The sequence below is a fragment of the Zerene cesonia genome, chromosome 5 (assembly GCF_012273895.1).
Source record: "Zerene cesonia ecotype Mississippi chromosome 5, Zerene_cesonia_1.1, whole genome shotgun sequence".
NCBI classification, from domain to species: domain Eukaryota; kingdom Metazoa; phylum Arthropoda; class Insecta; order Lepidoptera; family Pieridae; genus Zerene; species Zerene cesonia.
In genome coordinates, this window is record NC_052106.1 from 1957636 (window position 1) to 2021064 (window position 63429).

The following is a 63429-nucleotide window of genomic DNA, read 5'->3' on the forward strand; positions in this document are numbered from 1 at the left end:
CACGAAGTATGGAAACGGAACAAAAAACTTAGGTACAATTTGAAAATCATTTATTATAATAAGAATTATGTAATATTATATATACATATAATAAAACCGGCGGATTGTTTGTAAATATGAATATATCAGGATGTTTCAACTGCATGATGCACGACGAAGGGAATTGGCGCCGGCTGTAAATAATAAAAATAAACAATTATTATAGTATGTAATATAAATACACGTAGATACCATTAGACACACGTGGCTAGTTGTTTTAATTATCAAATAAAAACATTTATGAAATGTAACGTGTTTTCTTTCCTTCCTTTTTTATCTGTTATTTATAAACCCGCTACCTAATACTTAAATATATTACTATTTTAATTTACTTGAACTGATGCGGAAACATTTGTTAGATTTTTGAACGAAGCAATATCAAAAACGTATGACATTTTGTTTTTTTGCTAGCTTAAACTAATCTAACCGAATAAGTCAGAAAAACACGCCGCAACGAGTTACATAACGAAACCGTTTACCCTGACATAAGAAGTTATCGTGTAAATAAGAATAAAATATAATAGTTTAAAAAAACTAAAAAACACGCTTTAACAAAAATCATATTTTGCAAATTGAAAACTGGAATAATTTTATCAAATTAGTGTATTGTCATCGGTCCTCAATAAATCCACAAAGTTTGAACGAAATCTGGCCGTTTAAAGTGGGTCAAAATCGCGCCCAAAGAAGTCGGTTACAAACAAACATACAAACAAACATACAAACAAACATACAGGTGAAGCTAATAAAAAGCGTGTAAAAAGCCTTTAGCGGGCAGTTGCTAACTGAACTAATAATTGAAAAAACTCAATTCATAGCTACTAGTGTGCTAACTAAGAATTTACAGCAAGATGTCCTATGCTTCATAATGATTTGTAATAAGCAAAAATAATTTTGACGTGACAACGTCTTAAATTAGGTTGCGGCTCGGAGTCACTCATGAAAAGTGTAACGCCAGGTAACGTTACGATGAGTCACCGAACTATGATCGGTCCGCCGCGCGCGCAGCACTAGAGAATTGAATCGGCGCGTGCTTGTGTCTCTGTCTCTGTCTTTTTAGTAAACAAAATGTATTTTCTGTAGTTAAAATTTGTGCAATTCTTATTTTCATTCAATTCCTTGTTCCTATTGTGCAATTTAATAATATTCATATCAATAAATATTCTACCGAGAAAAAGACGTTGTCACGTAAAATCTTCGCCTGTAAAACCGACTTTACAGGCAACCATTTTTTTTACATATATGAATTGATGAGAAATTTTTAGAATAGAAACAATTTTGGGTGGGATTCGAACCCGCGTTTTTTGCCAAACCGTAGCAACGCTTAGCCTCTCGGCCACCCGTGATTCATGACCCGTGAATTTTTGAATTTATTTTTTTCTATTCTTTCAAAATTTCTCATTCATAAAGCATTTCAATGCTATAAAACTAAAAATTATATGAATTGATGTTATTGTTACAAAAAACAATACATTGAAAGTAATTGTAATAGTAATGGTATGTTAATTTACTCATTCATCAAATTAGTGTTACCCTTGTCCTATTATATGATGTAAATAATAAAGCAAAATATTTGGGTATACAGAAGACAAAAGAAAATAAAAAATCTTATTGATATAACCAGTATGGTATGGACTATTAAAACACCATCGAAAATATCTCAATTAGTTCTTACGAAATTAAATATTCTAAGCCTAGGAAATATTATAAAAAGTCATATAGGTACGTACCTAGTCTTCTTTTTAAAAAAGACAAGATCCGTCCTCAATGGGATTCCTAAGAATCGCTAATAAGACTATAAGTCTCAACTACAGTGACTGTAAAATAATTTATATAATACTAGCTGCGCCCCTCGGTTTCACCCGCGTAAGTCTGTATCCCGTATGAATATCGGGATAAAGATGTGTTTTTCCAGTTGTCCAGCTATCTACGTACCAAATTTCATTGTAATCGCTTCAGTAGTTTCTGCGTGAAAGAGTAATAAATACTATTAGTAGGTCATATTATTTTTCATGATACAAACGACATATATGAGTCAGTCGCATAAAAAATTTAAAGTTAAATGGGTATTTAAAACTCGAGGTTAATTAAATGAAAATAAAAACTATTTTCTTTGCTTCTCCTTTATCGGTAAAACGAGGGAAACCTCAAGACATTTTTTTTTCTTCGACGTGATTTCTGCTTTACCTGTGGCAGGTATGGGTCTATCCATAATGATTTATGATTATGACGCCAAAACTGTTTGTTGTCCACATATGAACACTTGAAAATTAAAAACATTTATCTCAAATGCGACTTAACGGATATTACCTCGAGTTAGGTTTTTTAATAATGTATTATTTATTTTTGACAATTTATAACAATTACAATTTACTCCTCTATTTACGTTTTTGTAACAATATGCGCGTTATCACAGATAATTAATAGAGATTTATACTAGCACGGAAAGCGCCTAAAAGCAATTGCAATCAAAGGAAGCCTACTGTTAGCATAACAACCCTATATATACGATCTTACTGAATCATGTGTCCCTGTCCCTGGTGTAAATACATCTTATACAATAAAAAGCCATTTTGTGCGTCGCAACAACGGCAAGATAATCATAAAATATTTAACAACTCTCGGCAATCCTTTACCACGTCCTACAACAATCGTAGATCAGAACTAAAGCAATTAATCACTGAAACCGGCTGAAATTGCGATATATTTATGTGGAAAGTTTATATGAATGGTAATGGAGTGGTTAAGTAATGATGCCGTAAATGTTTGCTTTGTTATTCATTTTCCACCTGCGTTTTGGTGAAATAGTGTGGGTAAGTTATACATATGTACTTACATAGCATATAATAAACATTCAATAAGATAATAGGCGATTATATACTCTCAGTATTAGAATTAAATATCGATACACATTGAGAAATGATTGTGTTGGACTTTGGAATAAGATGGTATGCTTTATTGTTGGTAGGAATTAAATAAACGAAGTAATAGACAGTGTAGTTGTATAATAGTATATAGTCTTTGTATTGAAATCAAATATGATGATATTGTCTGTAGAGAGAGTAGTTTGGTTAAAAAATATAGTAGACTTGGTTAAATTTATATATTTATAGTATTACCAACACTTCTTTTACAAGAAAATGCTTTCTGAATCGAATGAAACTGTCACACAACACACGGAAAATTCAATTAAATTACATTGTTTTAAATATCGATAAGGGAATTGTTAATTTACAAATTTGAAATTAACATTTTCATTGGAATGGTATAACCCAAAATAAACAACTGCTTACTCAATTCATAATTTATTATCTTTTATACTTTACAAGTTTTATCAACAATGAACACTATAACAGATCACGCATCCGAACATTCCTCCGCACGGCGTTGTTAAACCCTTCTCTGTATTGGTAGAAGATGCTACTCGAAGAGATGACGTCAGCCACCGCGTCTGCAACGAAATATTGAGTTATATTCATGAGACGTGAAAGAGAATACGGTTATGTGAGTTAAATCAAAACTCTGCTAAGTTTTTCTAATTCTTCGTTTTTTTTTTTAAATATTTCTTTAATTTGAATCCTACTAATATTATAAATGCGAAAGTTGGTATGTATGGGTGTGTTTTTTTTTGCTCTTTCACGCAAAAACTACTGAACCGATTGCAATTAAATTTGGCATGTAGATAGCTAGACAACTGGAATAACATATAGGTAACTTTATATCCCGATATTCCTACGGGATACGGACTTACGCGGGTGAAACCGCGGGGCGCAGCTAGTATTAAATATGGATGAAGATTTTGCTATTAATATGGATATTTTAATATTAAGTAGTGTAATGTTAAAATTCAAATAGGATTTTTTTATAACGTATGAGGACTGTTAATATTATGCGCTACCTATACTAATTTTATAAAATTTGAGAGTTTGTTAGCTTGGTTGAACAAGTTTATTTCAAAATTAAACTATTGATTCGTTGACAGCATAAATGTCGCCTTGTACTGTGTACTCTCTCTTATATGCTTAATTAAGCAAAAACGTGTATACTTTCAGTTCTAATAACGACGAAAAACACTCAACAACCGCTCAGCGTGATAAATAACTCACGAATGATTATAATCTGTGAATCGATAACTCCGTCGGCTCGCTGGAACAACGGCGCAATTTATTATTAAGAACAAACCGAATAGACGCGCATTATCCGAGCTCAGATTAATAGCATTTAACTAAAATCAAGTAAGGAGCCGGGATATTATAATGAGATCCGTAAGGGCGTGAGCACACGGGAAGCGAAGATCTCGTATTCGTTTCGCGTTACAACAGGAACGACTGGGAATTTTCATCAATTTAGAATATCTATCTATAGCTATTAATTCAGAAATTAGACAATTACTGTAACTTTCATACTAACACGCTTTTAGTAGCGCTTCACTTGGATGTTTGCATGTTTGTACGTAGCCGACTCCTTTAGACTCGATTTGACCCAAACGGATGGATTTCATTCAATCTTTGTACTCTTATCAAGAAACGGTGACAATACATTATTTCATGATATATTCTTATGATCGCCAGCATTAAATGATTGATAAGACATGAGCTATATAAATACTAGCCACTGCTCGTGGGTTGGTCCGCGACTGACACCGCGCGGCGTAGCTAGTATCAAATATTACGTAACATTATCATATTTCAAATTCAAATCTATCAAATGTCTTGAAAACAAAACGGGTCATAATCATAATCCTTAGTAAATCACTGTACCAGCTTCTACTTGTCTCAATTACTTTTTTGTTACATACTAGTTTTTAAATTAAAAATGGAAGCACTTATATAAATACTAGCTGCGCCCCGCGGTTTCACCCGCGTAAGTCCGTATCCCGTAGGAATATCGGGATAAAAAGTTGCGTATATGTTATTCCAGTAGTCCAGCTGTCTACGTACGAAATTTCATTGCAATCGATTCAGTAGACTTTGCGTGAAAGAGCAACAAACACACACACATCCTTACAAAGTTTCGCATTTAAAATATTATAGTAGGATAGTAGGATAGGACAGTTGGAAGTAGGATAGTTGAAAAGAACACACTAAAATTATAAAATCGTCTATATTGTATCAATTGCTTTTTTTTATAATGAGCATGAACGAAATCATTAAACCCAGGCGATACTAATCAAGATAATAAGATAAACTAATGAAATTACTGCATTATCACCGATCCTCAAGCATACAAAAGTTTGAATTAAATCTGTCCGCTGTCAAAATCGAATATGTCAAAATCTGAAGGAGTCGATTACATATAAACCTACATACATACAGGTGAAGCTGACAATAGCGCATTAAAAAACCCATAAAAACAAACACTTTAGCCTTTACACATTAGAAATAAATAATTCACATAAATCATTAGCGGAGCACCATCTACACCCCGATCTTAATGGCCTCGGTTAAATCAAACAGTAAGTCAATTTCGCTGAGAACAATTCGCTTACACCAGCTCATTATAACTTGGCCCGATGTTGCTATTGTTTCGGCTTTACGTGTAATCATTCTAATCTCCCGCTAGAGCCGTGAATATGTAATTCTAATGCATCCATGTAGTAATGACCGCCTCCTTGGTACAGTGGTTAACGCGTGAGCGTAGAACCGAGGGGTCCTGGGGTCAATTCCCGGTGGGGACGCACAAAAAAAAAAAATGTCTCGGTCTGGCAGGACACAGAAGGCTGATCACCTACTTGTCCGTAAAGAAAATCGATCAGTGAAACAGATGTACATCATCTGCCCCATACCCCACTAGGGGACACGGGACCTAGCTAAACCTAGCCGGCCTGGTTCTAGGCTGGAGCATAACTTGTTAATAGTCGTTGAGTTGAAAGGACTTCATTCAATTCAATTGAGTGATTTTAATTACAATAAACGTTGTTATTAGGTATATAGTTTCCAGTGGGCCTAATATTAAAAAAATTCATCACCACAATATTCCTAAATGTTTAGAAAGCCAGACCATATAATACGAATTAATCATGATATATTGATAATAATACAATTAAAAGAAAATTACATAAAAACAATAAAAATAAATGAGTATGCAATAAATAAAAACACGAGTCTCGAATGATTACGACCCAAATCGACACGCGACGCGTCCAACGCCGAACCGACGCGTGCCCAAATTACGCCGGATTAATATCTAAACGGCAGACAATCGGTCCGATTACCGGGTATCAGGTGTTCGATTCCCGCCGGCTGACAAGAATGAATATTAACAACCCTTGCCGGTGGATAATTGAAAATAATAGCCGGTTATGCGCGCTCATACAGTTACGTGAATACACTTTGGGCTCAATTCGAGACCAATAACTTGTATGTGAATAATGAATGATATTATAACGAAGATATCATTTTAGCTTTCATTGTCATTGTCTCGATATGAATTAATTATTTTTCATCGCATTTACAGATTTTTAGTCACCGGTCACCTATCATCTTATTTTTAACTAGCTTCCCGCCCGCGTCCGCCCGCTGTCTGACGCTTTCCCGTTACCGGACTTTTGGAGATAAAAAAACTATCCTATTATATTATAAAGTTTATGAACGGAAAAGTGATAAATAAATATTATAACTCTATAATAAAATATTATATTGCTCGTAGCAAGAAAAATCTCCCAATACATTAACCCTTCCGTTGCAGTCCTGTCAGGGTAAAAAATCTAAAAGAACCGGGCACTTGTTTTCCTTTGAATAGTATTTAATGAAGCACTCACCATTTTTTTGAATCTGCGACAATGGCACTATACGACCAAAGAAGTCCTTGTGTACCTGTGAAAAGAAATAACATGTTAAAATACTACCATTTTATATATCATTTTGTGCCTTGTTGAAAGAGTATCTTCAATCATTATGTTATCCAAAAAAAAAAAACGGAAATATATCCGATTCGAGAGAAATTATGAAACGTATGCTATTTCATCTTAAAATTAAAAAATAAAAGGACTTTTCAATTTATCTGCATACCATACATGTCACCACTTGAAACGGCGAAGGCATCGTGAGGAAACCGGCGTGTCCAAGAATAAAAAATGATACGAACGACACGTGACATCTGTCAACACGGACTTAACTTGCGTGGTGGATTATGGCCTAAGTTCTTCTAGGAGCTGCACTGTGTTCCTGCAGCTGGAACACATTTGGCCTGATAATTATGGTTAAAACAACATTACAATGCATTCTAATATATAATAATAACATTCTACTGGCTCCAGAGTGGCAATGGGAAAGTCAGGTATTTGCTCGCGTTGAGTCGCACGCTCACACGCCGCGTAAACATTACTTCCTCTACGAGTTTTATACATTATGTATTACAATAAAATAAACTACTTATCCATTTTATATTGCAGAACTTAATGATAAATAATTATATTTTCCATAACATATCTTACGTATAAAATGCAGAATAACCATGAAATCACACATTAAAAAAGAAGTCACAGCGTCTGTCTTGGGGTGTCAATCGAATACAGTAATCCTCATACTAATATCGATTTGTTTTCGAAACACAGTGCAGGGAGATTGGTTCGAAACAGAGTCTTGAAGTGTGTGATGTGCCCCACATCACATCTACTCAGGACTCTGTAACCGACCAGTCTCCCTGCACTGTGTAAGATAACATGAGATGTGGGCTGTACATTACCCACCTCACAATAGAGACTCGGACTTCCCGAATTAGTAATATCAGCTTTTAATTATATATTAACTAACAAAAAAAATATGAACACCGCGATTCAGTGCTTAATCGGTTACGTAATTAGCAAATTACATTACGTTATCAATGTCATTAGTCGTAGGTAGCTGAACGCAGTTAACGAGTGGCATTCATCAAATCTAATAGAGAATATACGAGTGTGAAAATATAAGAAAATTTGAATAACTACGAATATGTCACTTAAACACGAGCCGCGTCGCAAACAATTAAAACATTTCTATATCTACACAGCTTTGCGCTCGCGGCGTTCTCTTTTAGAAACTCCAATTAGACGTACGACCAACCACATAGAGCGACAGCGACGATTACGTGGCGAACGTTTTTGAATCTTATTTTTTTTAGTTACGGTATATAATGGAATGGGGCGATCGCGAATAATAAAAGTTGAAATTGCAATAGTTTTGTTTGTCAGAGAGGAGTGTTTAGTACATCGTTAGTGTCGATTGTGGTGGCAATATGTTGTTATGTTGAGTGGCAACATCTCGACACGCGCTTGCCGAGAATTTTTCATTCAGATAACACTAATTGCTCAGGTGGTTCATGTATAAATGCGTTACCTTCGTATTGTCATGGTGAAGTAGACTATTGATTTAATTCAATTTAATTACATGTTGTTTTAGTATGGGGTTAATCAAGGTACCATTCTAGGTCCTGGTTTTTATATAATGCACAAATTGTGGATTAATGAAATAGCGTTAATTCGAAGTCCATCGATGATAGTACATACATTTGTGATTTGCAAAATAATGAAATTGAAATCACGCACACGCACACTATCCTTGTGGATTAAAAGAGTATTTATAAGACGTCAAATCACTACCTACCGAATAAATAACACCCTAGTTCGATAATAATCCCTAGAATACAACAAACACTATATAAACTCAATAACGCGTACAAAGACTATTGCCATGAATCCGTATGAAGCGTTCGAATTCCCGCACCATCTCGCATCACGCGCCGCAAGTAATTTCGTTCCGTCGCAATATTTCCGATAATGCCGCGACTTCGGCGGCGATAAATCGCGAAAGACACCGCATAAACACAATTTCGCGCTCATAAAAGTTATCGCACGCGATACGGGTGCCGCCTTTATGGCCGCGATATTCCAGTGTGTACTGCTTGCTTATTGACAATCATGTGCTGATTTAGATGTCGCTTAACGATATTACAGGCGCTTGCTTTACCTACTTCGGGTTTGGCTATATTTCCAACCGATTTGAAAAAAAATGAGGAGTTGGTTTTGTTACCTCAGCATTTACGACTGTGTGAATAGATTTTGATTATTTTTTTTCATTTAAAAGCGGGTGCATCCCGTGTGGTCCTATTGAATTTAGTTGGTTCTGACAATTTGAAGGCGGATTAGTTCTTTTTTTTTAATAGTTATATTATTTTTAACAACGATCTTTGTAGGGATATGTAGGGTTCAATGAATGAACCGAATTCTATAGCACTGGAACACCATGATCACCTGAATTCACATTATTGATATTAAACAAATAGGATAAATGTTCGATAAATAATGTTTGACAAAGATTTATTCAAACTAAAAATTTATTAATGTTTCGTACAGCTGCATATAAATTTTGTTAATCACAATGTACCGTTAAACATTTAACAAACCCACCCTAAATGATTTAAAAAAAATAACTCCGCACATAACAAAGCAATTACTCCATCCCGCTCGGCGTTCATTTCAATATTGACAATACTCGAAACTCTTAGCCCTCAAACACTCATCACAAACAGCTATTTTTCCGGTTCGCTGCAGTGGGGTGGGCCCCGCCCCAAACAATACAATCACAGCCAATCTGCCGCGCAAATAGGAAAATAGAGTAGCACGGCACAGGGCCGCAGGCGTACCTCTCGTATGGAATTTTCTCCGTATTACACCTATCTGCGACTTAATGAAAGATGCGAGGGAGATAACATTTGACGATTGTTAATAGGTAGTGTAGTAGTGGTGGTAAAGTAATCATTGGGTAATTAATGAGGGCGACGCTTTGTGTTAGTATATGAAATTGCTTCGTTAATTGCGAACAATAATCCTGTACATGAGTCGAGAAAAATACGAAGTGTTTTTACTATTACACGATACATAAAGTTCAATTGGCTTAGATAAAGTACGATCTACGGATATATGATACTGTGTTATATGTACAATATAATTCATGGCCTGTGATAAAAAAGTAAGTTAAAAAGTATAATTTTTCAAATTAGTTCTATAGAAACACGCGAAAAGGTTGCCTTATATTTTCCAGCGATCGCATTAAGATTGAGGGTACACATCTATTTACAAGAGCAACAACTGATAATACTGAATGATATAAGTCATAATAAAGAAACCAATGCATCATCCTTGCTCTCCCAAAACTGCCGAGTCCGTCCCCCAATTGTATCTCAAGTGAGATCCGCTCGTATCGAACGGGATCTTCTCCAATCCGCGCAATTTTCCGCCGGTCATTTTTCATTGTTTCCCGGAGGCCCCGGGCATACCCCGATACTTATTTGTTCGTCGTAAATATAACCTCCATTGTGTTTACGAGCCGGGCTTATTTGGAAACTTTTTACGAGAACGTAGCAAGATAAATTGACAAACTGCGCCGATAGGGTTGAGTGGATTTCGGATCTATTTCTATGGTAATAACTTTGGGTGCACAATTATTTTTCAGATGAACGTGTTGTTGCTATCGTAAAAATGTGATGCCCAATACCTTTGTATATTTAATACATACATATAGACAATTAACTGCTTCATAAAGTTTATTTTATCAAGCCTCGGTTGTTTTCAGAGATCAAAAAGGCGATTTAATATGTTTTTCCTTGCCATAAAACGAAAAAATTAATAATTGATTCCATCATAGCACTCAAACGTTATACGTCAGTTTGTTTTAACAAAGATTTAAGATGGTCAATAAATACCCATTAAAACCATTATCAATTCACAAAGGTCCGAAAGTAGTGGTTTATAAATTCACTTTCACTTAAATACAACCCTTTTTCTCTCACAAAAAAATAACTAATATTCAATACCACGATAGTGGAGTAAAAGGTAGGTAGCTTTTATTTACGCTGTTGTGGTCTAAAGAATTATTTAAATGTAACCCTTGCGAACTTCGTTCTATATCCTTTTTCGATAGGTCTTTTTTTTAACGAGGAGGAAATGTCCGAAAGATACTCTAGCTTTGGGGGAAAAGTAGAGCATGTGGGATTTCTACCCACTAAAACCTCCTCGGTGGCCCAACTCAAAGCATAATAGCAGGGATCCCGGGATCTCCAATGGGCGTTCCATTGGAGAACCAGGGTCCCCACAGCAATACGCCAAAATAATGTGGCTTACCATAACCCATTATCACATTCCATTGTGGAAAGAGTTGAGTGGAAAATTTCGATAGGTCTTAGCATGATGTAACTTTGATGCAAGCGATTGAAAAAATGAAATTAAAAATTTGATCAAATTAATGTAATCTAAATGATATTACTTCATGGAAATGGAAATGGAATGGAAAACAGTGACAACGTATAAACATTAATTGACCACAAAAAATGTGTATTAAAAATTAATGAAACGAAATCGAAAAGAATGAGGTGGAATAATTAATGAGCAAATGAACCGTGCAGTGGTGGTTCAGTGGTGAAAACTTCGGACTTCAAAATCGATAAGTCGGGGTTCGAGACCGGGCGAGCGTGCAGGAAATAAATTGATTTTTCAATTTATCAGCGCATGTAGATAACATCACCATTGCTCACGGTGAAGGCAAACATCGTGAGGAAACCGGCATGTCCAAGAATCAAAAGTTCGACGATATGTGACATCTACCCGCACTCGGCCAGCGTGGTGGATTATGGCCTGATCCCTCATAGGAGGCCTGTGTCCCAGCAGTGGGAACGTATATGGGCTGATGATGATGATGATGATGAAATGAACCGTTATTTGATAATTACTAAACTCACGTTTGGAAACTTTCTGATCATGTATGGTGTCAGTTTTTATCGAAAAACATATATATTTTTTACTATATGGAAATTGAGTAGCTGTAGCTCATGATGTTGTGAGAGTTTAGCTTAATTTTTAAACTGTGTCACTTCTTAGGAGCAATCTATAATTTACATCACACTAATTTTTCGGTTATTTGAGTTTTTAAGAATTCCATCTCGCATGATGTGATTAGATACCTTAGCAATAACACATACAACATCTTATAATTTCCTAGAAGTAGCAAGATTTATATCAAGGGAACAGTCACGTATATCCTTCTATTTCAATTCTACTATCTTCACCCACTATTTAAATTTATACCCGCGAGAAAATATTGCAGACGCTTATAACCAGGTGACATGACAGCCTCGTTAGCTTCCTCGAAGACCAATTTAATGCTCTCTAGTAGATTACATTGCGCAAACGATTTCAAAGCGGAGTTAAAATTGAGAATTGATACTCCCCCGCGGCGCGTGATCGATCGCCTATCAACGTCTATTGCGATTCAATATAGAATTTAAAAATTATATTACCGTCGAGGTTGCTTACTTAGGAGTAACTCCAATTATTCGAGACTGGCTTGTCTTAGCGCGTGGATTTGTCGATAGGATATTTTTTAATTCTAAAGCATAAAGTATATTGAATGAATGCATAAACATATAGTAATTATTTATATTTCAGATCCGTATTTAGAGACCGACTTACCGTTGCATATTGAAATGCTCACTATCAGCCTTCTCTAATCTACTTGATACTTTATAAACTTCTGCGTGAATTGTACGAAGGACCTCTCTGTTATAATGTTTATATATCAGCTATCAAGGGGTACGGTGGGGCAGCTAATCAGAAAATTAAAATACGGTATCAATGCGACAGTATTATACTTTATAATGGAAACAGCTGTTCAACGAAGACATTTCAGGTCTTCGTGTATGGTAAGGGTACGCTGGAGGAACGAGCCCGAACTACATATGCCATTTTAGCAGCTCGGGACACTATTTGGGAGCTTTTAACGTCGTTTTTATCATTACTATATTATTTACTATTATGGAGTTGTGTCAAATGCGACAACTTTTTTGCTTTACTACGGGATCAAAGCGTTATACTACTGTACGCGGTCTCATTGTACTGTGATATATAACTATCAATTCAGCTACACAAAACACCGCCCATCACGCAATAAAGAGGTTAAACGCAGAAACAAAACGGCAATCTGTTTTCCCTTAAACTATTCTAAGCTAAAACGTATTCATGAAGCGAGCGCCACTATTCATGCCTGTAAGGAACTCTATTAAGGCGCGCATAAAAGAAATCTACCCCCAAACAAATTGCCATTAACCCTTGCATTATGAGCGAGTCATTATGCCGCGGGCTTTCTGGTCAAAGAGCTTCCATTGAATGGTGTTTGCCTTAATCAGATAGGGCACCGCAATATGCCACATGTTTGTTTTGTGCGGAGGTGATTACCGCAACGCAACTGTTACTGTTTCATTTTCGATATTTTAAAATACAGGCATGAGGTTGTGCCATTTTAGCGCCATTTTACATAAACCTGATGATACACCGGATGCATCATAAACATGGAAACAAAAGAGTTTGGTGTTAACAGATCATATCAATTGTATTTTATTGCGTATCAAACAGTTTTTTTATTAAGTCTAATGTTTAATTCTTGGCACTCAAATACCCCTAAAGATATTATCCCAAAATTCTCTCCAAATTATATACAGTCTCGGCTCCATTCCAACGACCGCATGAAACCAATAAAAGCATTTATTATCTGTGCAACCCGCCCAAATATATTCGCGTTACGCTCGTTTAGCAGGTCTGTTTCCGAACGGGTAGACGTCATGGCGCCGAAAAAAGTAACGCCCCGGGCACCGCACATGGCGCATTCGAAATTCGAAAATTATACGCATGTTTAAATTTCGAACCGCGTTATTTAAGCCTATTTGAATTTACAACGCAAGTAATCGGACTAGGATTTGTGACAAGATTAGTTACAATAATGGCGGGTGAGGGTGCGCGAGATGACGCGTAATTTCGAATATTGTCATCGCAATTAAATATGTAGAGTCGTCTAGAACAATAGATATGTCGCATTCATTTGGGCAACAATAATATTCTTTAGAAGCGTTTAAATTAATGAGAAAACGTTGCAATTTAAAAAAAAATTATAAAACACAATTAAAGCAACAACTCCATTGTTATTTGAGGTCTAGAGTGTAACCAAATGACCTCATAGAACAATGAAGCTACAACACAATCAAGAATTAAACAATTTATTTGACTTTACCATCGTATTACTTATGCATGCATTTTATTTTAACTATGGTCTAAAAAGGTTCGTGCCAATCATAACGATATTTTATAAGCAGATTCACTTTTTAAAAGAGACTTGAAAAGAGTAATTTTAATATAGATACGCAGGAGCAACTTATGAGAAAAAAATTACACATTTATATAACTATTTTGACCATTTATATGGGATTAAAAGCCCATTATATTCCATTAAAAACACTGACCAAGTCGAAGTCAAACAAGACACGCTACGTAGCTGTAGGAAAATGCGTTGATGTGATCTACGGAGGGTGTGGGTAAAAACTACCTAACAAGCCGTTTCGCCTACGGGCTCCGACCGACGGCCATGGAAGCGGCGATAAATGGCAAAATGTATAAACCTAAATATATCTTTTGATTTTGCTATGATATAACTAATTTTCTTTGTTTTGTGCAAATATAAATATATGATGTGTCAGCTTAAGTAAATATTAACTCACCAGAGTTTACACGAGAGTTTTGGTAAAGTGAACACACATTGAAGGTGCTGTTAAAATCTTTTGAGCTGTTCCTTAAATTAGCCAAAACTATAGTACTATATATATACATGTTATCGTGAATTTCAATAGTTGAAAGATCGTGTGTTAGCATATTATCCGTATCTTACAATTTATCGTATTATTTTTCGGTAGATTATCTATCGATGTGAAACCGTCATATTTTTATAAGTGGCATTCAATAAGACGGGTCAGGTTGGATTCAATTAATAAAAAACTAGACAGAAATAGAAGCCCCGCCTCATGGGGTCCGTCAATTCGCAACCTCCACTTGATAGAAAGAGTAAATCCTCGGCATAATAGAACTTATAATTATGATATGACGGTTGTTACAAACGTACAGCGACACCCAGATACATTATTAAATGTATATATACTCGTACATTCTAATAATAAACGTTTAAATACCTTATATTATAAACATTTATATATACATAAATATTTAAATACCTTTATTGTCCAGATACCTTTATTTTATTTTTAAGCCATCAATGATTAAAATATGGGAAGCATATTTTTATGAGTAGAGATCTTAATGTGTAAAATGATCTGTACTTTTACTCACTAATTTTAACTAATCACTAAGTGTTATTACAATTTCAATCATAATAATTCTTTTTCTATCGCTGGTGCAGTTTTTGACGCTAAAGTCATTCCTCATAGAAATCTAATTGGACTCAACTGGTTTTAAAAACTTAAGATAGCATATGCATTACAGCGGCATTTACAATAAAGGTTTTATTTATAAACAACGAGTTCTCTGCTCACGGCATCGCCCGCCTAGCCGAAGACAGATAGTCGCAGGGTTTTCCCTAGTTAATCCCCTTCCAGTAACATTTTATGCCTCTACAAATATTCATGGGCGATGGTAGCGTTTACCACCAGCTCCATTGCCGATTGTGACATTAAAACAAAAAAAAAACTTTACGGAAAAAAAAATTATGTTTGTTGCTCTTTCAAGCGAAATCTACTGAACCGATTGCAATAAAATTTCGTAAGTAGACAACTGGAATAACATAGGCAACTTTTAATCCCGATATTCCTACGGAATACGGACTTACGCGGGTGAAACCGCAGGGCGCAGCTAGTTTTATATGAAGTCTTCATCAATCACTAGTTGAATAGGTAAGTAATATGATACGCAGCGTCTTGAAGCCGAAGAAATATATCAGATGTACAATCTATAAGGCAAATAGCGCGGGGCGCAGCTAGTACAATTATATCCCTAATATCATCATCATCATCAGCCCATATATATGTTCCCACTGCTGGGACACAGGCCTCCTATGAGGGTTCAGGCCATAATCCACCACGCTGGCCAAGTGCGGGTTGGCAGATGTCACATGCCGTCGAACTTTTTAATTCTTGGACATGCCGGTTTCCTCACGATGTTTTCCTTCACCGTTTTAAGCAGTGGTGATGTTATCTTCATGCGCAAATAAATTGAAAAATCAATTTATTTCCTGCGCGCTCGCCCGGTCTCGAACCCCGACTTATCGATTTTGAAGTCCGAGGTCCTCACCACTGAGCCACCACTGCTTTCCTTAATATAGTAAGACTCTAATACCGCCGCTCGCGTGGCCTCAGCCTAATTCACAATTTGCAGCACACCCGCCCGGGAGCGCAATTCAAATTTCAACACCGCAAATGAATCCGTTAGGAAAAGACAATTTGTGTATCGTGTATGCGGTTATTCCTAACGTAAAGTGGTGTGCTATCCATTTCATGTAACCTTTTCAGTCATTTATTACTTCATTTATTTCATCGTCATCAGCTCTTTTTGGATCCATGAACTCTTACTTGGATTAAATATAAATTAAGCTAACTGATAACATAGATAAGATGGACGAATTAAGTTTATTGAAATAAATATATTAATTAACATAATCTCTATTTTTTCGAACCATCCCATCCGCTGTATGTACATTGTTGTTTCAAACAACTCTATAAAATGTCATGTTCTAATTTTTCATATTAAAAATACGATTTAACTATATCCGATATTAATATTACCAACAACACACACACACTCGTCCTGAATCTCGTTTGCAAAAATCACTCTTCCCATATCAATTCGTTTTGATGGAAATAAAATTAATAATTCAGGCCGGGTCTATCCATAGGTCGGGGCTTACGCATAATCCTCACATGACGAACGGTCCGCTGTTGCAGGGCTGACGTGGAAAAATCTCACAAACGGCAGGGTTAGCGATGTTCTATTAACAAATACTCTTATATAGACCTTAGGTTATTGGAGTATTATAGTATTCGGAGTGAAGAAAGTGTTGGTATGCTGAGGGATTTTCGGTAATAGTGCAATAAAGGTCTTTTAAATAAAACTATTTAGTTGAAAGTTATTATTATGATGAGCTTTTGTGAGGCCCATAATCGAGGTCTGGAGGCTCGAGCCATCAGCTCGTTTGCCCGCTGTTAATAAGAAAAAAAAAGAGCATCACTATGTTTAATTTTAACGTTGGAGCATCATGTCGTGTGGTTTATTAATTATATATTACTTTTTACGACATATATTCGGCGCTGATTGAACAATCTTGACTGTCGTGAATTATATTACGTATTACGTAATAATCCATTAATCAATTTGTCAGTCTTAAAATGTAGAAAACAGTATCTAACTGCCCCGTATACACTCCGATGAATTAGCATCAAAATGAAAAAATCTAAGTAAATTTACCAAATCTTCTAGCGTATTTATCGACTCATGATACCACCGCACGTTAATGAATTTATCTCTCACAATAACGCCAGACGAGTCCAAATCAATTTCATCCAGGTCTCACTAACCCTAGCGTTAAACGAATAACCGGGGGGCGTGGGGCTCCGTCCGCCCGCTTCCGATTGGCCAGCCACCCCGGAAGGATATGACCTATAGTTTTTCTTCTTAAGAACTTCCTTCTGACATTGTGAGCTTGATTTATATCGGCGGGGGCAGATTGACGATCGAGTATCCGGGGCAATCACATCTGCTAGGGGCAATTCGGCTGTATATTCGTTTACCCAGCGCATTATGGGGGTAACTCCTTCCGTCTGAGTGTTATTGTCGATGTTAGCGTCGTGAGCTTAATGCTTATCGTTACGTAGGACTGACGATTTTATGGATGCGAAAGCGAATTGCTTTTACGACTGTTTTCGCTAATGGTTTGACGGTATCTGATTAATCATTGTCTAGGCTATTTTGTGAATGACTCATGTTTTTGTGTGATTTAATTACATACGACTTGGAAATTGTATATAATTTTTTTTAAGTGTAATTAATCAGAGAATAGTTGTATCACAATCATAATAAAATTTGTAATTTCACACCCTGGCTATTGCTAACAAATATGGTCTTGCCACCTAAACTTCCACAACCATAGATTTTGTATCGATATAAAACAAAATTCTAGAACATTTCCAGCGAATCGCAATTATTTAGCAGACGCTTACACAAACGTTTCAGCAAATACAAAGGGATAGCATTAGAGGTAATGACGCGGGTGTAATGAAACCCGCTCCGACGGACACGCGGCGCACTCACAAATCTGCTAATTGTCTTACATTTATCTCATGTGGACATTTTGTGTAATCATGTTTTAATTGCGCATTATTTTTCATTAAAATTTTTACGCAATAATTTTTTATTAAAAAAAAATGACAGGTTCGATACACAAATTACCAAAGGTCATTTTTTTAAATAACTACAGAAATAACGTTTTAATATCGAGTATAATCAATAATATTTATTATTTGATTCAAATATTTAGTTCCCAACATTGCTCTGCTTTTGAACTAGGTTTGTTACCGCTTTTTGAAAAGACAGAGCTTTCCCTTGAAAATTTCTTACAAAAAAATGCAACGTTGTAACGCTTAGATTATCAACAATAGCAAGGTGACCTAACAAAACCGAACTACGAGTATACACCTACCTAAAAACACAAAAAAAAAACGAAAAAATACAAAAAAAAAATCAACGCACTATCATCCTCCACAAACCCATTACCGGTAACAAAAACAAATCGAACCTCCCAAAAGAGCTTACGAACAAAAGCATTTAAGAGCGACCGTCTACTTCCTCGGGAAAAAAAAAAGCCCAAAAGGGCCGGTCTATTAGCCGCTATTACTGCACTCAACTGGACCATTACCCCGCGCGTACCGCCCAGCTAATAAATTTAGAAACCATTCTCGCTCCAGCTTTATCTACGGCGATTTGCTAATGATATATTATACATGTTTAATTGCCGTTTATTATAACTGTTAAATAAATGCTATGTGATGATGTTGTTTGGAAGATTTTGCAGGGTTATTTCATTGTTAGTCCGTCTCGAAACGTTCAACCGACTTCATAAAGGGAGGAGGTTATTAATTCGACGCCATATTTTTTCTGTGTTTGTTAACTAGTAAATTTTAACTGGGTGAACCGATTTTTTTAATTTTCTTTTTTCTATTTGAAAGCTGGTGCCTTCCATGTGTATAACATACGTAGAACTCTACATATGGCAAAAAAGACGTTGATTTAAGAGACAATAATTTTTTTTTTATTTAAAACTAGGTATTGCCCTCGGCTTAGCTCGCGTGTTTCACCGAGGTAAATAAATCATAAAATCGCACCTTCGTGATTTCCGTCATTCCGTTCCGGTGAAAAGACAAACAAATACATTTATATTTTTGTCTGCAGTTTTCAAATCGTATAGTATTTTTTCCTTAATTGAAAATCGCCACAATTGGGAAGTTAAAACTTTATTACAATTAAATGGTTTGTATGGGAATAACTTTTTAAAATTCTAAAAGGGTTTCAGTAAAACCACAAAGATAAGCACTAATGAAATATGTAATATTGAGATAATTTCTTATTGTCTCTTCACCACAAATAATCGAACTATTCTTTCGCTGAACGAAAACGAAAATTATATAACAATAATTAATCTTAAAATCATATTTTTTCTATATTACCTAATTTCAATGTAAATCATTCATTCAGCCCTAAGCGTTATAAATATCGCAATTTTATTGTTTTATGTTTCCGTAATTTTTGTAAAATTGACGCTGACATTATTGTTTACGAAGGGGCTTGCGAAAATAATTGACGTCGAAAAACACGCCATTAACGGAAACGAAAAATCTACAAGAAAACGTAAGGCGTACAGTTGGGCGTTCGCTCAGAGCGTGGCTACGATTTGTCTTAAAACACCAGCTCCTTGGGGGCCGGAGGCTTTTATGCAAGAAAAAGTAAAAAAAGAAAGTTTGGCGTACAAGACAGAAAATTGTATGGAAAGTCCCTAATCCCTACGAAGTCGAATAGGACCGAGAACACTTCGGGTTTGTTAACTGAACCCTAGGACTATATCCTATCCTATCGTCCGCAGCTCCGACCGCATAGTTAAAGTATAAATTTTACTTAAAGTAGGTACGCGGTCGGAGCTGCGGACGAAAACATCGTCATAGATCATCATCATAGACCAAGATTTTTACTTTCCATCAGGCGAAGCAATGATCTTTAAATCAGAAAATACTGTTCTGAATAAAGAAAACGTCGTATTTTGAAGTGAAACTTCTTTAGAATCGTTGTGATTTCAAACCTGATGCAACGGAAAAACGACAGGTAAGAGACACAAATACAAAAATGTTTAGAATGAAGCCGACAAAGAATGAGACAGAAATATACATACTGTTTTATATTTTATATGTATTCATCTCATTCTTTTTTCGATTTACTGAAGTTTCACTTCTATCGTGTGTGAATCGCACACACACCTTTTTTTTTCTCACCACGTGTAATGATGAGTCGTAAAATCTTCATTTCGATATTTGAACGACGAATTACACAATGTAAAAAAAAACTTAATCCATCCTTTATGCAATATAAAAAATTAAGAAAAAGCTTTTGAAGCTTGCGCCGCAAGTGTACGCCGGCCCTAACGCAGAGTTGCAAGAGAATTCTTTTGTGAGTTTTAATAGAGTCTGCCGCAACCCTTTTATTGTGATTAGTTATTGTATTTACGGGGGCCAACACCGAACACTGACGCTCTCAGCTTTTAATGGCTATTAAAATTTGAAACTTGTCCCCTTTGAATTTGCACGATTTCTGACGAGATTTTTCAGAATTCGCTCATTTTTCGAGCTCAATTTTTAATGTGATAAATGACATTTTAGAATAGAAATTGTATTTCTTTATAGACTATTAGAATAAAGACACCATAATATCATCATCATCAGCCCATACAAATAATATAATTTAAATAAAATATAAAACACCTAGAAGTAACCTGAATAAATTTTCCTTTATCTTTGGAAACATAGACAAAAATACGCCCAAATAAAATAAAAAACACCCTACCCATAGAGAGCCCGCTCTGTTTCTCTGCACATAAACAAAAACGAATCTTTCACCCAGCCGAGCACGTAGCACCAGAAACAAATTAACCACTGAAAGGCACCGCTTAGCAATAACTAACACAGTTGTATGGTCTAGCCGAATGGCGCCATTACGCGCTGAATGCCACTGTTTGCCGGCTTGATGGAATATATTAGTAGCATTTCAAACGCGATACGTACGACTGTTTTGTGCACGTCGAAATGAGTTTTGTTTTGTGCGAGCCTATATGCAATTGCTGTGGGGATAGGTAATTCTAGAATCTAGATGGGTGGAATTGGGTCAAAGAGGAGGCCTTTTTTTATATAGTGGGGAAATCTTACATACCCACGGCCCCCGGGGAAAAGGAGCCGTGGATTATGTCGGATTCTTACCGACTAAAACCCCACTGTATTCCGACGAGCCGCTTTTATGAAGTGGTCACGGGAGCTGGTTAATATACGTCCGCGACCTCAAAGGGGAGGCCTAGCTGACGTCTACCCAACTATTGAGCTTCTTCTCTATTTTTCTCATGAAAAGACTATCTATATATATAGATATTCTGAATCGGTGGTAGTTTAAAAATCACTTTTCATAAATACATGTAAAAGTTGAATGTAAAATTTTTGAATTTGAGTTTGATGTTATTGAATAGTAAATAGGTTTGAATCGTAAGACAATATATAGAAATTGTATGTAATATTGTGCTGTAATGTAGGCTAGGCTTCTCACTACTAGCTTTCGATAGCTTCGCCCTTGTCAAAGAGAATTCCCACACGAATCCTACTATCCTACTAATATTATAAATGCGAAAGTTTGTAAGGATGTGTGTGTGTTTGTTGCTCTTTCACGCAAAAACTACTGAACCGATTGCAATAAAATTTCGTGCGTAGACAGCTGGACAACTGGAATAGGATACAGGCAACTTTTCGTCCCGACATTCCTACGGGATACGGACTTCCGCGGATGAAACCGCGGGGCGCAGTTAGTAGTATATACAGTCGAGACGTCAAAGAAAAACAAGTAAACACACTTACGATTCTATCCGAAACGATAATTTTGATAGATTTTTGTTATAACTTCCTTAACCTTACGACGAAGACACACATAACTTTATTCTAACCGTATCACTTTTGTTTCGTTTAAAGTCATACGTTAAGTACAATCTTGTTGTATTTCATTTAACAAAAAAATATGAATCACTATTTAACTCAAAGGAATTTATCAAGTCGACTTTATTTATTTAATTTTTTCTTTCAAGTGGGTCACTTGATGCGACTTTTTATTTTTAAAACCGTTGATTGTTCTGCTTAAATTTCAATTTATTTTTCTTTACTGCTTTTGTGAAAAATAACTTTAATATTTAATTAAGATTCTTTAGCTTGATCGGTATTAAAAAAATAAACTCACTTGCGTCGTTGATTTCTCAAGAACCTTCGGTTGCAATCTCTGCAAGTGGTTTGGTAGTTTAGTCTCCGTCTTCAATTTTGCCTTTTCGATGACTTTTACCTTGCTCCTGTTTGTATCTTGGTTCTTCGAGTTTCTGGTCATCTAGAATTAAATTATTTTTCATAGACTTTTTAACTTATAATAAGTAATTGAAAAAATAATCTAGTTTGGGAGTGTGACACACAAAACCTAGGGAAGAGTAAAATTTCCTAGTTCTGTTTCTGTTTGGAGTAAAAAAGTATATATTCTATGTTTGAGTGGTAACTGAGCTGGTGGTTCGCCTGGTGATAAGCGATCACCACCTCCCATTAACATTTACTAAGGTAGGTATGCAAACGCATCGACTGCTTTAAAGGGATGATAAATTATGGACAAGAGGAATAAAAAATGTTTGGGAAAAGGCAAAACAAGAATGCAGTTATTAATTTATATACGGTTAATCTCCTTGATATTGATTTAAAGAAGTCATAATATATAAAAAAGTGAATTAATAATTTTTTTTTATGCCATAGGCGGACAACCGAGTTGGTGATTGGCCTGATAAGCGATCACCACAGCTCATGTAGGTGGAATACGTTTATGTATAATAAATTAGATTTTATAACTTTTATGTAGAAATTAAAAACTTTTCAACGGATTTTAAACGCGATTTATTCATTATATTATTAACCCGACGTTTCGAACACTTTACAGCGAGCGTGGTCACGGGGAGACTCAAGGAGTGTTCGAAACGTCGGGTTAATAATATAATGAATAAATCGCGTTTAAAATCCGTTGAAAAGTTTTTAATTTCTAAATGTATAATACTCGCGTAAAACCAAACACAAGAAAATTCTAACTTTTATGTAGATAAAAGATTGGGAAGAAGCTGGCCTTCGTGATACAGTACACCAGTAGTTCGAAGATCAGGGTCTGTATTATTGTATTTTGTACTAATGTTATTGTAAAATTATTTATTTTTTGAAATAAATAAATGAAAATAAATAAATACCGATATAGCATGGCAAGTAGCGATATAAATTCGTACCATTTCATCGTTCCTTCTAATCATTTCCAATTGCTGTTCAGTCGCTATCGCCTGTCGTACCGCTGGCGGTGGTCTCACCCGGTCTTCATTGCCTGTAATTATACAATTACGATTTAATAATATAGTAGAAGACAAATGGAACCGGTCATTGATCTTCTGGTATCCAAAAAATGGAAAAAGGAAACGCGGAAGACAAACAAGAAGATGGGAGGATGACATTGTCAAAACAGCGGGTAGAACCTGGACCAGGACGGCATCCAACAGAAAAGACTGGAAGGGATTGGAGGAGGCCTTTGCCAAACTGGGGCAAACAGACCAACCTGCTGATGTTGACTCATCAGAGTCTTAATTAAGTTTCTTTTACATGTATATATTTGTGTCTGATCGAGGCTAATAAATAAAATAAAAATAAAATAAAATAAATATAGTAGAAATAGTTTGGATATTACTTAAATGTGCTTCATTTTATTTGAGTAAATTAATTAATTACTTCAAATGATTAAGGATCTTTTACTTTTTAAATAAAAGATATAATTTTTTGTAAGAACCTCCATGATATCATGTAATTATTATCAGTTTTAGGATATTTTGTATAAAATGTAACCACACAATAACTTTTTCAATTGTAGTTATTTGTGAATCACTTGTTGCTGTTTTGCCTTCAACATAAATGCCCAGTAGTATACACGTTATCTATACTAATATTATAAAGCTGAAGAGTTTGTTTGTTTGTTGAAGTGGGTACAACCGCGGGGCATAGCTAGTAATATATATTCCTAGAGGCCCCCTCTTTGGGGTACATAAATAGCCTATATTACATAGGGATCATGGATATCAGCGGAGAAAGAATCTTTGAAATCGCTCCGGTAGTTCCTGAGATAAGTGCATTCAAACAAATAAAACTCCTCAGCTTGACAGACATCGACGTCAAACTTATATAACTCCTCTTTTTTTCGGGGATTAAATAGTACAATAGTATAAACTGAATTGTGTTTTTCCACCAATGGCATTTAAGCGATTTCAATATTTTATTTAATGCTTTAGCTATCTATTTCGGCTTATACATTTTTAACATAGCTTTTCCATTTAGAATTTTTTTGTATGCCATAAGCGGTGCTTGCTGCAATTGCAATTGAGCTGATGGTTCGCCGGATGGTGAGCGATCACCACCAACAAGCTACCCGCTTTAAACGGGAAAGCGGTATGGAAAAGATTGACGACTGGAAAGAAGGAATGGACTGGGAAGGGTTAGGAAAAGGAAACGGGCCTCCGGCTCTATTTCACGCCGGTTTTCTGTGGGGGTGTGATACTTCCCCGGTGCGATCTAGCCCAATCCGTGCCGAAGCGTGCTCGACTAGCACATAAAGAGGGACGATTTATAATACCCAGGAAAGCCACCCGATGCACGTCCGGTTCCAGCACGAACGTGTAGAGGCCATCCTGCGCACGCTGCTGCACGTACTGCAGCCCGTAGTCGCACATCGCGCCCGCGCACGCCGACACGCTCGCGCGCTCGCTCTCGCTGCACAGCTGCGCGTGAGAGGGAGCGGGATAGAGATATGGGGTCAAGTGACTAACTTGCGTACTCGCTCAGGCGTCATAGCTGGGTGTGGGAGGGAGCGAGTTGGAAATACGGGGCGAAGTAAGAAACTGGTGTACTCGCTCAGGCGTCATAGCTGGGTGTGAGAGGGAGCGGGATAGAGATATGGGGTCAAGTGACTAACTTGCGTACTCGCTCAGGCGTCATAGCTGGGCGTGGGATAGAGATATGGGTATTGCCTACTCACTCACGCTGTACAGCTGGCCGTATGAATGAGAGGGACGGAGACCTATCGGAAGGTGTAAACAATACAATACAAAGTGTATTGTATAAAATTCATCAGCAAATGACATTGATTTACAAGAATGTTTATTCTAAGGTACTTATAGCTTTATTTTGTGCAAGAAAAATTCAGCTCGCCCTCTTAAGACATTGAGTCACACTAATTTATTATTGCGCCCACTAATCAGCATAGTTTCACCATTAATTAATATATTTATTGTGGTAGGTTGTTAAATTAATAAAAAAATTCATCAATCTATAAATACATTTCTTACCTGAACATTAGCGGATCTTAGCTGGGGTGACAACAAATACGGTAAAATAGGCAGTACATCCAGAGTCAGCGCAGTCCGTGTGGTTTGTACAGCGGGGACACTGCCTTTCCACACTGACCATACAATACTTTCCAGCTCTGTTTTCTTTCGTGACATCTGAAATACAATAATTTATATATATTATCCGATTCATCTTAAATGGAAAGCAAAGTTTTTAATAATCATAAAAAAATTACATTCACATATGTAATAGCATAAAGACATCGGAAAGAATTACCTTGCAATCGAAAATCCTTATCTAAGACCTGTTTAAAAAAGGAAAAACGTGATTTTTTCTCTTTTACTTTATCTACATGTCCAGCACGCATTTAGCATCTACATATAAAAGGTTCCACTAAATGAACACTAGATGTCGCTTTAACAAAAACCCAAACAACTCACCTCTTGCGCCTGTAGCGGAAACTTGACGCGTATAGGTTGTCTCGTAGCCAAAATATGGTAACACCGGGACAGACAGTATGGCAATAATCCATAGAGTGAATAGTTTTGTTTCCGAAGGATCCATGTATATATGAGATCGTATAGCCGCAACCAAGATGTCGTCTCGCACGCCGCGTGCAGGCGCGCGTCAACACGCGCTGTTGTGTAGTTCTCGAAGATTCCATCCGCTAATCTGAATAGTTTGAGATTCACTATTTTAACAGAAAATATGCGGAAAAACAGAAAGAATAAAGATGAGTTAATAAACAATTCGGGTGAAACCGCGGGGCGCAGCTAGTTGTATATAAAACTTGGGTAAGGGTATCAAGAAATCTGAATATTTTAAGGGAATTTGTACAGAAGAAATTGTTATTTCAATTAGATATTAACATGATATTTTATTCAACTAGATAAGTTATAAAGGGAGAATCTTTTGATAGTACTGATTTCACTAAATGAATGAAAGAAAACGTTAAAGAAGTCACTGTCTGAATATCAGTTTCAGTGGAATCTTGAGACATTTATATCTCTAAAGACAAGCCACTAGGAGTCTATGTAGTAGTCGAGCACGCTTCGACACGAATTGGGCCAGCTCGCACCGGGGAAGTACCACACCCCCACAGAAGACCGGCGTGAAATAGCATTCTGCTGTGTTTCGTTCGGTAAGTGGGGGAGCCGGAGACCCGTATCCTCTTCCTTACCCTTACTAGTCCTTTCCTTTATTCCTCTCTTCAATCCTTTTCTAATCCCTTTCTAATTTGTAGTCGGCAATCCATTTGGAGAGGCGTAAGGTCTGCAATCGACCTTACACCTCTCCAAATGTTCATGGGCGGTGGTAGCGCTTACCATGAAGCGACCCACCAGCTCCATTACCGACTATGACATAAAAAAAAAGTTTAATTATATAAATTTAAAACAATTGAACTGTTATACCTATCATATTCCCCGGCAGCTTGTATCACTTTCAAAGCTGCATTGGGTTCCTTATCATTAATGGTGAAGATCGCTTGGAGGGCCTGCATCATACTCTTGCTGCAGTCTTTCATGCCCACTGACGTGTTCTCTATGTCTTCTATACTTAACTGTAACAATATTTAAAAAAATTGTGAATATTGTATGTGGGAGTCGAGCACGCTTTGGCACGAATTACCATCAGGCGAACCAACACTTGAGTTACCCGCTACGATATAGAAAAGAAGATTATATAAAGAATATTTAAATGCAAATTTATTTCCAATCAATATAGGTTGTCTATGTGGCAATCTGCGCTAAAATATTGACAGAATGTCCAAATTGATTTTGAATATTGTCTTTATATTTTTATATATTCATTATTTTGTTCTACATCTTGAATCTTTATAATCTATATCTGAATCGCCATGGTTAAACAAATTTCTATATTTATTATTTTTTTTAAATTAATTTAACTGAAAATTGTCGCGTGCCCCTGCCCCAAGGCACTCACCTGCCCCCCGCCCCGCGCCTTGCAGAAGCTGAGCACGTGCAGCGCGCTGCGCACGTCGCCCTGCGCGCGCGCCGCCAGCGCGGCCAGCAGGCGCGGCGCCACGCACAGCCGCTCGCGCTTGGCCACGGCGGCCAGGCGCCCGGACAAGCGGGCCGCGCTCACGCCGCTCACGGTCACTATGAGCGAAACTGGCCTGATGAAAAAATTTTATGTATTAGAATATATAAGTTATGATTTAAATAACAAAACTTCATGTTCATAATCTATTATCACACTAATATTATAAATGTGAAATTTGTTTGTTTGGATGTTTGTCCGTCGATCACGCTGAAACTACTGTATGGATTTTGATGAAATTTGGTATACAGATAGGGTATCAGCTGACTTGCGTGATAAGATACTTTTTATGTTTAATAAATGTTCCCTTGAGATAAAACAGGAATCCTGATATCTGGGCGGAGTCAGACGAGCGTCTAGTAACTTATAAAGGTGTATTAATCTGTAAAATGTTATTTGTTTTGTTTATTTTTTATGTAAACGTGTATTGACTCTGTAAATTTTTCAAGACCAATAAATAAATTACTAAAAAGACTGGCCTATTGAACAAAAAAGGGTCCAGTCCATTTCATTACTTGGTAATTCGAGCCGGATATTTCAAACGATTTTTTTTTTCAAAAAAATTATAAATATAATACTCGTGAGTTTAACTCATATAAACGTTAAATTTAACAAATAACTGAAAATCACACGGTTCCTATCATTCTTTAACATTAAGAAAAATTTTTCTTTACAATACCTCAAAGGCCTCAATGATGTTGCATACAGATCATTACAGATAGCGATAACAGGTCGCCTTAACGGCTGAGATTTGCTTTTCTTCTTGCTATCTTCTTTCTTGCTACTTGCTGTACACCATTTTACTAAAAGTTCTACCGTTTGTATTGGAGCACCATCAATTTCATCTGAAAATTATGATACAGATCTGAAAATGATATCTGTAGTGATAGATAAGAAAATCTTCTTAAAGTAAATGTAAATGAAAAACAATTATGAGTATGTAAAACCTCTTTCCTTCTTTATTGCTACCTCAATAGTCTTTGGTTCTTGAGCAATGTTACTAGCTTCTTGCTTTTATGTACTGTATTTCATATTTGGTAATCTCAATTAAACAGAATTTATATCAAACAAAAAGACACAAAGATTATTCAAACTTTTGTAAGTGCATAGCACCTTGTAATACTTACCTAATATTAAACAGTTAGGTCGCCTATCAGCATCCAGCACTGATCTCATCAAGGTGGCACTCTGTAAAGCTGTCTGGAAAGCCTCAGTACTTCTCTCGTCTGATGCATTTAATTCCACTGGCCTGTAACCTGACATTGTATGTAACAATTTATTATACAATAAAATATATAAGGTAGAGACAGGATTTGGTAATATTATGAATTTAAACTTTGCATTGACCTACTTTAATATTTATTAGTTTGGTTTTTATTGCTTTATAAAAAAATTATAAAATCCCTGAATTGGCATATAATAAAAATAGGAATAGACAACCACATTACCTGCTAATCTAGCCAACAGATGTGCAAGGGTTGTCTTCCCCACACCAGGTGGACCACACAACAATGCCACTTTATGATGAGGCCGGCCATCTTCATCCATCTCAACTTCAGTTTCCTTCTTACCCTTCCACTTATTGGTCAATTGAAACTGTCCTGTCCTCTTGCTGAACTTATTGCGCTCCTGTGGGTCTTTTGTTTTCACTTCCTTTTTGAAAACTACCTGCAATTTAAAATATTGCATATGGTATTAGTAAGGGGTAACAGTTGCAAATACTTCTTAAAATAGCGTTTTTTAAATGAAATATTTTCACTTAATTATTGTCACATGTTAGCTTTATTAGCTAAAAAACAATATAATCCTATTACCTTATCCCATAAATGTATCCAATGTAATAAGGCTCTATTCACTGGCTCCTCAGACAACAAATCCACATAGGAGGTAGGTCTATATTTATCAACCCATAGATCTACATTCTCTATAGATTGGGTTGCTATTATATCTGCATCCAAGTCCTTTATTGAATTCTCAGCTTGCTCTTTACTTTCTAACTGAAATAAAGTAAAAAATAGATTCACTTCTAGAATATTCTTTCAAAAATAGACTTCATTCCCAAATGAAGTCATTACTGATATTAATAACAGGCTATGTAACAGAAGGGTGCATTGTATAAAAAATTTACTATTATTTGTAATTGTCAAATGGGAAGATTTTTTTAAAACATGTTTAATGAGGGATTTTAGACAAAATGCATTTCATAACAAAATATTTAATCTTCTAAAATATATATAGATAAAACTAAGATTTTTATAGACTATAAAACATAGAGAATATAAAATCAATTTTCATTTCATCTGCATAAACTCTTATCTTTAGGTGACCAATAGGCAAAGTATATTACTCACAATCTTCCTAGCTTCTTCCCACACCGGAGCAAATGTGGAATGCAGGGATAGTTCATTGGTACATGCATCCAGTGATTTATCCCATGAATCCTCTGACTCTAGCCGCACATACACACGGTCACCATCTGAATTTGTTAACGGCATGAAGGGCCATCTGTTGATAATAAACAACTATATATCTAACAAATATGACTGCATAAATATCTATATTAAGTTATTCCGTGATATAAAATTGAATAAGACCCTTAAGTTTTAACTTAAATGACTGGTTTGTTTGTTGTTAAAATGTTTATTGTGTGTCTCATAATTAAATTATTTATTTCAATTTCAAGTTGTAACAATAGTACTACTCAATATTGTCCTAATGTACTTAATAAAAATACAGCATGATTTACAACTATTCAAAGAAATACAAAAATTGTACCTTGGTATATTTAAAGATAAATTTTCTTTGCTGTCGTAAATAGATTGCTTGGCAACTTGTAGTCTATTACTTGATTCAGTCAACATTTGTCTCAATTTTCTGCCTTCAATGATTTTGTTAATTAAATCCATGTCATTCTCTTCTTCCGTTTTCTGTTTCTTACTTGGTAACTGCACATTTTCAAAGTCAATATCATCTATATCTCCAAAGAGTTCTTCTGCTGTTCTCTTGTTAGATGTTGTTGTATCAGATGTATTAGAATTTATTTGTCGGTTTGGTGTGCTCTTGAATAAGCTACTATTAGATGCGTTGTTGCTATCTTGGCTGATTGGTAGCGTTTGTGTACATATAGGACTAGAAAAATCAAGACTCCTTTTGGTAGGAATTGGTTTATTCTTCACAGGATTTGGGTCTATAAGAGGTAATTAATTAGTCATTAAATTTATTATGCATAAATGAAGTGCTCTTTAAAATAAATAATGCTTTATTATTGCTCTGAGATGTTTACCTGTGCGATCATCAGTTTCTCGCATCAACTCGAGTTCATCTGCGTACATAAGCTCATATTCATCATCTGGATCCGGATAATCATCCATTTTTATTTTTCAAGATAAGATTTATCATATATGATTTAAATGTATTTCAGAAGAGATTTTTATATGTTAACAGTCCGAGTGATTTGATTTCGCCGGCAGGCGGCAATCATTTGGTACGTCAAATTGACAAACGACACTGTCTGATGACAAGTATCAAAGATCACATTCACAGATGATAATTCAATACAGATAAAATAAATTTCAACAACAAATGTTTAGATGCGTTTATGATGCATAAAAAATAAATGTGAATAATATTTAAATTCTAGTGACGACACTACACAGTGTAAATTTCTTATGTACTTAGATCCCCAAATCGCCTTATCTTTGTCTGTGTACTGGGTATATGCCAGAACAAAAATAGAAACAGGAGGCAACAACGTTTGACATACGGAGTAACTTCTACTCAATATGTTATTTCACCCACATTCATGCTTTGCTAAGTAAGATGTTACATTAAAACACCCTTTGGTTTTATTTAATTTTTTTTTTTTATTAACTCAATCATTTATTCATTCATAACATATAACATTTACCACCGGTTCGGAAGGCAGTTTCTACAGAGAAGAGCCGGCAAGTAATTCTGTAGTTGCTGTTTTAAAATAATATAAATTTTACATATAAAAAAGTGAAATATGGTACTTGAAGATGTAAAAGTGACTATCTGACTTTCTGAGAACAGTCAAGTAGCCGCGACAAGCGGCTAACTCTGCTAAATCTATCTAGCTTATCTAATGTAATGTATGAGTCGAGCACCCTTCGGACTTTGGTCACACTGGTGACGGTAACTAATCTCTACAAAAAATCCTCGTGAAATAGTAGCATATGAATATTACTGTTTCCCCGTTTCATTTTCCAACCTCCGTTCGTTCCTTTAGTCCCATCATCACAACTTTTTTATACAACACAACGACCATTATCAGAGGCATTCCTCTGCTAATGGTCTGACTGCGTTTGTTCATTGCTTACCATCACATAAACGAATGATAGTAGTAGCTATACTCTAACATAAAAGAATGTAAGTAAATAAATTTTCGCCAACATTAAATACAGTATTTTTTTTTTAAACCCAATACAAGTTCCAATTGTCAGAACTAGTTATAAACCACAGTTGTTAAAAAAAAACATTCGGCAGTCAGTATCACGAAAAAGACGCTTACAAGTAAAAAATAATCATTTCACCCACTTGAAAAATCTATGGTAGTAAAGCCAAAAGAACAGTCGAATTAATAAATTCGCCATTTTTAAGTCAATTAAGATAATCAGTATACAGAAGCGGCTATGCAAGGTATCATTCGCGTATTTCATATTTTCGTATCGTATGTAACAATCATTGATGAATGATCACATAGTCAGACTCAGACCGCAATGTAATTGTTTCCTGATGGTCTTTAGATGGTAAGGATGCCATGCAAGTGTTAATTGTTTTTTAAATAAAACACAGGATTGTATATACGAAACTTTTTTAATAATTGGGTATATTTACAATACGTTAGATAACAAACGTGAGTTACATAGTTATTAGAAGAGGTACCCGAATAATACCTGTCGTAAAGTAGGTAAACGCATATTCACACATTACCATCAATGTCTCATGAAGGGTCGATTGCATAGGCTTTTGCAAATCTTTTAAACGAAGAAAGTGTATGAAATAATATTCGTTACATTTTGGTATTTATACGTGTTGGTATTAATTATTTAATCTGATAATGTTAACACTTGCTTACATAAATACAGGATTAAATTTAAACTCGCAAATAATTCTAAAATGTGCTATTGAACAACATTACATTTTAGTACAAAGAGGTTAGTATTGTGGATTCGGAATCTTTACAGTTAAAACCATGACGACCCCATACAGTGACTTAAACAGACAACTACCTATTGCGTTCGTACCCGACTTAATAATTTTATTAATTGGAATGTACAGTTATCTTACCTTCTACTTACATCTGTTTGAATAAATTTATTTTACGGAAAACAATATTACACAAAAAAGGATGACGTGCATTTAAAACTTCGATAAAATTATAATGCTATCAGCTATCCAAAAATGAAACAACTCACTTAATTTAAACAAAATTGCAGTCGCACGAAATGCATTTTAGATAGGTAATTTTGTCTTACTATTACAAGAGTACAATTGTAAATTAATTTAATCTATTTTATGAAGCAGCTTTAGAGCTGCGAGTGTATACAACTATCTTAGTGAAGTCCACGAAAATAGAGAAATTATACATTTTTGAATTTCATAGTATTAAACTATCTAGAAGCCAGTTCAAACTGATTCTAACAAGACTGTCTTATATTTATTTTAACATGCAACATGACGCAGACGGTATCAATGAACTTTTCATTACACCTAACAAATTAATTAATATTATTCATTATAGTCTACAAGCACTATAGTCCCATAGCTAATTAGTAACAAAAGAATTGTTCGAAATGAAAATATAACAAACCATTATAAATAACACGAAACAAAGCTTACAAAAACATCACAGACATCTACTTACACGAACAATAATGAGTTATATTAGAATATAATCGAGATTCTAGAAAATAAAATAGATACCTATTTAATTAATTTAAATAATATGGCATTAAAAACGGCTAGATTATTGGCACTCGGTGCTTAAAAGAGTACGTAATGTATCAAGTTTAAGACAAAAAAATGCATATTAACAAGGAAGGATTGAAACATCATTACATCATATATAAATTTTCGAATACTAATAAGTGGGTTTAATAATTACGGTGCCAACACTTATTTATTACAATGCCTATTCAAGAAATGCATAACATGGGACAAATAAAAATAAGTCACTGTTACATTTTTCGTGATACATTCGTATTAAAGATGCATTGGACTTTGAATCATAATACCCTTGCTATATCAACGCCTATTTTATAAAGGCTAACATTTCATACACCAATAATTCTAACCGAGTATTTCATACCGAGTGCCACAAGATTTACTTGCCATTCATTAGACTAGACTATTCTTAGGACTTATTATATTGTAATCTGTACAAAACGTCGCAAAATTTGACCTATTTTATATATTTAGGCCTCCGTTTAGAGTGCAAATCTAGTCTCTTATGATTATAGAAATACAGTTGAATTATGTGGAAATGAAAAAAATTCTTTTATTTGGCATCACAATACATTATTAATTAAGAATTGATATCTAGTAGTAAACGTTGCAGTATATACTAGAATATAATTTTATTTATTGAACATGCTTCTTCAAGTACCTGTTTGTTTTATTTTTAAAGCCTTTGTTGTATTTAGTAGATCTACACGGCTTAATACTTACGACACCTATTAAAATGTTCATGGCTGTAAAATAATGTGTTGCGTGATTGTCACGAAGAAGCCTTTCCGAAGACTACTATAATGAAGATGTAATACCTATATATCATTGAAATTTTACCTACTTTTTAAAGGTCTTAGCTTGCGTTTCTCAGAGGTCACATATTATTTTCTTATGGGTATATGTTATTTTAGTTTAACCTTAAGTTAAGTTCACCAGCTTGAATAAGGGATTCACACTTTATCTCCTAAACTAGCAATCTTAAAGAAATTTCCCATTGACTATTTAAAATTTTGTAAACATGCCATGTTACAGTTGATAATAATAATATGGTTTTTAGGTACATTTTCACGATTTCCTAAAGAAAATTTCCAACCAACTTGTCCTTAAAAAGTATTGGATTTGCACTCTATTACAAAGAGGCTACCGCGTGCTTTGAGCCGGTCGTATTACGTACTTTTACCTGAAGGACTTAACCGGTGTTCGCCGGAGCCAATATTGCAACCCCCCGCCTGCCACTCTCTAATATCATCTAACTACATTGCAATACGATTTTCTACTACATTTACGAAACTCTTACACACTAGCTAACCGCTGATCTATTGGACTAAAGACTGCAACCACGTCAGCAGTTATACTATAGATTGTCAGACATTATCTACATTATAGTTATATTGAAATGTCCTGACTACTTGAAGATCGATACTAATGCACTTGTATTCGGATGTTTTAAGATCACTTCTCTCAAACACGTCGTCGACTCTCATCTCGGCAACAATCTCGCTTATATAAATTCGCTATAATTTTAGCTCTTGCATTAATTTTATCACATTTAACTTGACTTGAATTTAACCAACGCCAGACATTGAAATCTTTCCGCGGGTACTTATTGTGTTTAAAATACAATTCTGCATCGAAAGTCTTGTTCTGCCGTTGGTATGTACATCTTTCGGTGTAAAGGTCTTTATAATAAATTTAAATTAAACATTGTAATAATGATATCAGATGAAATATGAGTTTTAATCTAAAGTAAATTTCAATTTATGTACATAATACGTGTATGCGCAATTATAATTTTAGTTCATTGTTGATTGTGGAAGAACTTTGCACAATTGCAACTAAAAAACAATAACATCTATCTTTATTGTCATTAAAACAAAAAAGAGAGATGCGCTTTTGTTATTTGTTATATTAGTTCTTTCGCACCTTTCCCAAATCTTCATAAAACTACGAGTAGGTAGGCCTTTCGATTCAGACAAGGTGATTAAGTTCAAATTAATTAAAGATTAGCTGAGTATAATACGAAAAACGCCAATGATCATAAAAACATCAATCTGCATAGGAATAGTATAGGTATATGCAAAGTATATATGATTCCTATTAATTTTAATACAACTTTCTCATTTGTCATGAAAATAAATTTGAAAGGAAGGTGAAACAACCATCAAACGGAATAACTATTTGAACTAAATATTCGTAACGCGATTATAAGACCATTCATAACCAATAGACGACCGACCAAGACTTTCGGCAGTTAGAAGCCGACATCAAACGCGGCTGGGGCGGTCTGTCAACGCTAGCCTCAGCACGGCGACCTCTGTATGTCAGGCGGCACTGAGGGCGTGAGGGGGGGCCGGCGCGGGGTGCGGCGGCGCCGGTGGAGGGCTCTCGATCGCCCCACACGCCTTCAGCTCCGTGAACACCTCAGTAAAGAAACCAGGCTCGGAATTAATTCTTAACATGTTAAAGGACAGTCTATCGACGATTAAAAGGCAACGATCCCAGAATTTGTCTTTTGAGTCTTCGACTAAGAAAGGTTTGAGTGGGTACGAGATCTCGTTGCCCATGTAGGAGTACGAGAGGTAGAGGCATGTGAGGACGACCGCTTGGAGCTCCTGCGGTCGCGCTATCCTCTCCCCGTCCACCAGCTCTCTGACCAGCATGTATACGAAGACCACGTTGGCTGGATTGATGAACGCAACGTCCTGGAATGAAATACGGTAAATTTTATTACATATTTCTAAAAAAACTAAATAGGAGTAATTTCTTAAATTTAATGATCAACATAGTTCTGTAAAGACAATGGAGTCTCAAAGCAAACATAATATCATTAATAATAACATAATAAAGTAACTACAATATTAAGAATATTTTATACAACAAAATAACATTTACGAAAAGAGTAGTTTACAAAGAGAGTAACATAAACAAAAGAAAATCTTTTATAAATCGACCGGTTTTAGTCGTATCATATAAACTCAAGTGTAATATAATAGTTTTCGCAACCCTAAAGTTAAACATGCATTGCAAATAGGGGTCTGAATGGCCAAACTGTAACCTAAGATAATAAAAGGCTTATACAAGTATCATATTACAGAACAACTTTTGCAGTTTACTGTTTGTGTGGGCATAACCATGACGTATTATATATTTCGTGTCAGTACTTTATTACCCCCGGTCTGACTCAAAAACGATGGGGCGTTATAAGTTAGTGTGACTGTTTGTCTGTCACGCCGTAGTTGCGGAACAGAATAATCGATTCTGATTTTCTCTTCGTTTAAGAAATTGAATTATTCGAAAGAGCACTTAGTTGTGTTAAATGAAATCAATTCTCTTTTTTATGAAATCTATCTATATTTTTTATAATTTTTTTATGAAATAGTAAATTGGCAGAACAAAATGCTATCGGGTTTTTTTTTATTTCTTTTACTGACATACATATAATTTATAATTTTTACGAATTGCAAGCTCCATAATATATGACGGGATAAATAAGGATTACTTCGTATATATGCGGTGCTTACATTAATAATTTTTGCATGTGCCGTCATGAGACCTAAATAGCACGAAAAAATATTTTTATACGACGTATAAATTATGACCTGGTTTCACAATAGCTTTCTATGTCAACTAGTTTTTCAATTTACGCATGAAAAGCTTCATTATGACTGCGATGTGGTTTAGAACCCTTATTTGTATTTAAAAATAAAATTCAACGTTCATAATATAACTTCAGAGTGTTTATTGACTCATATAATAGTTATAAATTCTAGTTTACAATTTTAATTAAGGTCTCACTGTCTTGTTGCAAAGAAATTAATGTGCAAATTTCTTTAGAAATGTTTGAGTCAAGGACTTAAAAAGATGTGCTGAAAAGATATAACTTCAAAAAAATGTCTTTTATATCATTATAAACATCGTAACAACAAAGTATCGTAATACGCTTTGACATTTAAACAACTGATTAAGTAGAATCACAATTGCAATGTATAATAATATAGGAGCGCTACGGCCTACGAAATATTTGCTACATCGTCGTAGCCCGTAGGTATAAACATCACAGTTGTAAAAATATGATGTATTTGTAACAGAATATACATGAATAAATAATAAAGATAAATACTTTATTATATATTTATCTTAAGTAAGTAATATGTATTGTTTGTAAATATACGTAATACTATATTCGAATATAGATAACCATATTTTATATATAATTAAATATCTATCGTTTCAAGCATATTTCGAGGTCTAATAAAAAATTATAAACATTTCATTATGTTTCGCAATGGAAACTTATACTAAGTTATAGATTAATAGCTTAATCGCTAAGAAACTATTAATTTAACTTAAATTTTTTAAAATTCTAATTGATTATGAAGAATTTAAGACAAATTTCTGGCCTATTTGGACTCTGTGTGGGACAATAACATTGTTTACTACTTGTGGTATTTTTGTGTCGTTAGATTACTAGAGACCATATTCACTGTCTATTCTATTCATAAATTTATAATGTATTTTATGTAAGAGGTTTGGAAATAATGTTTTCCTCTTAAACAGTAAAATTGTCTTTTTTACCGTTACGAAAATAACATTTATGTGGAAATAAAAGGACGCTAAACAATTTCATAAGCAGAATATTTGAAACCGACACGATTCAAACAATGACTTGCTTTTCTTTTATTAAAACTTTTACAAAATAGCATTATTGTGGCTTATAAAGTATTTTTGTTTGAGTGTTGAGGAAGGAGGTTGAAATATATGTATATTTATTTGAATTTGTTTATTTTAAAGACGAGTTGTTTTACTATAATATCTATGAGAAAAAGTTAAAATTTTAGTAGAAATGTTAATAAAATCGAAACATTACCGCTCCATTATTTCATTTTATACTTATTATACTTACTATACAATAATACAACAATCTTTAAAATGCGTTATTGTACCTAACAGGATGTCCTAAATAATCAAAATTGCTTTAATTTATTTTATTTCCTTTGAAATAAGATTAAGCATCACTTCACAATTAGCATTTAAAATTGTACAACATAGCATTAAGGCAATTTAGATGGAAATAATCCGTGGCTACGTCAAATTCTCGTCATCTCTTTCATTCAAATGTTTTCGCATATTTCTTGCCCTTTCTAAACAAACCCTTATTCATAAAGCTAGACGCATAATATTGATTGCGTTGGTGTAAGCGGCCCATGCCTCCATAGTTCATACATATTGAATGAACTCACTTACCCTCGTCTTAAATATTACCCCATCAAGACGATTACGGGGTAAATACTATTCCTGATATTGAGCCATAAAATAGATAAGTGTCTGTGCGATCTGTAATCTGAGAGGATATTGGACAAACGTTGTTCATGTTTCAAGTAATAAATTCAACTTGTGTCATTACATTCAGACATTTTTCGGATAATGAGAATATAAAAAAGAGTCGTATGTACCGCGACAAAGGCATTAGATGTCTATAATTAGTATAAAAATACCGACAGGTACTATATATTGATCCAATATTTGTTATGTAACACTACTAGTATAGCTTTATATTATCTGTGGTAACACGGTATAGGTAACAAAGGTACAAAATCTTAACGATTTTGGTGTAAATAATAACGTAATTATCCGAAAAACACATTATAGGAATAACTGTTAAATGAGCAATTGAGCTACAAGAATTGGAACTATTTCAGTCACAATTTCATTGTAAAATACTTCACTAATATGTAATACTTGAGTTTTAACCAGTCAAATAACGACAATTAAGTTATAAAATTCCGAAAATTTCGTGAGGCAATTATTATTATTAAAATAAAACGTCTATATTATATAAACGTTTAGAACTTCAGTTGCGTGACATTTGTAGGTAACCGAGTTTCTTTTCAGGAGGTTATAATTAATTAATAAATAATGATCCGATAAAACAATGGGACTTTGTAAAAATTAGAACGCTCGGGTTGAGTATAATAGCCGTCCAAAAGCGCTATTATTCTCTTGTCGCTAATGTTGATTAATTTGTATTAAATTAAGAGTTTTAAATTGTAGTGAAGTTGTATAATTCATGGGTGAGATTACAGGATTAAAGGCTGAAGTCATTAATTAGAGAATACAAATGAAATGTTAGATTTTTTTATAAGAAAGATACGATGAATCACAGATAACAGTGGCGTGTTTATGATGGATATTAAAATTGTTGTTCTTAAATTGGTGGCATACTATTGTAATAACATTACGATTAGTAAAGTATATGCTTTTTTCATACTTAAATAGTGTTACAGCTAGATGAGAAAATGCGCAATTTATTGTTGTAAATAATAAATTACGGATTTTGATGCTCCTCTTTGATAGAAGAAGATGAGTTTTGCTTGTTTTAAAACTATCTTGAGAGAGATAGAGGAGGCCTCGGCCCGGCTCCGGTATGAATTAGTTATTTGTTGTTTACTGGATATTTGCAACAACAACTAATTTATAATCATAAAAATATATACTAGTTGGATAGGTTAAGTAGTTCAAAATAAACAAATTGTATAATCGATTAGAGAATTTGAATATAATTAGTATTCAAAATATAAAATAACTAAGTGATTGAGAGAAAATAGACAAGACACCTTGACCGTAGACGGTTTTCAAGGGACACGTGGATTTAGAAATGCCATCTGATTTATGTTTTACTATTATAAGGTTATTTACATTGGATTTATTCCCAATGCCAGCTAGTAATATTTTTATTGGCATATCCAAAGCGCCTGTCTTTTAAAGTACAGTTGAAGGGTATTTAGGAAAGCTAATAGGTAAGAAATATATAGAATTGCTAGACAGTCCACTAACATAGGTAACATATATATAAGAGTAAGTACGTAGTGTATATTATGTTCGTTTTAACTTCTTCATACGTCACGCTATTTGCGTATTTAATTAAGGTAAACCGTATTCTCTTTATTAAATAGATATATAAAAACTAAACTACGCCTTACTATCTCAGTTTAAACCTCGTTAGCAATGACTGCAACTATAAATAGGCAAGTACAAAGAGTTTTCTTCCTACAATTATTTTAAATGCGACCTCACTTTTTAAGAGTCGAGAAAGTGTTTATGTTTAACCTATTTGTGCAAGATATTTGACCTAAAATACAATAAACACTTTTATTTCCAAATAAAACTAACCGAAAACAATTGAAGTGTCTAAACATAAACAGATACAGATAAATTTAGACACTAGCTTTTCGTCCGCGGCTTCACTCGCGTGGACTACAAACGTGAATTTTCACTACGTTAGGAACGTGAGATATTTTTCAGGATTTTGAAAGATTTTACTTGACCCCCTCCCGCCTTAAGCACCTCACGTAATTTATGGACGCCCCCTTAGATGCTTATATCTCGTTTTTATATTTTATATTTCTATTCATAATATTTTAGGAAAAACCTGTTTAGAAATTGCTTTGCCTCTAAAATTTATTTATCCCAAAATCAGCTAATCTATAAGTTGACTCTGACTATATTGGTAAATGTAAAATTTTGTCACAATCGACCCAGTAATTTGTACGTGACAAAAAAAAATGACAATCGCTTTGGTGCCTATAAAACATTCAAATTTCAAAGAAAATAATCGGTTAAAAAATTCATGTACAGAAATGGTTTATTTCGGTTATTGGTTTTTAATATATGTATAAAATATTTGTAGAATGTATAGAATGTATAATGATTAAATCGTAATATCAAAATATTTTTTATTTAAAACAAATTACCATCAGGCTTTTTCCTTTCCGAAACCTACACCTGTTAATCTTACACAAAAATAGATATTTTGTCAAACAAATAAGTTATTATATAATTTAGATTTCATATTATTTCGCAATATCACCAGATCAAAATAAGAAAGAACCATCATTTATTCAGCCCTATATAACAAATAAAGAACTATAGAGGATATTGATCCGAGTCATGTAGGATACACCTACGAATAAAATTTCTAATGTTTGGTTTATGTCACACATATAATACGATTTTGTCCATATCTTCTTTGTTGTCTTGTAACATGTACAATACATATATATACTACGTAATATGAGTATAAGGTATAAAAGACATATTGATAATTACGTAATCAGAGAAATCTTTACTAAAAATATGAAACTAAAGCGTTTGTTTGTTTAAACACGCCAGTCTGGAAACTACTGGGCCGATTTCAAAAATTCTTTCACTGTTAGATCCCTAAATGCTATAGGCTATTAATGTAACATGAGTGTAGCCAGGGTTGACCGTTAGTTGGAATATAGAAATAGAATTGAATTTGTTCGAAGCCAGTGTTGTATTTTATTATTACATATTTATAACATGTCTTCCCTAAAAATTTTATATGTATTAATCTGAAATTGTTTTTATTGTTATCAAAATATCTTCGTTTGTATTATTTACTATCATTTTAATGATTTTGTAGATATATTGTGATACTTAAATTCCATCTAATAACAATACCTACTTCTTCAAACAAACCTGAAACATTTCTTCAAAGAGTCTCAATTTAACTGCCTTTATAATGTTACTGTTTATGACGAACCTTGTCGAATACGAAAGTATGCATAATTTAAGTTAGGGGAGTTAAACAATGGGTGAATAAAATCGATACGAAGATGGAGATGGTACGTAACAATAAACAGGAGGCATTCTCCGTAACTATGCGATATATCACGGATTCGAAGCATATAGAATAAAGGCTAAAATAATGACTCATTATGCAGTAAAAATGTAGCGTATAGTCACGTAATTTCGATTATTATTGTCGATACATGAAAATGCGTGCGCAGATTTACCTGCCATCCCTGTAGTAGCAGCGACCTGTCCACCGTCCGCAGCCACATGACCGCGTCGCCAGCTTGAAAGTCGCGCAAGCGGTGGCAGCGGGAGTGCAAGAACATGCCCAAACATTTCAGGAGTTCTGACGTGGACGCCTGGATCACTGTCTTCCTGGGCGCTACTATCGGGGCAGTCCCAACCGCCGTTGTCGGCAACTTCTCCGTGTAACACACATTATTGTTAAGCGCGTTAGTCCGCGCCACCTCCGTAGCAGGGGGCAGCGGCGCGACCGGGGCCCGAGCGTATATCGCTCCCCCCACGCTAACATTTTTGTTTCTATCGAGCGGTACATTATCCGTGAGCGGCGCTCTGAACGTCGTCACGCTTTTGCTCTTACATTCGAGCTTCTTCTTGTTGTTGTTGGCCGTCGAGAACCTCTTCCACGACAGCGCATTGATGAACAGCGAGTGCTTTTTGAGGTTCTTCTCGAGGGCCGTTTTCTCGGAGATGATTTTGGCGGCATCGTCGAGGGTGGCGCGTCGTTCTTCGCGGGTGAGGTCGCGGTTCTCCCTGTTCTTGGCGTTGTTGAGGCGTTCGTAGGAGTAGGCGAGTGCGGCGCGGTCCGGCGGCGGGGCGGCGGCGGGCGGTCGCCGCTCTCGCGGGCTGAAGCTCAGCACGGTGCCCATCAGGCCCGCGCACGTTTGTCCGCTAGGTGCCCGCATGCATCGCGTGTGTGGCGCGCGGTGTCGGCGGCCTGTTTGCGGGCTCAATACGCCCGCGCATGCGCCCCGCCCGCCGGGCCCTATCGACCGCGGCGCGCGCACACAGCTGACCACCGGCACCACCGACCGCGCCCGTAAACAACTCCCCACTAAATCACGGAATTACCGATCACCGATTCCAATTAACCGATCTTATTCCGATCTATAGGTGGAACAACTTCCTTACAAATTAACTTTTTACATAACCAACTCTATTGGAGATCTGCAAACGTTATATAATAATGCGGTGTAGCTGGCGACGTTTCCCTATAATTGAATCTCTCCAGTTATTTCCCGGTAGTTTTTTCTGCGTCAAAAATCAACCCAGATCTGCAGCGGCTGACCTGAATACAATTTTCATTAAAAATGCTGCTATCATTGCGAATGCTCGCGCCAACGATGCTCAAGTTCATGCGGATAGTTAACACGAAGTGTTTTCATCTGAAATAGAGTTGCGCTTTTCATGTATGAAACTATTCATTGTATGTAACATAGCCATATAGCAATAGAATGCAGTAGAGTAAGTCAAAATAAGTACTTGTAACGTTTTAGAGATCATGTATGTACCTATATTCTGAAAGCGAGTTTCTTAATCTCTAAATAATTAATTGGATTTCAATAAAATGCACAGTTGTGTATTTCTTTTTCGAATTATTATTATATTGTTTTTTTCGATTTTGTGAACATATTAGTTAGGATTTATTATTTAACTTAGAAACTCCACAAATCTTTTTATTGTTAATTTATCGTTATTTTATTTATAACTCATAAATACCACAATTTAGAGCAAGAGCAGTTTTTTAATAACCTCAGTCGGGTCAATTAAACTATACCACAGATAATACAATTCTAGAACAGCTTCGTAATACAATTCTAGCAACAGGGCGATTTTAGTTTGGTTAGTTGATTCAGTTAGTTTGAAATCCACCTGAGCGTTATCTTAATCAACCCATCTGCTTTAGAAAGGGTGCTTTAATCCTAGTATAACTGGAAATTTATTCCTTATTCAATGTATACTCATTAATGACAAACAATATGTTCACACCGTAACACTTACAACAGAGAATGAGTCGCAGGAAATACCGAAGACATTGTATTGTCAACTTATCTTCAGCCTCTCTTATAGTAACATCAAGTAGTAAAAATACATTAAAACACATATTAAAAAAATAATCGAAAAGGTGGGTGGTAGTTCAACATCCGGCTCAGTTGTGACATTAAGAAAAAAACCAAATTATTTTCATGCAAGACATGACATCTACATAGATATAGGTATAAAATAATTTTCAGATAAGATATTTCAAAATGTCAATCTACATAAATACAAAGGTATCGAAGACGTACTAAACTCTATAATCACTGAGACGTCGCTAAGTTCCAGCATAAATTATTTCGAGCCAGTGAGGCGCCATTTCCAACATACCCTTGTTTCACGAAGTGGGATGACGCGGCGGCGTGCAACCCTCTGCGTTTGCATGCCTCTCGATAATTGTACGTACTAAAGCTACACATGTCTTTTGTTAGTCGACATGATGTTTCTCGAAATTGTCATTATTTATTCCTCAATACATTTTATGATCCAGAACTTGTGTACGTTGTTATAAAAATATCACTAATGTTACGATAATTTTTTTAGCTTTGCAAATTCATCCTTTTGCCTCTAAGTATAAAAGTAATTATCTAATGACAAGGTGAAATATGTAAGCTATATTTTAATTTGTGTACATTTAATAAGGTTAACATACTGTTATTACAAAACATCATACCTTAAAACTTCAGTGAAAGTATGTTGCAATTTTATCAAGCCAAAAATTTATTTGCATTTATAACATTTTGAAGAAAGCTGACGTCACGTGACTGGCCAACCTTGCTAATGAGTTTATTGGAAGCCCTATCAGTCCCCCAGCCGTACATAAGCCAGTGTTTATATTTATTTATATCACTCACTTTTTAGTTGTCATAGGCGATTAATATTCTTGTAGGTATATTAGTCAGCTGTATAATCTTAGAAGTGTAATATGTATGGTCATGAAATTGTAGGATAGGGTGACTTTGAAAATCAGTGCTGCGTTGTCTCAAGCACTCTGAGTAACAACATGGTTTTGTAAATCTTTATAGGTATCACAAATCACACTGCTATATTACATTAGAGACTTATTTAGAGTTACAAAAAATCTAAATCTCGACAGAATATCTACCTATATCTCATAGACATAATATCTCTACAAAAAAAATATATATTCAAAGCTTGTCACAAAATGAATACGTTAGATACGTATCGCAGTTGATTGTTAAGAAACATAGACAATTACTAACTACTGTTTTTATTTGGGAGTTTAATTTCAATGCTACTTTTATGGATACCACCACCATCACTATACCACAATGTTCGATATATTTTATGACCTTGACTGTACATAACCAACGGTAGAGGAATTTTTAGTCGGTCTATTACCTCGTTCCTTAGATAAGTATAAGGAACGAACTTTATATTATTATAAGTACTACATATTAAACAAGAAACATACAGTCAAAACTGTTTACAACTACAACGTTTAGAACAATAAATACATCGGTTAAAATTACCAAAATCTGGGGTCCCGGATGAATTATATCAGACTGCCTTATAAAAAATACTGCTTTTTACGACATCGCCTATGACGACATATCGCAAATGTAAACAAAAGTGTACCGACTTTAGGGTCTATTGTTCCTAAATTTATTTTTAATTAACAATTTCAAATGCAGGGATGCTATGATGACACATTAATTCAACGTGAACTACAAAGTGTTCCAAACAAAATAAAAAAACAGATTTTATTAATTTAGAAAACTCGTATGTTCGTGAAAATATAGTTTTATTCAACAATTTCTAGGTTGTTTTATATAAAAAGGGATTATAAATGAATAAGTAAATTAATCATAGTAGGTATTAATTACTTAATAACAACATCATCGGCTTTTACGACAATCGGTTTTTACGACCAAATAAGAGTACCCCTTCGTATTCGTTATAACAAATTTTGACTGTGTCAGATTCTTGATTAACAGATAAATACTGGAATCGTAGTTATTGTGTGTTTGACAGTATAGGGCCATTTAAGCCTACCGCAATATAGCACTGCATCAAGATTACACACTTTAACCACAAATATGTGAACTTCTTCAAGTAGTGAAGGGTTCATCTGGTAGCTAGAAAGATTATTTTCAATCCGAACTACAGCCTTAGGGTTCCCTGTTAAAAAATAATAGTAGTTTCTATATAGTATTATAGTACAGTGTGATCTTATATGTGGTATTACGTTATCTGTGTATCTCTTGTAGTATTAATAGTCACAATTTATTTACCGCCAAGCAATTAGTAACTCGCAACTAACACATATTTAATAATTAAATATATGAAAAGAATTAATTGAATTTTGCTGTTTTGATGTAAGAAGAAAAAGTTTTAATAAACTATGTGCATTGAAAAAGCTTGACCTGGTGGCTGGAATAGACAGTTTACTAAAAGTTTTGTTAAAGTATGTGCATTGAATCAGTTTGCCGGTAATCGTGATATAGTATTCTGTTTATAAAATACTTGAAATTAAAAATCTTCTATTTAATTTAGAACGAGTGAAACTTTTGAATGCAATATCATAACTTTGAACAATTGTGAAAACTCTGAAATATTTCTACACCCAACCTACCAATATCATAAACGATAACAAAATTACTTGTTTTTCACGCGAAAAACAAGTGATTTTGTTAATATTTGACAGTGATCTAGCTTATGTACCAGAGTAGCAGATAATATATGGATTACAATAAAAATACTTGCTTTTGAGCGCGGGTTCTTCCGCGGTTGAAATCACGACCCAAAATTAGATTATAAATAGTATGTAATATTTCTATTATGTTACTTAGAGATTAGCATAAATGAAAAATAGAGTGATTATGAAGGAAAAAGTTCAGAACTACTACTACTAAATAAAATAGATAGCAGTACGTTTAAAATAGTCTTTTCTAATAACCCTTAGTACAAAATTTATTTCTTGAAGACATTGAAAGGTCAACAGTCGTTTTACATTCTGTCCCATGTAAAAATGTATTTCTAGACTCTAGAGTACTCACGACTATTTCTGTCTTACAAATTGTCACCTAACACAATGAAAAAAATTAACGATTCGGTGATATTTCAATCGTAATATACTAATATAGTCCACGCAGTACGAGTACGTATCTGCGATTAGACCCAGACAGTGTTGAAGGGTGAGGGTTACAGAGGGTGAAAAATGCAACGATATCTATTTATGAATTTTAAACCTTATTCTAACGACATAAAGATTAGGTAAGAATGTGTCTCCAGAATAACATGATGTATTGTGAAATTCCTCCGCATTAGATGTCGTTGATCCGTGCCAAAAACTATCGCATCAGAGCAAAACAATTAAACGAAGTAGGTGCTTATCTATTCTAATTCCTTATGAAATTGTGTAATGAACTAATACAATCATTTTTTTGAATACATTGCTCTCATTATAATGCTTTTTATAATATTTATTAATTATATAAGTGTTCACTAAAACATAACAATGTAATGTCTATCGTCGTGTTATAGAAACACACAAAGCATATCAACTTGCTCTTGCCTTTTTAGCAGGCGTTGGAGTTTTCACATATTGCTTGCATAGCAAATTCGGCTGCCATTTCTTTTGACATTATTTTTCATTTGTTTGTTGCCACGGTTGTCCAATTGGGGCCACAAAGGGCCTTTAACATATATTTTAGTTTCTAATAATCATTCGAATGGTATCTCAAAAATCTCGGATTTATGAAATTTTACTTTTCATTTCATATATTTTTTAAATACAAACGGATATGAATATAACATCGAACTTTATTTTCATGTAAAATGCTTGATGTACACTTTGACAACATGCTTAAATAACATTTCATTAAATAGTTTATCACCGAGATAATTTTTAAAGATTTTTATACGAATTTTATGACATAGGTATCACCTATGAAAAAAAATCCCTATTCATTTATTATGTTGGTCATGTCATCAGTCTAGACCTTTGATTTCTTCTTTAGTGGAATGTCTTTACGGGTACCTTGGGTCGAGCGCATTCAAATTATTAATATCATTCAACATCAGCCAATATATTTTCACGTGACGTGGTGACGCGATTTCCTATGGTTCGGGACATGATCCATCATGGTGGCCAAGTGCGGGTTTGCAGATGCCGATTTCCTCACGATGATACCCTGTTTCGAGCAGTCGTGATGAGAATAATGTGCAGGTAATTTGAAAAAACAATTTATTTGTTGCACACTCGTCCGATTTAAACCCTCGACTTTTCGCTTTCTAACCACTGAGCCATCACTACTCAATGGTGTGGTATGTATCTATTAATTATAGGTACTATATAAATTAAACATTCATCAGTAAGGAGCTTTACAATCATGCGCTATTATTTCCTACATATTACCAAGTATAGTTAATAATAGGCATAATCCTCGAAGTTTACTATTTTGGCGGAGCTTTCTCTGTATCCAAGAGAAATGAGCGCAGCATTTTTAAGACATCTGCTTACATAAACTACAAATATCATCTCGATCGGCCCAGTTATTTTCGACATTGAATCAGCAACGTCTCATTATTTACTCTTGCTTTCTTTCATTTTTGGTGTCAACTTTCTTTCTTAATATCATCAAGCATGACAAATGCATAGATAATATAGAATATTTTTATGGAAACAAAATCTTTTACTAGTGGTAAAGTATTATACCATTTTTTGAATATTATATTCTGTGTGTGTGTGTGTGTGTGTATGATACGTTTTCACTTACAAAAATTTATTGTAAATATACGTGTGTATTAAACATAAATAATTTAAAAAGCATGTTCAATAAAACATAACAGATGTTTTTTATATTTTTTATTGGCAGTCAAATTAATACCATGTATTACAATAATATCTTTAAAAAAATCTTACAAGACCAAAGCGACTATCTCAATTCAGACTTGGAACTTTAATATCAAAACTTCTGTCATCAAAGCTACATAACAAAACATAAACGTAAAAATATAACAATTATGACGCTTTCTGTATTGATAAGCAAAAGATAAAATACAACATTGGTAATTAATAATTATTGCTTCAAATTTTTTAACATTGATATCTTACATTTTGAAATAAAATACCACAAGAACACATATCATTTCACACAAATGGCACATCAGTTCAAAACACCTAGCACCTTTAAAATGCGTTAAACGCCCTTAATACTAATTAAACCCTTTGCCGTGCTTTTAAAAACAATAACAATGTTGCAATTTCGGCCATTCCATTAATAATTTAGTGATTTTTTTACATATTTTATATATTTTGCATATTTTTTTATTATTTATGATATTTTATTTTTATTTTTTTATTGATTTTTGGGCAAAGGGTCGCGTTTCCAACGCTTATAATACGTTTCAGTCACGCCTATCTTTTCCTAACCTAGTTAATGCTAAAGTCAAAATTCATAATCAGTCGACAAAACACTTAAATACTTAAGTCGATATTTTTTTGAGAAACTATTACTTAGCATTTACCAACAATAAACGTGACGCATGTCAACAATAACAGGAATTTATTTTCACATACCACAAACATCTTATATTCGTCCACTTTTACACATTCAAGTTAATCTTTTGTCTGTGACTAGAGAGGTTTTGCGATTATTTTGACTTAGCAATAAGCTTTAAATCTATAAATACAACATCAGCTCGGTGTCTATTATGACCATGACATGATTAATCCTAGTTTAAATACAATTTTGTTTTAATTTAAACCAACACAGTCCGAAAAGATTAATCCAAAAAAAAATTTCCATTTGGCATATGACAGTTCTTTTTTTAAACCGAGTTGACGTTGGCTTATAACCTATACAGCCTTATCCTATCTTAGAGATCCATAGAGAATGTTTCTTGTGACTCATCGAAGGAGATGGAATTCGAGCGTGCCTTCTGCGTCTGCAGAATGGGACCCGAGTTGGGATTCTTTAACATCGCAGCTGGTAAAGCGCATTTGGGCGGTGTCCTGGAAATAGGTGACTGGCTTAAGGACATCATAAATGACCTTTCGTATACAATCCTTGTACCTGTAAAGATAAATAAATTATGTTAAGATTTCGGTTAGATTTTGTGTATCTATTATTATATCGAGCTATTTGTTATTTATTGTTATTATCTTATAAATAGTTCAATAATGGATTCGTTTTGTTATCACTTGAAGACAGGTTCAATTATTTATTAAACTAGCTCTCTGCTCGCGGCTTCGGCTGCGTAGTCAAATGGTATTTCCATGGGGATGAAATGTTTCACACAAAAGTGGCCTATGTCATTCTCTAGCCCCCTAACCGATGTGTATACAAATAAACAAACAAACAAGCACAAGCAGTTAAAATATTCAGGTATATTATTTGTTGATACAAATAATTCAAAATAACAGTCATAGTTCACGATTACAAAAGGAGGATAATAATACCTCTTATAAACAATCCTAATTTACGACTATTACTTTCCTGTTTTTATTAGCTACAACTTGTTACATAAAACGATTTTGTATATGATTATAGATTTTGGATGCTAAACCGTAAACAAGAAATGACGCAAGTATATGTAATAAAAATAAGATGACGTTCGTCTCTCATCCCTTTTAAGATGGTATTTAAGATATAAAAGTTAAATTGAAATAAAATATTCATATATAATATAGAAAGTTTAGTTTCAAACTAAATGAAGATACGTAAATGGACAAAAAAAGTATTGATGAAGACATTAAGGTTCTTATCCATTTAAAAGTAAAATTTTAAATGAAGAATGTAGAACGACTGGTCTAAATTTTCTTCATTAAATGCTATTGTGAATTGACCTAAAATTGCCAGATGTATAAACTAATGAGTAATAATTTTGGAATGTTTTGCGAATGTCTGAGGAAATGGTTTATTCGTTTAACCAAATATCAGGCAGATGAACTACGTATATAATTATAATAACTGAATATGATGACTGATAAGTGATATCATAAGATAATCAAATAATCTTATATTGAAACTTAGATATCGTCCATCATTGCCGTGTTTGTTTTCACGTGAATTTTAAAGTGACCTTGTTTTATTATCTCTAAAGTGTAAACTGGTGATAATGTAATATATGTACATATGTATGTAAATAATACCGTGCCACGTGTATATGCGAAAATAATACTTTAATACATTTTCGCCGATATTATCTCCTAGATATGTAAGTTCATAAAAAAACATTTTTGAATAGATAGACAATTTTTTTACTATGATACTCGGCCGATCCAATATCGACATTTTTGTTGCGAACAAATTTCGAATTATATATTTTTATATCTTACACTGAATTGTTAATTACTAAAAATTAATATTGTTTTGAAATTTGAATACATTTAAATTAAAAAAAACACGTGCACGTTATTATGTGAACCACGCGGTTTATATTTATTTTGCGTATGTACATGCTCAAGGTCACATAGCTCGTGTACCATGCGGTCTTTCGCTTTAGCAATCGAACGATCTTTTCTAATTTTGCTCAGAAATCAGTATTTTTATAACATAAACTCGATCAGATTTTCTCAGTCGTATACATCTGTTCTAACGTCCTATATAGATATATAGCTATACTTCTGTTGTTGTTCCAAATTCAAAAGCACTTACGTTTTGTTTATCTGTCGCCAAGCACGGGTGTTGCATTACGTAATATACAGATAAAATAAATTGATGACACGTGTTTGTTATGTATAATTTATGTACCTATATTATTTTATTTATAAGTTCATGACTAGATTATTGTCCTCATTAATTTATTTGCACTTTTACACCCGTAGTAAATAACTAGCAGTTTAGGTAATATTATTTAAAAAGTTGTTTAGTAAAGCTAAGTTTTAAAATGTGAGAGACGATTAATTTAATTTACCTCCTGGTGTTGTCGAATAAATTGTGCCTCCAGGTGTACTGGAATAGACATCGGGCATCTGCGCTGGATCGGAAATCTGGACGCGCCGTGTCGGGATGGCTTGGCTGTGGGTAGCTTGCCGCGCTATCGGTGATGCAGACATTTTATATTATTTTTTTTTATTTTAAATTTCCAACCACAAACACAAACACAACTTGTTGATCTGACGAAAGACTGAGCCGAGTAAAGCCGGCGACTAAAATAAATACGGACGCGCGCTCCGCACGCACACGACAACGCGCTAATGTAAACATGCTACACATACATAATCTGTGTACATCGAACCATTCATAGAATAACAAGTTTTTGTACTTTTATTTTTCTTATTTTTTATGGCGTATTTTGGCAAAAAAAGCACGAATTTACATTAAAGTATGTACATTCAAAATATTCAACAATGCTAAAATAAAAAGATCAAAGTTCATTACACACTTCACATTAAAAGTCACCGACTAAATGTTATAAGTAATAAAAGTTATGTTCTAAAATGGTAAAGTGATACATTCCGTAAATGAGATTATGAATGTAGGCTGTAACTTATGATATTAATATTTGCGGAATGCTGAGACATTAACCTATTAAAACAAACTTGAAAATCTACATTACAGGTAACGTAGGTATCACACAATGTAATACAATATTTGAAAACAAAACAATAGAACACCAAAAGCTGTTAATCAATATGAACTTAATAAATATTTAATTGAACAATATATTAAATACTTAATTAAATTTTCACTTTATTCAATTATCATTTTTAACTTAAACAATAGAGAAAATGCGTAATTAAAAACGATAAAATTATAATTTAATAGATTTTAATGTCATAAAATTATAATTTGGTAGATCCAACTATTGACAACTTGATTTCTCATTGCCAAGTAAAATAAAAGATCAACGCCGCAGCCTCAAGTCTAGACGAATAGAATTGTGTAGAATTAAAATGAGTTCAATTTCCATTTTTATAACGTTCTTAATACTCCTGTATGCATAATATATATTTTAATGTTTTTTACTTAAAGCCATTCTAATACCATCCCTAATCTAGTAACTCCTTTCGTTAACTAATCACACATATCTATTAAAATCAAATGAATATATTTCATAAGATAATATGTTTTTCACAAGATATGTTAAAGATAAATTGCATTGTAAAAAACAGTAAAATTGATTCATCCTCTTCGGTTACCTGCCTTTTGTCGTGTTTACATCAACGATTAATCTATGACAGCGATCGGTTATCTTACGCACACATGCAAACAAAAGCTAATGCGTAGTATTTTTTATTTTACAAAGTTGTTATGGCGACAAAATTTACATCCTATCTAATTATAAAAACGATAAATATTTAATAATAACATGTTTACTCAAATAATGTCTGGTGTCCTCAGAATTATCTAAGAAAATAAAATTACATTTAAACGTTACCTATTATGACATCTCAGTACGAGAGGAACTAAGTATTATTATTTTAAAATGAAAGACCAAAAACTTATATCAAAACCATGTTAGCATTAAAGTGTCTAAAGAAAACACATTCCTATTATTTATTAAAGATAAACGTTTATTTAGTAATCTTTTATTAAAATAATTGACAGTGATAGCGTAACAGTCTATAAAAGCCAACAGATACAGGTATTTGTCACTTCTCGTAATAAATTATAATACAATATTATGAAAATAACATGACATCTCTACCAATAATAAATAACAAACAGTTTCCATAGTAATGTCCAATTATTCGTTTAATATCGCAGGGTATTATAATGTCACACTTAAAAAAAATTGCCATACTGAAGAAAGAGGTCTATTACGAAATATTTAACGTAATTTTGCATATTTAACATAACACCTAATTTTTAAAGCAAACAATTTCAATTTGAAAAGTTCCAATATAAAATAACGCTTCGTTCACTCAAAATAAAAAGTTAAATGAACTTATAATACAATTTCACGCGGGAACCTTGCCTCTACTCTCTACCAAATAATAAATACTAGATACCAACAATACTTCAAATCCTTTGATGTAATAAATATTACATACCTACCTACAAATAATAGGTAATTGTTAGTTATTTGTTATATTTGTTTTTATTACCTGTATACTTTTAAAAGTAACGATTTAGTAATCTGTCAATAAACATACATAAATCAGTTGCCTAGCCTTGAGTCTATATAAAAAACTCATATCATACTACAGATAAATAAAACTAGTGTTATTGAAATTATCAATAAAAAATAGACAGAATTTTTAACATAGGCTTGGTGGTTATTATCATACAAAATTAAACAATCTATACATATAAACATAGTCACTATAATGGGCTTAAAGGTCTAGTAACCAAGCCATTAAATCTTTAAAAAAAATGTCACTATAATTATATAATATTATATATTATATATATTTATTATATACGATGTATAAAATTTTATTATATGCAATGAAACAATTTATATTCTTTAGTTTGGTTCATAAAAAATACAAACAATGAGAATACAGAAGGTTGAAACAAAGTCGTTAGTGCCACGAAAGTATATAACCTATACCTACACCTATGACCTATCTATAACTAAACCACAGATAATATAATACTAAATACAACATATTATATTTCTAAATCTAGCTGAAGCTTAAATTAAAGATATCCTTTATAATTGACAGTTTTAAATGTCATAATTTAATTTAAAACTATTCCGAACCACATGTGCAATTTTATAACCTGAAAATCTAAATCGCGAAATTACGCCGCAGAGTCACGTGTTATCAAATTGTGTAAATTTAGCTCTATCATATTATAACCTTGATCTTTAAGGCACATAGCAACGATGTGTGTCCCATATCGGTTAGTGTGTCAATGTGCTGTATTATAGGTTAAAAATATTTCTGTGAACTGTGAATTTTGTCGAATAAAAATGGCAAGGAATTGCATTTTTTTTTTTGAATTCGAAATTTGATTTTCCAATTTTAACCGCAATACATTTGAATGTGAAAAAATGAAGTCATGACAACGGTAACCTTCATGATGTCTTCATGTCGCTGTCCCTGGTAATAAAAAGTTTAATTATTATGTACCTACATAAATAAAATACGTAGTAAGTATGTAATAATAAAAAGAAGTCCAAAGTCACTCTTACACTCATTTTTATATCACAAAAAGAAGTCACACAAGACTAAAATTCTAGCATAAATGGTATTTATAGATATATATTTATAGATTATAATTTGATTAATTTACGTCTACGTGTAAGTGAACACTTTTAATATAATTCTAATATAGTATTTTGTGTTCACTTACAATTTATCTGTTATTCATATTATAGTTTAAAAAGCTTCTAGTAAGCTGATCAATAACTGCATTCACATCAAATAAAAGTAAAATAAACAAAAAAAAAAGCCGCCCGAACAGGGACTTGAACCCTGGACCCTTGGATTAAAAGTCCAATGCTCTACCGACTGAGCTATCCGGGCCATGGACTAACATTTGAATTTATGAAACATATTTCATCAAACAAAATACCGTCACAACTACCTGGAATTTGTAACAAACAAAAAATGATTCTAGATTGTTAGGTTGTATAAATTAAATCAACCTTATCTGTACATGTTTAAAATTCAGATTAGAATGTATTTTGATATCTGCCATTTTTAAAGAATTGTTGGATTCTAATCTTTATCTACAAGATGGGCGAAATGTGTATATTTGTTAATCATAAATTCCTCCGGCTCCCCCGATCACCCAACGAGACACAACAGCATGCTACCAATTCACGCCGATCCTCTGTGGGGGCGTGATACTTCTCCTGTGCGAGCTGGCCCAATTCGTGCCGAAACGTACTCGACCACATGCACTCATGGATCACGTACGTATACAACAATAGAAGAATTTTTGCACATATTAGCACGTTCAAGCAAATTAAATTTATCAAGTATAGATATAAATTGTACTTAGATACTCTAAGGTAAAAATATTTCTTACCTCCACTACCTGGTCTTCAAATAACATCGATACCCACGCTGAGAATTCATTTAGAATAATTTACGACTCACAATAACTACGTCTGTGGTTGCGCTTACCTCTTATTATTTACAAAACATATTACGTTAGGAACTTCCGAGTATTTACTGATTGTATTAACAAACTAAAGGACTGTTATTTCAACTTTGCTCCGGTTTTTATAAAACGAAATTAAGAACTTGTTAAAGCAATTTTTATGATAAATGGTTTGTTTATTACTAAAGCTTACTTGCCACGCTCATAAATTCTGACAGTTTATTGAGAAATGTCTGAAAATATACATATTTATATGTATTTAACGTTAATCTATCACTTAAAAAAATTGAAAGTTGTTGCAATAGTCAAAAATGTATTATTCATTATAATATAAATAAACAACAGTATAAGCAAAAAATGTATTGATATGGATTTCAAAAAAATCATTTCTATATTGTTATATGTTATAGGCTTTATTACATCAGACGGGTAGATAATAATTTGCTACTTTTTTAAACGTTCAGGTTCAGTTCAGAAATTCGCATGTTTACGTTAAACGCTGCATTTTTCATTAATATATATATATGTATAATATAATAAAAATACATTTTTAAAGTTTTGTAAACATGTTTTGATTGCATAATTATCTTATCTTAAGATTCCGCCGTACATCTAGCTCAGCTCTACGAAACCTCTATTTATTGTACGAGTTATCAATCATTGCTATTTATTTTTGTAATCTTTTTTTTATCAAGTGGATTTATGTGCCACCCATACTAACTAGAACTAGAACATAGATTGGAGACATTAAAGTCTATTCATTTCATGACTAGCTGTGCCGCGCGGTTTCACCCACAAAGCAAATATGGTATAAATCTATCGATCCACTGCCAAATATCATCATCCTTTGTGTAGTTTTAACATGAAAGAGTAACAAAAACACATCAATGAATACATTCTTACGGACTTTCATACTTTTAAATTATATTAATAGGAATTATGATAATTTTTGGCTTTCGGACAATTTAACAATCACGATTGTTTTTCAAAAAACTAATAATAATAAACGCGAAAATTTATTAAAACGTAGGTTTCCCAATGAAACTGTAGCCATAATATTAAGTTGAAGAGTTTTGCTTAAACCCGTTAATCTCAGAAGTACTGGATCGATTTCAACCAATTCTTTCACATTTGCATACTTATGTGATGCCTGGTTCACAGATAATATAATATATACTGGTACCCGTGTGTTCTAGACCATATTTAAGTGCGATACCGGGGCTGGTAAGGCAAGTAGTCATATAAAAATTGAGTCTTCAATAGAGTTGTCGACCGATAGAGATATATATTCTATTAGCTTTTTTATCGTCATATTGTTTAGTTTTTCTGAATCGCCTTCAAGGTGCGTAAGCAGATAAAATATTAAACGTATTTTCACCAATGTATCACGACTAAATACAAGTTAAGTAGCTTATCATTGTGTTGTTTTGAAATGCTTTGATAATTAAATATAATTTTTAGTGCATTTGTTAAAGATATGTAAGACATATTCAACGAATAAACAACATATACCTTTATCCCTCTACTATCTCTCAATCTAGGCGATTATTACTACACTTTACGGAGAAACTATGATACTATCAGGTTTTATTGATGTCTAGATGCCTTAACAAAAACAAAAATAAGCGTTTCATCCACATTATTGAAAACACCCTTTCTGATACAATCGAATAAATTGCCTCTCTTGCTTGCTTCAATTTAGTTTTTTAATTCTATCCTAAAAAGGATGTTAAGATAAACTCATGACATTGTTGTATTGACACGGATCCTAAAGCAGTTTTTTTATGTATGTTAGGGAAGCGCTTGTCTACCATCTCCTCATCCTGCTGGTAAGCATAGATGTAGCCTAGGATGGTGACTTTTCATATGTAAAATGTTATTATATGAAGTCGCATGAAAGGCCGTCGAAATCAATATTATAATTTATGGATTGATATGAAATTGGAGCGTGCTAATCGCCCAATATGCATGCAAGAGCCGGTGTCGTTTGTAATATATAACATTGTATATGATATCAACGATTATTATTTATCAATGGGTTCGTATCGTTCCGTTGTATTACATATTTGGTACGTGTCATAAGGCGATATTATTTACCGATGTTCCCAAAAACGAAGGAGGTATTCAATTCAAATGAGGGCTCTTGCGAATTAAACTTTAAAGGGAGGGGTCACACAGTGTAGTAAACGAAGGAAGAGGATCAAAACAAGCTAATTGTAGCGAACAGCCCCTGATGAATCCGGAACTATTTTATAACATTTCACATTTTACGTAACTATTTTTTTTTTCAATTTCAAAATTTCTTCTTCAGTAGCTTGTAAGTTATATACATTTTTTATTCTTCTTTTATATTAAATTGTATATGACCCTTTAAATTTTTTAGTCAAAAGAAATAGGGTCATATAAAATCTAATGTATCCATGAACAGACTAGTCCATCCTGACTCCTATTTTGTTTGTAATTTGTCACAAAAAATGTCTAAAAACGGAGATAGATATAGTGTGTACGAACTTCACTTCTATGATCTTGGCTGTCTTCTAGAGGAAAATAAATGAGACAAGAAATCTAAGAATTATATACTCTATGGCGATGGTAAATCTTTCATTTTTACATCCCATTGTCCTGCAATCTGGGTTAAGTATTCACTGGATCTTGAAAATACGTTGTTCTCAGCTGGAGAAGGGATAATTGAGAACAAGTATTGAGTATCAGAAAGAAATCAACGTTCTTAGCAACTTCAGTCGGTAATTTTTTTTATTTCTTTTTAGAGTCAATTGTAAACGAGTACAATGTAACAATTGTGTTGCTATAATGTAAAATGTGTCCGGCTTTCTATATTTTTAGTACAAGTAATATGGATTAATTTAAATACAATGCATAGATATTTTTTTATTGTTTGATGTTATACCACAACTAAATCAAATTTAATCGAGTAATTAAATAAGTCGAGTACTATTCTGCACAGATTGGGCCAGCTCGAACCGGGGAAGTACCATACCCCTACAGAAAACCGTCGTGAAATAGTAACAGACTCAAAGAAAAGGATAATATTACTGTGTTTTCTTCGGTGAACGGGTGAGTCGGAAGCCCGATTTCTTTTCTTCACCCTCCTAGTCCATTCCTTCTTTCTAGTCTTCAATCCATATCCATTACTTCTTAAAGCGGGCAACGCATTTGCACGGGCACCTCTGTAATTTTTCATGGGCGGTGGTGATCGCTTACCATCGCTTACCAGCTCAGATGTCCTCCGACATAATGAAATAAAATATTGCCTTATCGTCAGGTGAAATAATTCTTAAAAGTCTAGTCTTTTCTAAAAAGTCCTTTGTTATCTTTATTTTTATGCATATGACGAGTAGATTTAATAATTCGTCATGTCAATATACCTAACAATTATACAATAGTGACTACGAAATTACGTATAGGTAATTGTTTTGTTCAGTTGTAAGTGCGCAGTAAACTATAGATTACAGAAACACGTGAATTTAATTTAATTACCATTAAACTGTGAACTCTTTTATAAGCACGCTGTAATTGAATATAAATATAGGATATTAGCTACATGTATACTAATAATATAAAGCTGAAGAGAGCTGAGTGTTTGTCTGTTTGAACGCGCTAATATCGGTAAATACTGGACCTATTTCAACAATTCTTCAATAATTATTAATTATAGTATTAAGTTAATCTTAATTTTTTTATTTCTGTATTTTGTTAGTTTCCGGTGTTATAATTTATGGTTATTGTATGCAGAACACAAATACCAATAAATACAACATAGTAATCAGCATAAAAATTATAAATACAAGCAAATATACATCCTTAGTATGCCTAATACCTCCTGGATCTAATGAAACTAGAACATAGCTCGGCGTGTATCGCTAGACACGTAGACCATTCATGTTACATAAGCAAAATGATTATTATCGTTATCACAATGGACTCATGATACGAGTTTAACCTAAAAATGCGATAATAAATTATAAAATACTCAAAGACAGCCTGCAGTTTCAGTTTAAGTTTAAAATATTATGTAATAAAACGCTTTTACAAAGTCTATTATAAATAACATTATTAATATTTGTGCTCAATTCTCACAGGATGTAAGAGTATGACGATTCTTAAGCGTTATCAACGCAGATTAAGAGATTCAAAGAATATTGAATAGTATTTAATTTCTGTTCAGTTTATAGCTATGGTTAATGTGATATTAAGCTATAGGCACTGGAATTCGTAATGAAATTGCCTATCATAAATAGTTTCTCTCAAATTATTAAATAAGAGATAAGTAGGAGTAGGCAGGGAAAGGTTTGTATCCTAGATACGTTAAGTGATGTTATGGGTACCAATTTTTATCTAAAATACAAGGGTGCTTTTTTAATCTGGCTGGCTTAATTGTTTATGCAGCTGTAAGCTTTCGATCTACAACTTTAGATACTAAGAAAAACCACCAAGTATTTCCTCACTCTTCTACACGTCTCATAAAAGTACATAAAAGAGCTTACTATCTTTTTGATCATCATTTTATGGTACCTAATCTTTGTGACCTACTGACATAGTGCTTATAACTTCTCAGTTCTGACATTCGTCTAAATTCTAGCGTGCATAATTCATCTTTTACCGCGATGGCGAGGTGTTTTCATTTATTTTCGACACGACCTTTTACGTACACTTAACGTGTAACGAAACCATTTTTTAGCTTAGTTTAAATTTTCGTGTTGAATTTACAGTCTAAAAATTTTGTAATCACACTTTTTTCTTTTATATCCATGCATTTTCGAACAGTAAATAAGCGCCAACTAGTTCTTCTATGATTTAAAGTTTATTACATGGTCTTTTTATTTATCTCTATAACTGCCTCCATTAAACCTCAATTTTTTCTTGTATTTACAGATTGTATAGTTCATTCCATTACAGATCGATATATCAATTTTACACATTAATTGATTACCAGCCACTATAATCTCCATTTAATCATGTCCGGAAAAATTCCACATAAATACAATCTTAAATAGGTGTTCGCGTCAGATTTGGTCGAAATATCATTTCAAACTAGATACATAAAATTCGTAATATGTAATTGATTTTTAAGTAAACAGAGTTCTATAGGACGCAATGCATACAAAAAGCATATCATAGAAATGCCCATGTAAGTGCATAATGTATGGAATAACTTCCATGCTCTTAAGTAGTCCTATCCATTTAAATTTGCAAGGTTATACCGCCCGGCAATATCATTCATAGTTTCCATCAATATATTATTCTAACGATGTTTGTTCATATACTTGTACATACGACCTTGGTTACCTTCCTGCGTATTACTGATTATGATAAATACATTAGAATTCGCTTTTTCTTGTGCGCCAGTAAAGATTGACAGATTCAAGGTTGTTTTCGGAGATGTTGTTTTTCTTTGATTACGTTGAGAGAAGTTTTTGTTGTTTTTCGAAATTACGATTCTCTCGATAAGTATAGAAAAACAAAGCATTGTATTTGTTTACAAAGTTGCGAATGTTCTACCATAGAATATGTAAGAATATTTGATACGTCTTCTTACTAGCTAACTATTTTTTAAATGATATGCCTAAATCCGTATGGCTAAGAAATCCATTCCGAAACAAATCTTAAACATAGCGTAATACCGATGTCTTCGAATGTAACTTTTTGTATAAGAATGTTAATTTTTAATTTTCCAACACGTGTCAAATAGAAGAATAAAATAGTCACGTGGCTATATTCGTATTTCCATAGCAGAGTCCAATTCAACGTAAGTATCGCTGCTATAGTTGGCTAAATTAACGATATTTATAAAGCTGCGATTATACTGCTGTAGTACAGAGTATTTGTGAATTCTTATATGGAAAATTACCTGGCAGATATGGCAAGAAATGGGTGTACAATTTGTTTTTATATCAAAATGTGTAATATATAAAACGCAAAGGTGATCTATCAACGCAAAACCCAAACTGCTGTAACGATCAGGCTGAAATTTAGCATGAAGATAGCCACTTTGATGTATCCTATATAACATATTCTTATTTATTACATGATCAAGTAATCCACATTGTTAAGGTATCTAATGTTAGTTATCTAGACAAAGAATTAAAATAATCAAAATTGTTTATTTGGAACTAAAACACAGTATACTTAAGCTAAAATTAACACCATAAACGCTTCCAGAATAAAAGTACACTACATTTTTACATATTTCTCTGTAAAAAACTATAAACTGTAATCTCCTTTCCGATAATCACAGCCGATTGTAAACCAAACATTTCTTGTGAAACCTATCTTACCTAGGTACCTAGTAATGTGGACGTGGCCTAATAAAATCTGTTATTTTGGTGAATATGTAACCTTGACCGCCTTCATGGTATAAGGAAGTCTGTATGTACCCAAGGCCATTGCTGTGTGGAATTAATTAAAAAATTACTTCAATACTTTAAAAAAAGAATAGTAATGACGTAATAATATGTTTTTACGAATACATATAATATAGTACTAGCTGTGACCCGCGGTTGAAACCGCGTAAATCCGTATCCCGTAGGAATATCGGTATAAAAAGTGGCTATGTGTTATTTCAGTTGTCCAGCTAACTACGAAGCAAAATAGTATTATTATTCACCAATAGATGTCAGAAAAAAAACACGAATAATACACGAAAATGAATGACATTTTCTAAAAAAAATTCCTAGCTAGATCAATTTATCGCCCCCGAAACCCCCTATATACTAAATTTCATGAAAATCGTTGGAGCCGCTTCTGAGATTCCAATTGTATATATATATATATATATATATATATATATATATATATACAAGAATTGCTCGTTTAAAGGTATAAGATAAGAATAGTAGGAAATTATTGTTGGTAGTAGATGTAACTTCACTTCATATTTTCCCGCCCAAAAGAATATCAGCCATTAGTCTACGGATACGTTTAGTTACAGTTCTTGAAGTTGAGATGGTTTGTGAAATAAGATATCTTCGAGCTTTCGAGCATAACATTTATAAAACACACATATATGTTTCTCCACGTGTAAGTATCAAACAACATGAGGATGTACACCACCTACTTGTAATTACCTACAGAAATAATTAAAAAAAAAAAAATACTATAAAGTTGAAGTTCTTGTTTGTTTCTTTCTTTGAATGCTCTAATCCCAGGAACTAACTAACTGTTCCGATTTAAAAAATTATTTCAATGTTAGAAAGGAAGGAGGAACGCTATAAATATACAA

At 33.8% G+C, this 63429-nt stretch overlaps 3 protein-coding genes and 1 non-coding gene across 4 annotated transcripts; all 4 read right to left on the reverse strand.

Moving 5' to 3' along the window:
* Positions 1 to 3326: 3326 nt before the first annotated feature.
* Positions 3327 to 31055, reverse strand: LOC119840253 (chromosome transmission fidelity protein 18 homolog). The gene is made up of 16 exons (XM_038366770.1): positions 30875 to 31055; positions 30367 to 30778; positions 29943 to 30096; positions 29406 to 29588; positions 29040 to 29259; positions 28719 to 28847; positions 28271 to 28436; positions 27475 to 27667; positions 26943 to 27091; positions 25971 to 26202; positions 25530 to 25685; positions 24818 to 24962; positions 23433 to 23524; positions 22367 to 22507; positions 6797 to 6851; positions 3327 to 3487 (listed from the first exon to the last, which is right to left on the reverse strand). Exons 1-16 carry the CDS (start codon positions 30960 to 30962, stop codon positions 3384 to 3386), a joined length of 2619 nt encoding a protein of 872 aa, XP_038222698.1. The 5' UTR covers positions 30963 to 31055; the 3' UTR covers positions 3327 to 3383.
* Positions 31056 to 33687: 2632 nt separating this feature from the next.
* On the reverse strand, positions 33688 to 43234 carry LOC119840301 (cyclin-dependent kinase 5 activator 1). The gene is made up of 2 exons (XM_038366853.1): positions 42378 to 43234; positions 33688 to 36263 (listed from the first exon to the last, which is right to left on the reverse strand). Exons 1-2 carry the CDS (start codon positions 43080 to 43082, stop codon positions 35883 to 35885), a joined length of 1086 nt encoding a protein of 361 aa, XP_038222781.1. The 5' UTR covers positions 43083 to 43234; the 3' UTR covers positions 33688 to 35882.
* A 5798-nt stretch (positions 43235 to 49032) lies between these two features.
* Positions 49033 to 52338, reverse strand: LOC119840103 (eukaryotic translation initiation factor 4E-binding protein 3-like). The gene is made up of 2 exons (XM_038366612.1): positions 52099 to 52338; positions 49033 to 50255 (listed from the first exon to the last, which is right to left on the reverse strand). Exons 1-2 carry the CDS (start codon positions 52238 to 52240, stop codon positions 50059 to 50061), a joined length of 339 nt encoding a protein of 112 aa, XP_038222540.1. The 5' UTR covers positions 52241 to 52338; the 3' UTR covers positions 49033 to 50058.
* A 3195-nt stretch (positions 52339 to 55533) lies between these two features.
* On the reverse strand, positions 55534 to 55606 carry Trnak-uuu. Its single transcript has one exon. It is a non-coding gene; the product is annotated as a tRNA-Lys (tRNA).
* Between the last annotated feature and the right edge of the window lie 7823 nt (positions 55607 to 63429).

Bases quoted from the DNA above. Each gene is read 5' to 3' on its own strand.
- LOC119840253 (XM_038366770.1), bottom strand. From the start codon at position 30,962: ATGGATGATTATCCGGATCCAGATGATGAATATGAGCTTATGTACGCA. The intron at 25,686-25,970 runs GTGAGTTGTTTG...ATTGTATTTCAG, and splicing joins TTCCGCTACAGGCGCAAGAG to ATGTCACGAAAGAAAACAGA. The intron at 22,508-23,432 runs GTACGAATTTAT...ATTTAATTCTAG, and splicing joins TTAGAAGGAACGATGAAATG to ATGACCAGAAACTCGAAGAA.
- LOC119840301 (XM_038366853.1), bottom strand. From the start codon at position 43,082: ATGCGGGCACCTAGCGGACAAACGTGCGCGGGCCTGATGGGCACCGTG. The intron at 36,264-42,377 runs GTAAATCTGCGC...ATTTCATTCCAG, and splicing joins TGCTACTACAGGGATGGCAG to GACGTTGCGTTCATCAATCC.
- LOC119840103 (XM_038366612.1), bottom strand. From the start codon at position 52,240: ATGTCTGCATCACCGATAGCGCGGCAAGCTACCCACAGCCAAGCCATC. The intron at 50,256-52,098 runs GTAAATTAAATT...TTATCTTTACAG, and splicing joins TTATTCGACAACACCAGGAG to GTACAAGGATTGTATACGAA.